The sequence below is a fragment of the Candoia aspera genome, chromosome 4 (genome assembly GCF_035149785.1).
Source record: "Candoia aspera isolate rCanAsp1 chromosome 4, rCanAsp1.hap2, whole genome shotgun sequence".
Taxonomy (NCBI): domain Eukaryota; kingdom Metazoa; phylum Chordata; class Lepidosauria; order Squamata; family Boidae; genus Candoia; species Candoia aspera.
The window spans coordinates 116509141-116578533 of record NC_086156.1 but is presented as its reverse complement, the minus strand read 5'-3'; the positions used below and the strand labels follow the sequence as shown (position 1 = coordinate 116578533).

Here is a 69393-nt window from a genome sequence, read left to right as displayed (position 1 = left end):
CAGTGCACGGCTTGGGCGAGGGGTGTGCAAAAGGTGGCCTTCTGATGGCTGATGGGCTCCAGCTCCAATTGCCTCTTACGCATGGTGGATGAGGATTATGGGACCTGGGATTCTATCAACTCTGTGCAGCCGCTGTTGATTTAGAACACTGATGGCAAACAAATGTGCTCCATCAATTCAGTTTATGGGGTATGTTTCCAGATTCATATCTGTGTGAAGTGCCTCTTCCAGCAGCCTTGCTAACCCCTCCCAGATGGTCTGCAAGAGGAAGCGGGTCAGCAAGCGTGGCCTCAATGGAGAAGACAGGAGAGCAGAGGGAGATCTTCGCCAGAGCTGCCCCTTGAATACGCTGCAGTCACAGCTGGCCGTGACGCATCACAGTCTTGTTTGCAAGCAGAAAGCCACGTCTGGCTTTCTGTTATTGCTAACAAGACAGGGATCCATCTTACTGAATGCAATATCGTTATTTCCACTGTAATCTGTTTAAATAGCCACACTCTCTCTATTTAAATGATGAAGGAAAGGGATTAGTGGCAAGTTCCCATTTTTCAAGTGAAGAAGCGATCTCAGATGATCCCTAAAGTTTCAGGGAAAGAAACAAGAGTTCCAGGGAAGTTCAATCTCACGACTCGTCCTGTTCATGAAGCACAAAATGTCAGCTGTTGCTTTCAGATTTCTTACATGTCGACGTGAGCCTGTATAAACTGTGGTCATCGTATGCTACTTAGCATGCGATGCAAATGGTTGATTAAAGAGTCAATATTAATTCACCATTTAGGTGTTTTATACTAATGATTCCAATCTGGTAGGAAAAGGATGATTTAGGAAGCCTTCAGTTCACACCTATTTGGTTGACCAATTATCTATTCTCTGGCTTCTCGAAGTACCAACACGTTCTCAACCGTAATGGCTAGGATTCTTTTTTTCCCTCTGTCTCTTAGGAGGGAAAGCTTCAGGTCCGTATCCTTTACCCCATTTTGCCTGAGAAAAGAGCAAAATTCAGCAAACGAGAAGGAAAGAAATACGTCACCTTTACCTCCGCAGATAGATTCAGGGAGGAGGAGCTGGAGAGAAAGGGCAGGAAAGAAGAGAGCCATCAGAATGGTGGAGGAGGGAACATCAGCTGAGGCAGACCAAGAAAAGAGAGGAACGTTCAACATGCCTCCCAAGCAATGGCCTCCATGCTCTGCCGGGTGCCCTTGAATTTGCAGGACTTCTCAGTGCCACCACGGCTTGGCTTTCTAAGCCGAGGGCTGACAGCCTGGACCAGCACGCACGGTCTCCTGACAGCAGAGAGCCAGAGAGGAAGCACGTCATCCTTACCTCTCCACCCGCACAAGCCCTGTGCCTGGCAGGCCCAGCGCAGGCCAGCCCAGCTCACCACTGAGCTCCTGGGCCTTCCTGAGCACAGCAAAGCTTTAATGAACCCTCAGAAGGACAGTTCACCTCCTCTGGGCCTTGCTGCGCCTTTTGCAAATCCACCAGGTAACCACAGAGCCTCAGAATAGCAAGAGGTTGCATGAAGCGTCTGAAACGGAGAACAGAGAGGAGCAAAAGAACAGAGTTTCTTTCAAACCCTAATTCAGCCCTCAGCTTGAAACGCTCCCTCCTACCTCCAAAACAGCCCTTTTCTTTTCACCTCCCAAATTCAGTGGCCCGGCCCACATGCTGCATCTTGCAAGTCAGCCGCAGAACTCATCAGCCCTGCCCTGTGAGATCCTCCAGGCAACAGTGGCGTCCTGGTCGCGAGGCAAGATGAGTCCCCACATTCTGTTGACCTCATCACTGAACCACCAAGAGGCTGCAAGCCATTTCGAGGCATCCTTGCACCACAATCCCCGCATCGGTGGGAGGGAAAACCCACTCCAAGGGCAGCGAAGGCCGTTTCAGAAACGAGGATCTGTCACAGACTTGTGCTTGAAAAGGGACCCTCAGAAGGGATTTGGGCTTTCCACATCTCCCATCGTGACCGTGTGCTGGCATGGTTAGGAAAGGGAGCCCGAATGCAGTTTGCTGCCCTGATAAATAGGAGCTGGGAGGGTTATTCGTGAACAGCCCTCCTCCCTTCGCACATGAGCCTCTAGGATTTTACAAGGATTCAATACAGGTAGTCCTCACTTAATGACCATTCATTTAGTGATGGTTCAGACTTATGACGGTGCTGAAAAAACTGACTTACAACCAGTGCTCACACTTATGACTGTTGCAGTGTCCCCACGGTCACATGATCACGATTTGGGTACTTGGCAACTGGTTTGCATTTATGACCATCGCAGCATCCTATGGTCATGTGATTGCCATTTTCGACCTTCCTGGCTGGTGTCTGGCAAACAAAATCAATGGGGAACCGTGTAATTCACTTAATGACCATGTGGTCCACTTAACGGCTGCAGTGATTCACTTAATGACCACTGCAAGAAGTTCGTAAAATCAGGTCAGATTCCCTTAATTACCATTTCTCTTAGCAACCAAAATTCTGGTCTCAGTTGTGGTCATTAAGCAAGGACTACCTGTATTCACAAATATTTGCCCAGAAACACCAATTTATTTTCCATTCCTTTGTGACAAAAAGAAAGAGATCTCTTTCAGGCATGGATCTGGGAATACCTGTGGGAGCAGGAGATGTCTCTCTGTTATTGGCCAGCTTGGAAGGAAAGCAACCAAGCCCTGATTGGCTGGTAGTTCTCTGCACTCTGCTATTGGCCAGAAGAAGCAAACACTGACCAATTGGGGATTCTGGGAAAACATATACGCATCCCTCTGGTTTGCCTTCCTCTCCAAAATTTGAAAATAATCTGAAGAACCAGGATCCATCTGGCATTTATTTTAAACTAGATTGAGAAGATGGGAATACCGGTCACCTCAAGAGCCCTTCACTTCTACCGTGCTAGATGGGCTGACGAGAAGTTCTTACGGGAGCACATCAGAGCTGGGGGATTAAGATGCAACCATGCAACATCATGAGAAGCAGCCAAGGAAATGAAGAAACAGAGGATGACTGACCCTCTGTGGTGGGGAAGGGCAGAAGGCCGACATCTCCTCCAAACGTCCTTACAAGCCAGAGGGACAGGTTAGAGCAGGGGGTCTCCGCCTTGGCCGCTTGAAGATGTGTGACTTCAGCTCCCAGAATCCCCCCAGCCAGCATGCAGGCAGTTCTGATTACAGTATTATTTTGACAATAAGCTAGAACTGATACGTGGTGCCTTCTGTTGCATCGAATCCCCTTTACCAGGTCAGGCTGGTACGTCAGACATAAATCTACCTGGATCCACGATCTGTTAATGTCCAGTTTATGTGACTGTACTCTAATGCAGAGGTTCCCAAGTTTTCTTGACTCATGGCACACCGTGTAAGAGGGATGTGAGTGCATGTTAATGAAACTACTCTAGGTAGGGAATGAAGACGGTCACGCCCCTTCTGCTGCTCTGGAACCTCCCCACGTGGCACATATGGGATGCCACAGGGAACCTCTCCACGTGCCACATATGGGATGCCACAGGGAACCTCCCCACGTGGCACATATGGGATGCCACAGGGAACCTCCCCACGTGCCATCTATGGGATGCCACAGGGAACCTCCCCACGTGGCACATATGGGATGCCACAGGGAACCCCCCCACGTGGCACATATGGGATGCCACAGGGGACCTCCCCACGTGGCACATATGGGATGCCACAGGGAACCTCTCCACGTGGCACATATGGGATGCCACAGGGAACCTCCCCACGTGGCACATATGAGATGCCACAGGGAACCTCCCCACGTGGCACATATGGGATGCCACAGGGGACCTCCCCACGTGGCACATATGGGATGCCACAGGGAACCTCCCCACATGGCACATATGGGATGCCACAGGGAACCTCCCCACATGGCACATATGAGATGCCACAGGGAACCTCCCCACGTGGCACATATGGGATGCCACAGGGAACCTCCCCACATGGCACATATGGGATGCCACAGGGGACCTCCCCACGTGGCACATATGGGATGCCACAGGGAACCTCCCCACGTGCCACCTATGGGATGCCACAGGGAACCCTCACGTGGCACATATGGGATGCCACAGGGAACCCTCACGTGGCTCATATGGGATGCCACAGGGAACCCTCACGTGGCACATATGGGATGCCACAGGGAACCCTCACATGGCACATATGGGATGCCACAGGGAACCCTCACGTGGCACATATGGGATGCCACAGGGAACCCTCACGTGGCACATATGGGATGCCACAGGGAACCTCCCCACGTGGCACATATGGGATGCCACAGGGAACCCTCACGTGGCACATATGGGATGCCACAGGGAACCCTCACGTGGCACATATGGGATGCCACAGGGAACCCTCACGTGGCACATATGGGATGCCACAGGGAACCTCCCCACGTGGCACATATGGGATGCCACAGGGAACCCTCACGTGGCACATATGGGATGCCACAGGGAACCCTCACGTGGCACATATGGGATGCCACAGGGAACCTCCCCACGTGGCTACACCCTTTGGGGATGGCTAGTTTCCTAGGTTGGCCCTATTCAGCTTGCGGGTACAGAGACCTTTTAGCCATCGGGTTCCTGTCATGTTTATATTTTACTACGTCTCATATTCATTCTATTGTTTTATAGGGATTTTAATCTATGTTTCATTGTAAGTCCCTTTTCTGGGGAGATGGGCGGTGATAAATTTGATAAATAAATAGATAAAACAGGTGATCCTGGCTGGTCTGTGTGCAGCGCCTGGCCCAGACTTTTGGCTGCGCTGGGGTTCATTGGCTCAGCCTGGTTTCGGGGCTCGTTTCCCTGGACCCTCATGGATCGTGCCGGCTGAGGTTGGGTTTGCGGCAGACGAGAAGCGCAGGGCCACGCAGCTAGCGGCCCCATTGGGGCGGGATGAGACCGCCTCCCAGCCAGCAGCATCCCACCTCTGTTCTCCCGATGGTCCATCAGCCAAAGACAGTTGCAGCTCCACCTTGGCCCGGCCAAAGCACCCCCGAGATGCAAACGGCCTTCCTCAACATGTAAGAAGAAGGGGAAATACAGAAGAAAAGGTTAATACGGAGCCAAGGCCCTTGCTGGCGGAAGGGGAAATGGCCGGACCAGCCGCCCCTCCGCTGCGTCCGCAGCTCTGCCAGAGGAGGAAGTGGCAGGAGGGCTGAAAGTGCAAGCGGCACCTGGAGGTCACCAGCCCACATCCTGTTCCCCACAAAGCAGGCCCTGATGAGCAAAAGGCTCCGGTTTCATCCAGGCTGCTGCATAAGTTCTTTAGGGTTATCTGGCTAGGAGGTTCTCAGCCCAGCCCCGTCACGTCGATCGCAATCCGACCACCTCCCCGGAAGAGCCAAGCCGGCTCCGTCCCTCTGCCGCACTGCGAGACGCATACGCCGCTGCCCGCTCCCGCCTGCCGCAGGAGAGGGCCGGTGACCGAAGGAGGGGCTCGGCTTCCGAAAATAACTGCGGGGCCAAGGCAGGAAAGCAGGAACCACCGACCGGAAGGAGACACTGCTGTCCTGCCAGAAGCTGTGCAAAAGGCCCTTCTCTTGCCAGAGCCCTGGGGGGAGGGAAGGGACCTGGAAAGGCTTCGCAGGTCTCCCCAGGTCCTCCCAGCAAGGTGTTTCCCTGAAAACCTGCTGGTCAGGCTGACCCATCACTTTTGGGGAGAAAAAGGTGGGGGCAAACGAAGGCGTCTTCGCCTCTCCACCTTTCCTGTAGTTTCCCCCCAGACGTGCTCCGACGCTGCAGCTCCTTCAAGGCCCCGAAGACCTGGTTTTGTTCGCGCACCTGGGGCCCTGGTGTGTGGTTAAGCCCACATCAGGGTTATGTTAATTGTGTGGGTCAGGTTTTATCTAGGCTGCTGCAGAAGTAATTTATGATTATTTGGCCAGGGTGTTTTTATTTTGCTTTTATTCCTTGTTAGCCACCGAGGGTCGTGTATTGGAGATGAATAAATTGACTGAATGACTATCCAAATGAGTAAAAATGAAGATGGGCTGTCGGTGCTTTGACATCACGCGAGCAGAGCTTGACACCTGGCAAAGCGGTCAGCCACATTCAATCTCTCCAGCAGAGGCAGTCAAAATTCTCACGCAGCATTTCCTCCGGGGTGATTGAAGGAGGTGGGGACGTCCACTCCCTTAGCACACCGAGAGTCAGCGTGACAGGGATGAACCTCCTAGGTAAGGCTTCTCTGAGGACCAACCTCCCTTCCTAGCCTTTCTTCCTGACCGCTTCCCACATTCCTTGCTACCAGTTCAATCACTGGGGTCTGTCCTCTTTTTATTTTTTGGGTCTGTAGGGAATCAAGGGGGCCAGATCATCAGGTATAAACACTTCTCTCATCTTTTCCCGTTCAGACATCTTCTCGGCTCTTTCCTGGACCGTGTTCCTGGCAGGTAATAAAGACGACAAGGTGCTCCTTAACCTGGCCGTTGTCAGGGAGTCTGTGCTCTTGCTTGGTTAATGGCCTCAGTTTGTTCCAAAGAAGAAATAATGGAGGATAGACGGCATCACCTCTTCAGAGAAGCGTGCATATGTGACCGAGGTGCTCTCCGTTTCTGCTGCAGGGCTGTCCTTCCTGCTGTTCCTCCTTTGAGGTCTAGCAGTCGCAGGAGGCCATCAGTAGAACCTGGTGGGCTCATCCAAGGAAGGCAAATGGTGGGAGATTCAGGACAGACAAAGGGGAATAGAGGTCACAGAGCGTGGGTGTTGGGATTTGGAATTTCCTGCAGTGAGCGATGGTGGTGGGCCTTTCCTTGGGCCTTTTAAAAATAACCACATGCAGTCACGATTGCCAAAACAAGTGCTTCCCCTTCCCCCAAATGCTGGCAACGTAATGAACAGATGCAGCTTTCTTGCAAAACTCAACAATAATGGAAATTAATTCATTGCAGAATGGAACAAAATTTGAAAGCCATAATTCCCTTTCAGTCTGAGATATTTGTATTAATCTTCACCAAACCACACATTCCTTCAAAATATACTGAACTGACCATGAATAAGATAACAGCTACAAGAATTTTATATCCTTTCTATTGGCAAAGATCTCTGATCCCCTCCAAGGAAGAGTGGTTGACCGGGGGAATGTGCTTCGATTCTAAATCTATTTATAAAAAATAAATCTTACATACAGTTCAGTATTATGTGGAAACAACTTCTGGACTACACTTCTATACATTGAATTGTGCCAGACATGTTTTGACTAGAAATCAGACAACCAAAATGCCATATAGTACTCTGCTGTGAATGGCGTATAAGCATATATTAGCTTGATATTTTGATATATTTTAGACTTGTTGGTTATTCAAGATTTGTCAACCATCTACTCATATTTTATTGCTTCTATTGTTTTTTTTTTCCTTCTGTACTATATTTCCTACATTCTTTTAAGCTTGTTAAAAATAGAGATAGAGATAAAAAATAATTGCAGGTCATCACAGAAAACAAGAGTATCTATCAATGGCCACTGGTCAAGGTGGGTACAGATTACCTCCAGAAACAGAGGCAGGACAGAAACATGGGAAGGGGGGGGGGGGGCAACCCTGTGCCCTGCTTAATAATGTCCCTTTTGCAGTGTTCAATCCATCATCAATCCATCTTTATATGGTCGTAGACCAGCAAACCCTTCTGCAGTTTTTGGCCACTGTGGGATCAGAATAAGCACTTGGTCTCATTCACCGTAAAATCCTGTGAAGCGTCCTGCAGGAGGTTCTGCTAGAAGAACGTGGGGTGGGAAGAGATCAAGAGCCTTCTCCAAAGCCTGAGCTCCAGGAGGAGTTCCAGAGGATTTCTAATTGCATGTCCTTTCCTTTCCCAGGATGGCTGTTGAGAGCTGTAGATCCCCTGCCATCCCATCCGAGGCTATCAATTGACCCTCCCTACAACAGCTTTGTCCTAGGAGGGTGTTTCACATTGACTTGTTCATCCCCTCAAAATCAAACATTCTATTTCTTCCACAAAACTGCAACTGATGGAACATGGGTCCTAATGAAAAATCAGTCTGAAAATACCTTGATGGTCTGCACTGAACATCTAGAAATGAAGAAAAAATATGCATGTCAGTACTCGGAGGACAACAGTGGAGGAGCAGAGAGCAGATCTTCACTCAGCAGTGAGATTGTGATCTCCATCCTTGGTGAGAAGAACCACCCTATGTATGACTTACTTACTTGCAAGGCCTTCCTCCCCACAGTGGGCTGGGGCAGAACCAGATCTCCAGACGTCCTCCACAGGCAGAGGAGCAGGAGGAGGAAGCTGCCCAGTGGCAGCCTGGGATGCCAGCCATTGGCAGGGAAATACTTCATAGTTACTCTTCTATTATATTGTACAAGGATCCTGTTTATTTATTTCCTGCTTGGTTTACCCTTTTCTCTCCTTCTTCCCTAAACCTCTAGATCACCCACCTGCCCCAACCCTTTCTCTAGATCCCCACCAGTCCACTTACCTCCAAGGGCAACACGTCAGGCTGATCTGTTCTGCTTCCGAAGGGCGGGAATCAGCAGAATATCAATTTGATTACAAAGATTCTCAGTATGAAACCAAATTTAAGAAAATCGACAGGACCAGCGAAGATACAAGGCAATATAAAATAATTGTCGAAAGAACCACTGCTGGAGAATATAGATGTCAATACTGGATGGTGCGATCACAACAGAAAATCCCTTCCCAGTGGAGCAACTCCGTCTCAGTGGCCATGACAGGTAAGCAGGTCACCTGGGCAGTCCAGGAAGTAGCAGAGAAGACAAAGCTTCTGTGATAGGACTCTTGTGCCATTTTAGCACAGATTAGGCCAGCAGTTAAAAGACAAAGATCTTGCAGACAGGTCATAGAAGGGCAGCTGCATTGCTTCTAGTGAGGAATGGAGAACCAACACCCATGTTTCCTCCACTCCAAGGGTCGTGGGGACATCACAGCTGAAAAGGCGGCTGGATGCAGAATCTGGACTGCCAAAATTCTCTCTGGATCAAAGAGAGATCTTGAGATTACCCATATGTACTCCGGAGAGCTGCTTTTTGTGCGTAGACAGGCAGAAACCAATGTTTTTGCAGCCACTTGCAATCAGCTGGGAGTCGGGGCTTCCATCATGCTCTGAGCTGTTAATGCAGCCTTTTAATGGACTCAGATTTCGACCAAATCTCCCCTTTTTAATCGCTTTGGCAGTGTTTTTTTTTTAATTGTTTCTTTAAGATTGAAAAGCCCTCGGAACCACAAGTTTAGCATTCACTGGGTGGGTCTCTCTTCTTTCTAAAAAGAAAGGAAGTTATGTGTTTCCAGTTTTGTAAGATCCTTATTTCTGAAAGATACAGCAGAAGGGTGACCATAGTGTTGGTTTTGGAAAGTTTTTAAATACGAAGGGATCGGATGAAATTGATTTAAAGGAAGACTTTGAGCCCAATTAGACAAATCCTCTCGGGTGGAAATATTTCTCCTGGTTATGTCCCAAGGTGTTAACAAGACCTTGAAGGTTGATAATTGGAGGGCACCAGATGGCTACTTTAAAGGAAACCTTTTATAAGTTGGCTCAAGAAATGCTTGGGCTATTTGACCCTTTATTGGAGCCAAAAGTTGTTACTGACGAAAAACAAGTTCCTTTGAAGATAACGGGAAAGGACTTTAAGGTGGACTTAAAAATTATAATGTATACGAAAGAGATGGAAATACTGGATTGACAAATGGAACTGGATGATAATTTAAAAATTAAAAAAGACATACAAACAATGTATCAAAAGAGTGTTGTGGATTGCCCTCTTAAACTGGAATTTAAGAGATCTACTAGAGTCACTACATGGAAATTAAAATGGGCGTGGATAAAGATGACAAGAACTTGGAGCGCAAAGACAGATAGTAAAAGAAAGCAGTAGTTAGAACTTTATTTAGGGGACTTCAGGATTGCTAGGAGGAAGAAGGGAAAAATACAAAATTGGTTTATTTGATTATGGCTGAATAAGAAGATGCTACGTCTGATGAGGCTTAATGGTTTTCTAGACTGGATGTTCTTTCTGGAACTGTTTAACTGGGTGTAATGGATTGGTTGGCAATATTTACATTATTAATTTTGATACGTAATTTAGTAATCAGAATCTAATCCCAGTTAACAATTAAACATTCCAAAAAATTAAAGACTATTAAATTTTATTTGTTTGTTTGTTTGTTTGTTTGTTTATCAAATTTGTCACTGCCCATCTCCTCCGACCGGAGGGACTCTGGGCGGTTTACAACACAGAAATATTATATTACAGAAATAGAACCCTTTAATAGTCTTTAATTCTTTGGGGATGTTTAATTGTTAATCGGAATTAAATTCTGATTAGCAAAGGGATGGATTAGGCGGGTTTTGACTAAATGGGAAAAGGGACCGTAGTATATACTTAGGTATTTTTGTTAATTTTTACTGGACCTTTGCTGATTAATAAGGAAAGCTGAAGATTTAGAGAATTTATAGAAAACGGGCTGAGGTATGGAAAGATGATGTATTTGGCCGTATTTTAAGAGACAGTGATAAATTGTCAATGTTGAATATACTTGCTGGGGATGAAGGGGGAAGTCTCTTATTATTCTTTCCTCCTTTTTTTCTTTTTTGGCAGGTCCTTTTTCTGCACTTCTGTAATGTTTTTGTCTTTTTCTTTTCTTAATATATTTGTGTAATAGATTCTTTTATTAGTTTGATCTGTTTAATATAATTCTTAATAAAATTATTGGGAAAAAAAAAGAAATGCGGCTGCATGCGGTGCAAAAAAAATAATGCTTCATTATCAATTAAAGCAAACACCGCTTGGAGCCAGGTTCAAATACGTGGCTGCATAACAGGGGATTTCATATTTTTAAAAGATGTCTAACATTGTCTTGTGTGTGGAGAGAAAGACCACAATCAAAACACATGGCCATCTGCAAAACAACATGCTGAACTAAAGTTAGGGCCCTTTCCCGCAGATCCCATAAGGCCAGTTTTATTTAGAAATAAAGCACTGAGGGCAGAGGTGAAAGGGAGAAGCGAGAAGGATGGGTTCTAGGTGACTGAAGGCAAGGAATGCTCTGGTATGGCACCCTATTTATTTATTGGTTTGTTTGTTTGTTTTCTATCCCGCCTTTATTATTATTTTGATAAATAACTTAAAACATGTCACTCCATCCTCTGAAAAAGCCCCCAGAATTCTTCGACAGAAGATAGTACTACTGATAAAAGCCTCCTGTCGCCTGTCTGGAGCAACACCACAAAAGGAAACAAAGATGAGGAGGGAGGAGGAAAAACGTGCACAGCCAGGGACCAGTTCTTGACATTATTTTATTTATTTATTTATTTATTTTATCCCACCTTTATTATTTTTATAAATAACTCAAGGCAGGAAACCTAATACCTAATACTCCTTCCTCCTCCTCTTTTCCCCACAACAGCAACCCTGTGAGGTGGGTTGGGCCAAGAGAAAGGGACTGGCCCAAGGTCACCCAGCCGGTTTTCATGCCCGAGGCGGGACTAGAACTCACCGCCTCCTGGTTTCTAGCCCAGCGCCTTAACCACTAGGCGACACTGGCTATCTATTACTGTCCCAAGCCCAGAAGACCGGCAAGATTAACTAAGAAAGGGGGCATGTCTGAAAGACTGGTGGGGTGGGGTGAGGCAGTCTCTCTCCATAAATGGGTGTTTTCTATGCAGCCATGGAGTTTCAGCACCACTTCCCTGACCAGCTAACACTGAATGCCACTTCAGTGGCAATTTTTATCCAGGAGGACCCAAAGGATTCTAACTCTGGTTTCTCAGCAAAATCATAAAATCGTAATCCTCGTAGCTCTTTAAGAAATGCAAGAGTGCCTTAGGCCATTGTGTTTTAGCTTCAGTCTGTAGTTACAAGCATTTCCAGGGAGATACAACTAAGAGGTAGGAAGGATTCAGAGGTTTTTCTGAAAAAATACATAACTGCTAAACAGCAGCTACAGTTTTGCCCTATACAGAGAGAACAGAAATACTTTGTATAGCCTTGGATAGCATTACTTCCCTACTGTATTATATTGCACAATTATCCTGTTTATGATTGTTTTCCTCCCTCATTTACCCTTTTCTCTCCTTCTTCCCTAAACCTCTAGATCACCCACCTGCTCCAACCCTCTCTCTAGATCCCCACCAGCCGGTTTACATCCACGGGGAGCCGGTGAGGCTGATCTGCTCTGCTCCTGAAGGGCTGCAAGCAGCAGGATACAGATTTTATTCCAGAGAGTCAGAAGATGAGATGAACGTTAAGGAAATCAACGGGACCAGTGGAAAAACTGGGCAATATCAACTAATGGTTGGAAAAAGAACTGCTGGGGAATACATGTGTCTGTTCTGGACCGTGGTGTCAGGGCGGGAGATCCCTTCCCGATGGAGTAACAGAGTCTCAGTAGCCATGACAAGTAAGCAAGAGGTGGAGGAGGACTTATTGTTAGGAAACATCTCCATAGTTACTCTTCTATATTTTTTTTTACAAGTGTCCTGTTATTTTTTTCCTCTCTCATTTACCCTTTTCTCTCCTTCTTCCCTAAACCTCTAGATCACCCACCTGCTCCAACCCTTTCTCTAGATCCCCACCAGCCGGTTTACATCCACAGGGATCCGGTGAGGCTGATCTGCTCTGCTCCTGAAGGGCTGCAAGCAGCAGGATACAGATTTTATTCCAGAGAGTCAGAAGATGAGATGAACGTTAAGGAAATCAACGGGACCAGTGGAAAAACTGGGCAATATCAACTAATGGTTGGAAAAAGAACTGCTGGGGAATACATGTGTCTGTTCTGGACCGTGGTGTCAGGGCGGGAGATCCCTTCCCGATGGAGTAACAGAGTCTCAGTAGCCATGACAAGTAAGCAAGAGGTGGAGGAGGACTTATTGTTAGGAAACATCTCCATAGTTACTCTTCTATATTTTTTTTTACAAGTGTCCTGTTATTTTTTTCCTCTCTCATTTACCCTTTTCTCTCCTTCTTCCCTAAACCTCTAGATCACCCACCTGCTCCAACCCTTTCTCTAGATCCCCACCAGCCGGTTTACATCCACAGGGATCCGGTGAGGCTGATCTGCTCTGCTCCTGAAGGGCTGCAAGCAGCAGGATACAGATTTTATTCCAGAGAGTCAGAAGATGAGATGAACGTTAAGGAAATCAATGGGACCAGTGGAAAAACTGGGCAATATCAACTAATGGTTGGAAAAAGAACTGCTGGGGAATACATGTGTCTGTTCTGGACCGTGGTGTCAGGGCGGGAGATCCCTTCCCGATGGAGTAACGGAGTCTCAGTAGCCATGACAAGTAAGCAAGAGGTGGAGGACTTATTGTTAGGAAACATCTCCATAGTTACTCTTCTATATATTTTTTTTACAAGTGTCCTGTTCGTTATTTTTTTCCTCCCTCATTTACCCTTTTCTCTCCTTCTTCCCTAAACCTCTAGATCACCCACCTGCTCCAACCCTTTCTCTAGATCCCCACCAGCCGGTTTACATCCACGGGGAGCCGGTGAGGCTGATCTGCTCTGCTCCTGAAGGGCTGCAAGCAGCAGGATACAGATTTTATTCCAGAGAGTCAGAAGATGTGATGAACGTTAAGGAAATCAACGGGACCAGTGGAAAAACTGGGCAATATCAACTAACAGTTGAAGAAGGGACCACTGGAGAATACATGTGTCTGTTCTGGACCGTGGTGTCAGGGCGGGAGATCCCTTCCCGATGGAGTAACAGAGTCTCAGTAGCCATGACAAGTAAGCAAGAGGTGGAGGACGACTTATTGTTAGGAAACATCTCCATAGTTACTCTTCTATATTTTTTTTTACAAGTGTCCTGTTATTTTTTTCCTCTCTCATTTACCCTTTTCTCTCCTTCTTCCCTAAACCTCTAGATCACCCACCTGCTCCAACCCTTTCTCTAGATCCCCACCAGCCGGTTTACATCCACAGGGATCCGGTGAGGCTGATCTGCTCTGCTCCTGAAGGGCTGCAAGCAGCAGGATACAGATTTTATTCCAGAGAGTCAGAAGATGTGATGAACGTTAAGGAAATCAACGGGACCAGTGGAAAAACTGGGCAATATCAACTAACAGTTGAAGAAGGGACCGCTGGAGAATACACATGTCTGTTCTGGACGATGGTGTCAGGGCGGGAGATCCCTTCCCTGAGGAGCGACTCGGTCTCAGTGGCCGTGAGAGGTAAGCAAAAGGTGGAAAAGAAAAAGCTCCTGTGCGAAGGAATCTCATTCCATCTTGGAGCAGGTGAGATTGGTAGTTAGAAGAGGACGATGCCTCGGACACACCATGCAAGCGCAACTGCATTAAGTATAAAACTGATATTACATTTTCTATTAAAAAGAAAGGAACACCGAACTAAAAAGGGGCCCAGTCAGAACAGTGGATTTGCCATGCTTTGTCTGGTCCCATGATTTTGAAACTCATTTCCATAGCCACAGAATGAGTGTTTCTTTCCTAGGAAGTGCTGCTATGTTAGGAATCAGGGGTTCAGGCCTCACTGGGGTCTGGGGAATGTCGGTGCCCCCTGGACCAGATCTGGGAGACCAGCACCCTACGAGCTAAGGATGCACTGCTGAATTGAAATCTGATCAAGTCAATATTGGGGTTTTTTTCTTTATTACTGGTATTCCTGTACTCTTCTACTGCAAAATAGCATCAAGCGACGTAAAACAGAAGAAAAAACATTAAAACATCAAAACACTGACAATTAATAAACACTGCAGTGGCATCAACTGTCTTAGAGGTAAGTGTGGTGGAGACAAGTCCCCTAACTAACTTTCCCCAAACTGCTTTGCACCGATTCTTTTGCACAGATGGGGTTAATTCCACCCTGCTGGCTGTTGGGTGTGCAAGCTGTGGCATTCTGATTCTTCTGGTGTGTTTCGTCAGCCTTTACAAGCACAAGTTCAAAGGTACTTGAGGGGTAGCAAAGCAGGGACACAGCATGCCCCCAGCTCTTCTGACTTTCCACCCCAAGTAGGAATGCCCCAGCCAGGCATATTCTTAGTGCTTTGCACAGCATTTCTCTTAATTATCTTCCCTCTCCCTCTGGCTCCGTCCTATTATTATTATTATTATTTATTAAATTTATATCACCGCCCATCTCCCCCATCTCATACCTTTCCCGCCTTCCACAATGCAGCTGGAGCTTCCCCTGTGCATAGCCCAATCATCAAAAAAAAATGTCAATTTCTGTGAATCAGGCCAATCTGAAATTTCAGGAGGGAATACAATAAGTCCCCTGAATCCTTCCATTTAAACGTGTAACTCACCCAACCAAGAGGGAAGAAGTTTGGTCTAGTGGTGAAGGCACCAGGCTAGAAACCAGGAGACCGTGAGTTCTAGTCCTGCCTTAGGCACGAAAGCCGGCTGGGTGCCCTTGGGCCAGTCGCTCTCTCTCAGCCAAACCCACCTCACAGGGTTGTTGTTGGGAAAAGAGGAGGAGGAAGGAGTATCGGGAATGTTCCCCGCCTTGAGTTATTTATAAAAATAATAAAGGTGGGATAGAAAATAAAAAGTAGGATGTGTCAGGATGCTCAGCTCGAGAACACCCAGGTCCCCAACAGGACGGCAGAGAAGGGGATCACAGTCTCTCACTTTGGCTGGCTGGGATTTCTAGGGGGCACCAGGTTGGAGAAGCCAGCACTAAAGGAGGAAGCCAGGGAGTTGTCTGTCAAAATGCTCTTCTCTTTTTTCTTCCCAGGCAAAAACCAGACCGCAGCCAGGTGAGCAAGCGTCTGCCACTGTCCCTGCCTGGGCTAAGGGCAGCTTCATTTGGGATGGGGGGGCTTATGATAAACCAGTCATACTGGGAATCTGAGCTCCTGTGCAGGGAACAGATGGAATGAGGGTTTGTACCAAAAGGCCAGAAAAGGCAGAGCTCTCAAAATTTGCCTCTTAAAAACCTAAAAAGCTCTATCCAGCCAAAACTTTGGCTTTTGACCCTGGGAGGGAGACAGGAAAAAAAGCAGAAGGCGGGAGCCACACCTCACAGCTACAGATGTTTTGAGGTGCATTGCCCCTGGCGGTCTATAAAGTCATTGTGCTGAATCTCCAGCGGCAGAGTGTCCTTCCTTCGTGAGTTTGATCAATCACCGTTGGAAGCCATCTAAATCAATCACCGTCTCAGACTTGGTGGCAGTGAGTCCCATCATCAGGTTTTGAATTCAGGTCTTTTTCATCTGTCCTTTCCTCAACATTCCTTTCCAGGGCATACTGGAAACCACTAAAGCTTCAACAGATCACGAGGATGAGGAGGTAGGGCAGACATTTGCCTTCAAGTTTCAGCTTGGTCTTTTGAAGACCTACACCACCAGGGGAGCAAAAGTGGATTTGCCTTTCCCCTCCATGCAGCAACTTGGGGTGCAGTTTTCAGCTGACTTGGATTACAAGCTGGTTCTCGGAATTTGGCCCCCAGATGAAGATTGGGAGAAAGGGGTACCTCCTGTCAAGAGCATTTCTGCCTTTTGCAATCATTCCAGCTTGGCTTCAGCCTTATACGGAGCTCTTAAGCCAAATTCCTCTTATTTTCATACCATTGCCAGGGAACGCATTCTGCGTCCCACATTCTGCAAACAAAGGGGAGCAGATCCCATTTTAAAAAGTTGGCAGTCCAGGTGCCCAGCTTCCCATTCACATTTATTCCAAATGCATTAAATACTGCTTTGCTATTTTTCAGGAATGAGGAACTCACTGATTGCCCAACAAGTAAGTAATTAATTGCTTTCTGCTTTACTGTGGGTGCAGAGATGAGTTGCACATTTCTGCTTTTTTCATCTTTTCCTGGTTGCAGGAGCAGTTTCATCTGCCTTCAGAAAAATGCCACCCACTCTTCTTTGCCCCTGCCAACACACGTGCCCCTTGCTCTAGATTTCTGGAAGGTGGATGCACTATTCTTTTGTACCAAAAAGGGGGAGGGTCCTTTAAGGGGTAACAGGGGCATCCACAAAGGGGAGGGTCAACACACATACCCCAACACTCCTGATCTCTCACATTAAAAACTGCTGAGTGTGAAAACGTTTGGAGGCACCCAGTTGCTTCCCTAAAATTTTGGGGTGACAGGCAACAACCCGTGATGTGACTCAACGCCGTTTTATGGCTAGATTTCCAAGAAGAGGACAAACCTGAACAGCTGCAGCAAGACAGCCTGGATTGGGGGGTCCTGCCTAAAAATAAAATAGCGAAGGAAAAGAAAAGAGCGAAAAGCACAGAGCCCGGTGCTGACAACTTTCTGGTGAGTGTCACCACCACAGTGTCGGCAGCCATGGTGAGTTTCTCATCCCTCCCTGGTGACTTTTGATTTAATTCCCCACATGCACATGCAGTATATGTTTTTCCACCCCTTTCAGAAAGCCGAGTCAGTCTACGCACTGCGTGACTTCTCCTGCTCCACATTCTTCCAAGAGACCAACAATCAAGGAGGATTGTATCAACTATAAACCTTTTCTTCAGCCTTCACACCTTCCTCTTCCTCACTGCAACAAAAGCCACGCTCAGATGCTGTCCTGTATCTGAAGGACAAGAACCAGGAATCCCCCATCTGTTTACTAGGAACAACGTGCCATTTTTAAAAGTTGAGACCTGCCATTTATAGCCAGCTGTTTCTCTTTCCTCTTACCGTTCCCGTTTGGGCAAGGAATCTAACATGCCAAGTTAGCTCCTGCAGTTGTTTAGAAGACAGGTGCATTTCAAGCTATGAAACAGTGTATTACTCTGATGGAACAGGTAAATGAAAAACTCTGTGGGCCAGCTTGTCCCATAATCGTCCAGACTGGACTTGTAACCGATAACCTGAGCTGGGAGGAAATCAGACAAAGCCTTCTCGCAGCACAGAGGCTCTCACGTGGGAGCAGCAAGGAAGCTGAGATGAGCGAAGGAACTAAGTGGTTGTCAGTCGAGAGAGGAGGATGGGGAGAAAACGGTTAGCAAATGAAGCTGGACTTTGGCAGTTTCAAACTGCTGAAGAGGTGAAGCTCCTCTGGGATGGAAGATGGCTGAAGATGAGGTGGCACTGAGGCTGCCTGCAGAAAACGTGGGATCACATTTCTTTCGTAAGGTTCCAGGGTGGAAGATTCAAAGGAGATTAAAGTTCTCCCACTCAGAAGAGGATGCCAGCCACGTTCTAATTAAAGCCCCTGATTAACTCCATTTATTCATCCCTGCTTTCCCCACAGCAATAGGCACATGCTGACAGATTAGACAAAGCTGCAGCATCTCCCGGGGGGTGGGGGGTGCGTTAAAAACAGCAAGTTTCTCACCAATGCAAGTCCCACCCCTTGCATTGTGACCCCTTCTCCATCCTTCCAGTTTTGAAACCCCTTCCCCAGGGATTCCTGCATTACTTTTGCGGGATTTGTTTATCTGCTTTAGGTGGATGCTGCCTGCAGAACTATCTAGCTGGAAGAGCCATGCTCTTAGAGAAACAAATGCCTCTTCTACCTTGGAAAGGTTACAAATAAAGACAATTCTGAGCTGATTCACAAGGAGGTGCTTGCAAGTTGTGGTTTTGTCTGTTCAGGCCTGAGAACCCACATGCATGTCCCATGACCACTGCTCTATACAATAAAAGTAACAGCAACTGCATTGGGTTTTTTTTCCAAAAAAGAAACAGAAAAATATTTCCAACTCGTTACTGAACTGATAGGTTAATCGTATGACAAATCATAGAAGTCTTTATTCAGAGAAAAATACCATGCTATGTAATCAGCTCTGACCCCTCAAAGAAACAATCCAATCAGGAACCAATTAACACCAGAGAAGGTTTTGTTTTAGCAAATTGGCCCACTTGATTTCAGCCAAGTGACAGGCAAGGCTCTCTAATCACGGCAGACTGATTAGCAAACTAGTTAAATGTGGGCTGGAAGGCATGATAACCAAATGAATATACAGCCGACAGAACAAGCTTGTTGGACAGGTTGCTGGGCTGAGTGGCTCAAAATGCCTTCAACAGGGAGAAATATAAGGCGGTCTATTCTGGGATGAAAGATCTAGGGCACATATACAAGACAAGGGATTGGTGGCTTGGAAGCACTACACCTGAGGACTGGGGTGTGGTCAGTGACAACAAGCTGAACAAGAGCCCGTCCTGTGAGACAGCTGCTAAAAGGGCTAATGCAGTTCTGGCCTGCACTCGAAGAAGCATGGAATCAGAGTGCCACGTTCACTGTTTCAATGTAGTTTATACATCGTAACGTTTCACACGCCATGGGGCTGACGCGCGTTTCTGTTTGGGAGGGAGCTGCTGTGAAACCTTGTACCGAGCTCTGTATCTGTGTTCATTACAATGGAATGTGTTTGGGTTATTTTCTCTGCTCAAGGCCTTTTCCCGCAGACCATCAGAAACCGTTAGGAGCGCCTGGGATTGTGAGCTTGGGAAGATTCTACGGGGGGAGGGATTTAATCTGCACTGAGGGTTTTTAGTTTGCATTTGGCGCGCTTTTTCCATTCTCAGCTTGCTTTGTGATCCTGCTTACTGTTCTTTAATAAATCAGATATCCTTGAATCTTGCCTGTGAGTCTGATACTGTTTTAGAATAGGCAACCATTACGCAGAGACACAAGAAGTCCTTGTTCCTCCCTGCTCTACACCGATGAAACCATGCCTGGAGGGCTCTATACTGTTCTGCACGCCACATTGCCGGACTGGGCAGGCTCAGAGGACAGTAACAAAGATGATCCAGGGACTTGAGAATGAAGGAACTTGGGATGTTCAGTCTGGAGAAAAGAAGATTGAGGAGAAACGTAACAGCCATGTTCCGGTGCGTAAAAGAAAACCATAGGGAAGAGGCTCAAGAGCCATGGACAGAAACGAGGACCAGGAACAATGCGTACAAGTGGCAGCCGCCTAAACGTCTTTAAACATAAGGAAAAAGTTCCTGATGGTAAGACCTGGACAGCAATGGAACCGTCCACCTGTTGAGGTGGGTTCTCCACCTGTGGAGGTTTTTAAAGAAGAGGTGGGACAGCCACCTCTCCTGGATGGTTCGATTCGTTTTCCTGCACCTGGCAGAAGGCTGGACTAGATGACCCCTGTGATCCCTTCCTACTCCACCATGATAGACTTCTGTGAACGGCCCCTCCCGACAGACCCTTTTCTCCATTGAGCACAGAGACGCTGTCCGGAAGGCTTTGGCTTTGGCTCGCCACCAAACGGGAATCTTGCACCTGATGGAAGAACAGAGGCAACGATCAAAATCTCTTTCAAGTTAAGCTGCGGCCCTTGTGACATCACAAATGCGTCTTTTTCCAATTTAACAACACAGCTCCGGGCCTGACTCGGCTTCCCTTTCAAGACAGCCAACATTATCAGGGTGCTGCCACCTAGCGACTGCCCGATAAAAACTTTAAAATACTGCACGTGGAGAGTTAATTATATTAACCATAGTCAATTTATTTAACATTATAATTAAATCGAATTGTGTTTTGGGCCTGGACCCAACCACGTCTTTTGACTCACACACACACACACACACAGTATTCCGCTGTATCCAGAGAAGTGTTAATATTTGTCCATCTGTCCTTTCCTTATATTATTATTGGTCAGTTTTTAATACAGCGCTGCTATCTGATGCACAATCTTGCCGGGACTGTTATATGGACCCTGTCGATTTTTTTTAAAAAATAACATTTTAACCCAGTTTTAGAAAAGCAAGAGAAATTTCTGCTTGGGTGTTCTCCCTCTGGGAAAGGAGCATTGCTTGGTCAGTGTAAAAAATCAAGACAGACAGCGGCCAACACAACCTGGTGCATTATCTGTTCCGCCTCTGGCTGCTCACCTTGGAATTTGCACCATGCCTTCCACACACACACGCAGCACACACATCCATGCACAACACACAGGCTCCTGCCCACAAATGTACAGTCCAGAGTCCAGACAGACCAAACAGGGCACATTTTCCCCTTTGCAACTCAAGACAAAAAAAACTGAGGAAGCCAGGAAAGAGGAAGGTCTTCAAGCCAGGAGCCCATCAGCCCGCCTTGGGCACCATGGAGCTCATCAATGCCTTGGTCCCCTCGGCTTTGCTGAAGTGAGTGTTTGGGGGCACGGGGTGGGGTTGGCACTCTCTACTTCACCGGACCTTGTCAGCCTGGTTTCTCCAGCTAGTTCCCAACATCAGCAAAATATCTGTGCCTTCTTCTGCGGCTACCTTGATCCGCAGTCCCAGAGACCCTCCACTTACAGGGTTACAGCAGCCGACACAAGGATGTTGGGAAACGTGAGGGGAGGGATCCACCAGTTTGTGGGAAAGCAAATTTTGAACGAGTTGACGGGGTGGGGAAAAACTTCAGCAAGGAAACCCTAAGAGGACAGAAAGCTCAAGGAAAGGGCGGCGAACTGGCCAGGTTCACCCAACGTTGTTATCTCCAGGTCTTTTACAGCTGGGTTTACACAGTGTACTAAGCTTGATCCATGTTAATCCGGTTTAGGGGTTGTGACTTGGGGAGGGAGCAGAGTGTGTTATACAAACCTGGTCTGTTTGCTCTGAGGATGGTTTGAGAGGCCCAGAAAATGGCTTGTTTCAGGAACAGATTAAGCAGAAGGTCAGTTCTGTTAGGGAGCCTGTTGATGCTGAAAGGGGAAAGAGATGGAAAACCAAGAGGTGGGGTGGAACAGCAGCAGGTATCCTGAAAGATAAATGGCTTGGCAGCGAGCCGGCCAGCCCCGGAAGAGGACTCAACCCTGCAACTTTTGGGGTTACGGTTTAAGTGGATGTTTAAAACTGATTGGCCAACGGAACAAGATTCCAGTCCTGAATTCACTCCTCTTTTATAGCAAGAATAAAAGGGGAGAGAAATAACTACTCAAGTCGCGCCAAGCCAAGAAATATGGAGAGTTACCTTTTTGGATTAAAGGATCTGTTATCCTCACTAAGCCCGGCTCAGTAACAGCAGCACTCAGCCAGTCTTGGCTGGTTTCACAAATAAAAAGTAGGGCCTGGCTTGGTTAGTACTTGGATGCGAGACCCCCAGAAAGTCCAGAAGCTGGACCAGAAAGTAAAAATCCCAAGGATGAGTCACTTGTAAATCACTGCTACACGGACATGTCTGTGCAGCCAGCAGGAGTCAAGCAAGACTTGATGGCTACTCCACCCCTACTCTGCCCCCTCTTCCTGGAGAAAAGTGCCTGGAATTTGGACTGTGACATCAACAGCCAAGGAACAGAAGTTCCTGTAATAAATTGCTCCACGTAGTCCTAATTAATTGTAGCTGTTTGGGGAGCCTAGCTACAGCTAATCTCAAAAATCAGGGACATGCACTCTTCAAGAGGGATGTTCTTATAGCTGTAGGAGTGGAAGGCATGTTTTTTGCCAGACACTCTGCACGTGCCCCGACACACAGCCATCGGTCAGCCAAATAATTTCTCCTCTCTCCCCGAACCCAGGTCGGTCTCCAACGCAGGCTCAGAAATCTCCCGGCGGGTCTGGACGCCAGGCCCTCGACCCCAACGGCCCTTCCGAGTGTGCGATCACAAACGCAACGTCCGCAAAGGCTTAATGGCAGGCACGTTGGAAGAGTTACTCTGCAAGGTGACCATGCTTCATTTCCTCCCAGAAAATATGCCCCCCCCCCTTTTGAAAGCCAGGTCCTGCCTTGGTTGGCTCAGCGTGAACTTGTAACAGGTCACTCCAGCTCGACCTCTGCGTTTCGACCTCCACAAAATGGACAGATGATCTTGGCGCATAAAAGCAGCAGTTTGGGTAGGGGATCCTTTGCCTTCCATGCCTCAGCTTCTTCGATTTCCTGTTTTTCAGGCGAGAGAGACCCTCTTCCTTTCCAGCGTTGTTTCCTTGATGCTGGAAGAAGACGGCACCCTGGTTGAGACGGAGGAATTCTTCCAAGTCCTGGGTGACAACACTGCCTTGATGGTGCTAGAGAAAGGGCAGAAATGGAGTCCCAGCAAGGTGGGGCTCACCAGATCCTCAGCTCTTGGGAAAGGGGATAGCAGGTTACAAAATAATCCAACTGGGAACATCTGCACATTCCTCCTTCGTTAGGAAAAGGGGCGGCTGCCTCCCCGGCACATCAACAGGAGCTGATGGAACAGGAGTTTCGCAAGAAGCTTGAGAAAGCTTTGCCTCGAGTGGCTTTGACCTACAGGGTGGCCTGAATTGAGCCAGTCGCCAAGACTTCCATAGCCTAACCCCTTCTTCTTGTTGCTGTTCCATTAAATTTCTTACAGCTGCCCATTCCAACTGACTCTGGGCAGCTACAATGAATTGAATGAAATAATACTTTTTTGCTGTCATGTAACCCAGTTAGAGAGGACTGTGAGAATGCTGCTTTGGGGTTTACATAGCTGCTAAAAGCTTGACCGTAAGGCAGCGATTCTCAACCTTGACCGCTTGAAGATGCGTGGACTTCAACTCCCAGAATTCCCCAGCCAGCTTGAAGATGCGTGGACTTCAACTCCCAGAATTCCCCAGCCAGCTGGCGAGCAAAGTCCACGCATCTTCAAGCAGTCAAGGTTGAGAAATGCTGTGGTCAGGGAACATGGCACTGGGCTTGTGTGCAAAGGAAGGGGTAAACCAGATGACAAAGCAAACATCATTAGGATTTACTGGATACCGAGTCAGGCATGGCCTGAAAGAGGGGTGAAAAACCCCATTTCTACAGGGAGCTGCTGACCCCCCAAAAATCAACCAGCCCTCCAAAGCAGGGATGGGCGTGATGCTGTCTGCTAGATTAAAACTAACCAAGCTCACCTGGTTTTGGGAATGCGGCCTTTTGCCCAGCTAAATAAGCGTACTGTGAGCATAGGGAGTTGGAAGGATCCCGTGAGGTCATCAAGTCCAACCCCCATCTCAGTGCAAAAGTCCAAATAAAGAATCTCCAGTGCCTTGCTTGAACCCCTCCAAGGAAGAGCCTACCACTCCTCCGGTCTATCATGCCCATTCGCAAAGTGCTCCGACTCTGAGGGAGTTTTTCAACATTCAGTTCCAATTCGCTTTCTTAGAACATCAGTCCGTGATCAAGGAGCCTTCAGACTCTGGAACTGCGCAAATATGAGAACTAAATTCTTTTCCAGGTCAATTTTGGTGATGACTAAGTCCAACACCATCACCTGTTCTTCCCTGCCTTATTTCATCACAGATCTGGGATTTCTGGCAAGCGAAGGTCGCAACTGTCACTTGTAAACCAGGATAGAAATGTAACTGCTGGCAGGAAATCCCTTTGATGCAATTTCGTTTTAACAAACCAAAACCACAGTAAAGGCAGCTGATAAAACAGCACTGGAAGGGGTGGGCTGGTATTTTTTTTTTTTTTGGTTTGGGGTTTTTTTGTGGTTTTTTTCCCTCCCTTTCTTATGTTGATTTTTTGTGGTACGTAGTTTTCTTCTTTGGATCCCAATGTTCCTTTTATATTTATGGTTTCATGCCGCCCAGAACCACACATGGGGAAAAGGACAGCTGACACGTTTTTTAAAAATAAATAAAATGTCCCTAAGTTAAAGCTAAAATACTGTTACTAGTAAAAGGTCTTTTTAAAAAAGATCGCCTAGCACATTTAGTGATTCCAAAGGGGTGTATTTTACTGGGACAAAGCAAGTTGCTGTCCCTCAAGAACAGTGTTTCTCAACCTTGGCCGCTTTAAGATGGGTGGACTTCAATTCCCAGAATGCTGGCCGGGGAATTCTGGGAGTTGAAGTCCACCCATCTTAAAGCAGCCAAGGTTGAGAAACACTGCTCAAGAGGCAAACAGCAGGAACTTAAAGCCACCTTCTTCAACCAGCACCTTCCAGATGTTCTGGGACAGCAAGACCCAGATTTCTCAGCCAGCTGGGAGTGGTCCTGGCACATCTGGATTGCACCCGAAATGCAACCTTTTCTCTCCCCCAGAACACCAGCTGGTCGTACGCCCTGAGCCGCGACAAGCCTCGAAACAGCCGGGATATCGCCCGCATCACGTTCGACATTTACAAGCTCAACCCGTGGGACCTTTTCGGCAGCCTGAACATCTCGGCCACCTTCTATGGGCTCTACTCAATGAGCTGCGACTTCAAATGCCTGGGACCCAAGAAGGTCTTGCGGTGAGCCTGGCACCTGGCTTCCTAGCATTTCTGGGGAAAAGACGCGGAGGGAGGGTAGGGGATGGCCCGAAACCTATTTTCCAGAGAAAGCGTGGAAAGTGGGAAGAGTTTTCCGCTCTTTCACTCCCATCCATTGTGCTGTTCATAATTTGGGACAGTTCTGTTGGTATCAGAAATGGGGGGTCACTTTCTGTGGACAGCAATCCCCAGACCAACAGAAGCCCTTTCTCCCCAGCGAGGTTAGGATGATCCTCTTAATCAAAGCTGCAGCGTTTGGTGAAGGACGCCCTCTTGCGACATGCTTTCTAGCCTTGCTTAATCCCCACCCCTCTACCAATTTGGCATCACTCATAAAAAGGATGCTGTTTTGTTCCTGGCCCTCGTTCGGGTTTGGGAGGGCAAGTTCAAAACTAGAGTAAAAGCTCCTTGAAGCCCAGCTTGATTCCTGACGATTTCAACACCTCCATGTTGTTTTCTTGGCAACAACACAGAAGTGTGTTGGCATTGCTTTGCCTGTCTGTCAGCCCTTCAAGGTAGGCCAGACTAGGAAACCAAAGCCAGCAGGCTCATACTTTTACTGTAACATAAGAGAATCTTGCAAGTCTCAATACACTTCCCCCTCCTTCCTTCATCTTCGCGAGAACTCGGGAGGGTCTTGCCTTAAGACGCTGTCTCAGGTTACAGTTCTACCCCGGACTCAGGTCTCTTTTATTCTGCGGCTCTTCCTGTTCCTCAAGGTCATTCCTTCTACCCATTACGCTTTTTGACTTCCTACCACAGCTTGCCCACTCAAATTTCTGGTGCCTCCCATCCAAGCACCCCAAAGCGAATCCTCCGTAGCATTTTTGAGCTAGACGAGGGATTGATACTTTTAACGCTTTTACCAACCTTGATGTTTATGGATCATTTTGATAGAAATCCCTCTCTTCCTTTTCCTTCCCCCCAGGGAGATCCTGCGGGTGGCCTCCGCCGTCATGCAAGGCTTCGGGCACCTTCTCTTGGGGGCCTCCCACTACATCCGCCGGCTCCTGGAAGGGGGCGACAGCTGGCACTCACAAGTCAAGATAACCAACTGTCACGATTGATGCCTCCTTCCCTGAAAATGCTGGAGAACCTTCCTGCTTCAAACTAGTCCTAGTCCCGCTTGATTTGGGACTCAGATTTAAAGGGTATTTAAACAGAGAATAGAGATCCTGACCTGCAGCCTTTTTTCCCCCCCTCTCGGAGGCTTAGGGCGCAGCCCAAGGGCTTGAACCAGAGTGGCAAACAGGGAGCTGTTTAGCCACTTTAACAGACCACCAATGCAGCATATGAGCTCTTCAGAATATCCAAGGAAAATCTGCTTTTTGCCTTCTCCAGCCTCACATCCTGCAAAGGGGTAGGGCTGCAAGGCCCATCATCCCTGGCAGTGTGGTAACCGTAAACCACCTTTGGATGGAACCAGGCTTGGCAAAGCTGGCCTACTTGGCCCATATCCAACAGTCCAGCCCTTCCACTTGTTACTGGCCGCCATCTTTAATCAGCAGGTTGAAGCCTTAATCTTGGCTTGCAAAGGCTGGGCCCTAGAGCCTCCAGCTCAGCTACCACTCTACCTGCATTTAACTAGGAGAGCAGAAGCATTACAAGCCCTGCACTGTGGCTCTTACTTCCACCACTCAGTATTTGCTCCTCAGATGATGGCTCCCCACTCTAAGCAAAACAAGGGGCCAATCGAAGAGAACAGAAAACAAGGGGCGCCAAGTCTCCTCTCCCCAGCCTTCCACCATTGAGTAAAACAGTTCGGCCTGTCCATGCAGCTCCCTTCCCCTTAAAACCGTGGCAGATGCTTGCAAACATGCATCATCATCAAAAGCCTGCAGGAAGCTGGCAGCCCTCTGGACAAACAGCAGGGGCCACAGGAGCTGGAAAGACCCAGCCGATGGGCCTGTCCTAAAGGCAGGACATGACAGCATGCGCAAAGGAATCGTAGCCTTTAATACCTGCAAAAATGTAAATAAATATCCATCTGAGAATAGAGTGAAGAAAGAGGTGCCCAGAGCCATCTCAAATGCACCACCTCCCTTCTTTCCATGGCGTTTGGACTACAGCTCCCATCATGAGCTGGCTGAGAGGTACAGGCATTCTTGGCCTAATGTTCATGAGGTTGAAGGAGGGTTCCTGAAGCCTCTCCTGTGCAGATTTTGGCAGGGTGTGCAACACAAAGCCCCCTCAAGGAGCTGGTCCTCTTGTTCTCAGCAGCCAGCAAAAAGGTCCCATCTTCCGCCACCTCAAACTTTGGGCCCAAAGCGAGTCCCTCGGCCGCTGTTCAGTCCTCCAGGATCTCAGCGAACAGCTCTCTCCGCTTTTTCTCTGCCTCCTGGTGGCTGTCCCAGTCTCGGCGCCGTTTGAGGAAGTGGGTCAAGGCAAAATTGCGGACAAGGTGGTGGCCGAAGGGGTCGTGCCGTAGCTGAGGCTCGTGTTCCGCTGGGGGGTGGGGAGAAGAGAGGGGGGCTTCAGGAGCTGAGCTGGCTCTGGGAATGCCAGACCAGCCCTTTGGGGAATGATCGCAAGGCACGAACAAGGTCTCCGAGAAACGGATAACCTTCGCCTGGCCCAGAGACTGGGTCCACAGGTGACGCTCAGCCAAAGCGCCCTCTGTCTGGCTGCACCTTAGCATGCCGTGTGAACCCAGCCACTGGAGGTGGGCAGCTCTGCTTTATGGCCTGCCCTGTTACGCATTAGGCAGCCTTGTGCACTCTCTACCTGAATAAACCCCTCCACAGTGGTTGCATCCCTGCGCTGAGCTTAAGCAAGCCAGGCTCAGCACGACGTACGAACTCAGCCAGGGCCAGAGCGCGCGCCAGATTCCCCAAGGGCAGCGAGCCACCCCTTACGCCAAGGACCCTTTCCCAAAGTTGCTTTGTCTGTCCCCAAAACAGAGGAAGGGCAAAACGGGTGTTTCTTCCACAATCTGCTCATCTGTGACATGTTTTGCAAGGAGGGGGGTTGGGGGGCAGGATGAGATGACCCGGTCTGACCAGCCCAGACAGCAGAGAATGCCCACTTCCTCTGCCCCTGGATGGCCCATTCATTTGCAAGGTCATCTCTGGGGAACAAGGGGAGGGGAAGAAAGGAAACAGGGGCCTTACCCAGCTCCTGAGCCAGCTCTCGTTTGGCTGGCAGGGCGGCTCTGCTCCAGATGGCATCCAGGACACGGCTCCCGTGCTTGGAGCAGGCGAGAGACACGTAGTGGCCCTGATAATGCAAAGCAAAAATTGGGGTGGGATGGGGGGGGAGAGGTGGAATGAGACCTTCATGTCCCCTCCTGCTGGTCAGCGGTCACTGTCACTCAGGCCATGTTCAAACAAATGCGGGCTTACGTCTTTCTCAAGTAAAAGCGAAAATCCTTCTCGCCCACTTACACACACGCAGGCACCCACTTGACCGGAAATCTCGCTTACCCTGCTGGGTTTGACTTCCAGGAAAATCAGGGCAGGAAACCCCCCATGTTTTGGGGTACCCTGTTCTGGGTGATGGCTCTGAAGTCCCACCTACTCATGTATTGCTCAGAAACAAGAGTTTAAAGTGGAGTGATCTATGACGGGAGCGAAGTGTGCGTGAGAATAAAGGGATAGCTTAGGGAACGGTGCATCCGTTAGGAGGGAATAAAACAAGGATGGGCGATGTCCTCGTGACGGCTTAACAGACGATGGATAAGCATATAAATGATGCTTGCAAGGATGTTAAGAGCTGTGCTGACTTTGGAAGTGAAATGGGTACTTTTGCATGCCGATGACATGTTGTTGGCCAAGACCCCAAACCATCTGCAGATGTTAGGCCGACGGTAATATAACAAGGACTATGAATCTGAAAAATAAGGTATCAAAGATCATGGCCGTTTAGAAAAAGGGGGAGAACAATTGCAAATGATACATATGTGATGAAAAACTGGAGCGAGCAAATGGATTTATGTACCTCTCTAGAACGTATATTAAAGATGGAAAAAGAGAAACATTTTAAGATGCCTCCAATGAATAGGTCCCGAATGCATGTGGGCTGAATGCAGAAGTGAGTTACCTGCATGAAAGAGGGACACTTAGATGGTTTGCTTAGATAGAATGAATGAGGATCAAATGTCATTCCGGGTATGACTAAAGGGAAATACGATTAACAGTCATCAAATGTTTGTTGTTAGACAGAAGACAGAGCGAAGTTATTACTCCGTCGCCCCAAAAGGCAAGAGCAGGATCTATGGATTAAAATCACAGGGAAGGAGGTTCAGGAAACTCCTGACTATATGAGCTGTCAGCCAGTGGAACAATGTTGGCTGGGGAATTCTGGGAGCTGGAGTCCACACAGCTCAAAGGCACCAAGGTTGAGAAACACTGGTCTAGATTGTTTAGGGGTGCACATAAAAAGCAGGCAGAGCTTTGACTGCAACCCCGCAGCTGCCACCTTCGCTTTTCTGACTGCACCCTAACAGCACCCCCGCACTGCTGATCCAACCACGGTGAAAGGCATTCCACCCCAGTTGCGGACGTGCCAAGCGATGCCCCTCAACCCAGCTCAAGAGCACCACGACCGGCAGCCCCCAAAACCCGGAGCGGAATCTCGCGAGGGCTCCCGAGACTGACCTTGAGCTGGCGCAACACTCTGCGCCTCGGCTTTTCGGGGACGGAGGGGCTGGCCAGGAGGGCGTCGAAGACGTGGCTCCCGGCGGGATCGCAAGCCAGCGTGACCAGGTCCACGGGGGGCATGGCGGCCAAGCTGCGCAGCACGAGGGAGGGGTCCGCAAAGTGCAGGAGATGCTGCAGCACCAGGGAGCCGTGGTAGGAGACGGCGCTCAGGGTTGGCGATGCGCCCGCCTGGAGGGAGACGGGGAAACCAAGCCTGCTTCACCTCCATTGCTCCTTGGAGGACCTACCTCCACACATACACTGCGCTTCCCTCCCAGCCAGGTGCCCCCACAGGCCACACCGGCTGGGCCTTCTGGGGGCTGCAGTCCCAGCAGATCAGAAATCTCCACCTTCCATTTAAAGCAAAGAAAGGCTTCGGTCCTCGTGGGCAAGCTTGACAGGGAGAGACTGTTTGATTCTAGAGGCGATGCTAACAAATGTTTAAAATAAAAAAGGTTCAGAGTCAAACCGACAGGTAGTCCTCTCTTAACGACCACAGTTGGGACCAGAATTTCAGTTGCTAAGCAAAGCGGTCATTAAGCAAATCTGACCCAATTTTACGACTTTTGCGACGGTCGTTAAGTGAATCCCCACAGGTGTTCAGCGAAATGAGAAACGCAAATCACGCAGCTCCCCACTGAGTTTGCCGGCCAGAAGCCAGCCAGGAAAGTTGAAAATGGCAATCGCATGACCACGGGACACTGCGATGATCATAAATGCGAACTGGTTGCCAAGCACCCAAATCGTGATCACATGACCGCAGGGACGCTGCAACGGTCATTAAGTGTGAGGACCAGTCATAGGTCGGTTTTTTCAGCACCGTCTTAAGTCCAAACTGTCACTAAATGTATGGTTGTTAAGCGAGGACTTCTTGTACTGGTGTCAAGGTCTTGGGGTTCTATGCTCATCTGCCCAGGAGGCTCTATTCTAACAGCCAGTATGTAGCAAGCCAGACTTCCAGGCTTTTGGTCCTCAGAAGCCAAAGAGATAAACACTGTTCAGAAAGGGGACATATGAACGGATTCTGCAACAAAAGCCATTCCATGAAATAGGAAAGACCCTCTTTGCAGATGCTTCTGAAGCATCATCAGTTGCTGGCTGGGCAATTCTGGGAGCTGAAGTTCACACATCTTAAAGTTGGCAATGTGGAGAAACACTGCTCTACACCCTTGGCAAAAAATAAAAAATAATAAAGCTTTCAGAGCCGCTTACAGACGATTTATGGGGGGCTGAGGGAAGACAGCTCAAAAGCTTTTGGGCTAAAAGAATCCACACAAAAGGAAAGACGAATGAGGAGGGAAAAGGAAAACAAACAAGAGGACTACAATGTTTGTGAAGCTGCTCTGGTTGCAACAAAAGGCTAAAAGAGGAACCCAATGGATGGAAGACCACCAGGAAACCCCAAAAGCAGGCAGCAGAAGAGACATAGCCCCCTCCCCCTCCTAGCATGGGGATCAACGTTTGCCACTTACCTGCTCCTGTGACAGACCTTCCTTTTCCCCCTCACCGAAACAGACCTCGTAAGCCAGCATGGAGGCCATCAGGGGGGCGCAGGCCAGCTGGCGGGAGTGGGGCTCCCAACAGTGAAACGCCTGCAGAAAAGGAAACCTCAACTCTCTGGCAGAGAAGATGGCGCAGAGGACAGAGGAAGAAAACAAGCAGGGCCTCTTTACCTCCAGGATGGTCCGCAGCACCTCCGGCTGGTGGGTACCCTGTTTCCGGCAGGCCCCCAGGAGCGCGGTGACGATGCCGAGATGCTCCTGGGCCATGATTTCTTCCAAGCCCGGGCCCAGCTCCTGAAAAAGCTGCCCCAGCTGGGGACAGGGTGGGAATGAGGAAAGCCCCCTCCCAGGGCAAGAGAAGCCCTTTCTTCTCACTGCCCCCCCCATCTAGGCCGCCAGGGATCCGTTTTCTAGATCTGCCGCTGATAACTAGCCGCTTCGGGGACCAACATGTTGCAGAATGCCCCTTTCCCTGGGGGGGAAACCGAGATCCTCCCTTCATCCTTTCCAGCAGGGAAAAAACCGTCTTGAGTTAAATGGGTACACCCTTAGGGGCACGGAGGGGGAGTTTTCTTGGAAGTGAGGCAGAAGCGTTTGGCTTCCATAGCCGCCCAGTCTAGCCTGCAGGCGTGGCTTCTCTTCCACTCTCCCATCCAAGTCCCAACCAGGACTGGCCCTGCTTAGCTTCCCAAGATCAACCAAAGTGGGCAGGTACCCCCGAAGTCAGGGTCCCCACGACCAGACCCCGATTAAAGCCAACGGCGGGGCAAGGACAGAGCCCTCTCTTACCAGTTTGCAGGAGGCTGCCTGGATGAGCCGCTGCAAGGTAAAATTGGCCACCTTGTGGACGGACAACACGCGCAGCTGCCCCTTCACGTGAGCCCTGTAGAAGGAGCGCAGCGCCTTCACGTCTGACACCTCCAGAACTTTGTCCAGTACCCGGCTGCAGGTCGCATCCTTCAGAAACACCAGGAGGCTGCTGAGCGGGGAGGAAGACGCAAGGCGGGAGCGTTACCGCGCCCGACCACGCCATGCACACGGGCTGGGAAGGCCCAAAGCCAACTCAGAGAGAAACAGCGAAGGGCACCAACATTTTGTAAGGAAAAGTCTAGCTGGTCTCAAGAAGGAAGTCAAGGCTTAAGAGAAAGGATGCAAAGCTCTGCTATTTCATTCAAAGAGGCTGCTATCTCAGGGCAGCAGCAGGTTTGTTTTTCTCCCCCAAAAACAACCATGTGAGGAAGGTGCAGCTCAGAAAGAGCCATGGATTGACACTAGCCAGGTTCTACTGCTAAGGGGTATCTTGAACTCGGGTCTCTCTAGTCCAGTGTTTCTCAAACGTGGCTACTTTAAGCCCTGTGGACTTCAACTCCCAGAATTCCCCAGCCAGCGCATGCACTGGCTGGGGAATTCTGGGAGTTGAAGTCCACAGGGCTTGAAGTAGCCACGTTTGAGAAACACTGCTCTAGTCCAACACCTTAACCACTACACCACACTGCCTGGTGGGCCTTTAACCCGGGAAGATTCAGACAGCCAACAGCATCACCAGTGTAGTTTTCTCTGCTGCTCCAGCAAAGCCCGTGCACTTTGCCCTGCATGGGCAAGACTCCTCCCACCAACTCCGCCCCCACACCTCCTGGCCAATCCCATGGCTTACCTTTGCCCAGCGGCCGGGTTGCAGCTGCTCAGGTAGCCAATCACTGCCCGGCAGAGCTCAGCGCAATCTGCAGGCAGCTTCCTGTGCAGGACCTCCAGCGCCACCTGGAGGCAAAGGCCGAAACATTTGTTGGTAACGAAATCTAGAGAGAGGAGAGGTTTGTTTAATGGCGGGGATCTTGGCTGGGAAGGTCAGGCGGGGAAGGGTGACCCAGGGCTCCGCGGTGCAAAGGCTCGGCCTTTCCCGAATGCAGCTCACGCTGACACTCTTCCATTCACATGCATACAGATAGTCCTCGACTTACGACCACCCGATCATTCATTCATTCATTCACTCATTCAATTTATATTGCTGCCCGTCTCAAACTAGTGACTCTGGGCGGCTAACAATGAGCTTAGGTTTAGCGACCGTTCGAGGTTACAACAGTGCTGGAAAAAGTGACCTGGGACCGCTCCTCGCACTTACAACCGTCGCACTGTCTCCCTGGTCAGGTGACCAAAATTCAGGCGCTTGGCAACCAGCATGTATTTACAATGGTTGAAACATCCCAGGGTCACACCACCACCATTTGCGACCTTCCCAGTCAGCTTCCGTCAAGCAAAGTCAACAGGGGAAGCTGGATTTGCTTAACGACAACGGCAAAAAAGATCGTAAAATCAGGTATGGTCACATGATGCCTCACTTAATGACCACACTGCTTAACAACAAAATTTCCAGTCCCTATTGTGGTTGTAAGTTGAGGACTACCTGCACGCATCAAGAGAGCTGTGCAAGACTGCTGTTCCCCTACCTGCCCAGCAGATGGCAGCATCTCACCTGCAATGCATTCCTGGAGGCAGCCTTTGAATTCCCGCAGGAGCAAGGTAAAGCTATCCGGGACCTCAAACACCCCTGGTCCTTCGCTCCCCACCTTCGCTCTCTGGGCCCTGGAACGAAGAGGCCCTAAGAGGGTGGGAAGGGACACAGAAGGGGAAGGGCTGAGCCTCTTGCTCCAAACTCCTGGCAGAATATGCCACTAAAGGCTGGGCCATCAGCTGAAGTTACAGTGGCCACGAAGGAGAGCCCTTTATTTCAAAATATTGCCCTTTAGATTCATTGATTTTTCAAAAACTCACTTCTGCCCTTTACTTTGGTCATTTAACTTCTACCACCAAAAGGAAAGGGACACAATTTTTCACATTCATGACTGTTTTTTTAAATAAATTTACCTACACTGCTTGATTTTATTTTTTATTAAAATGTGCTTTTGTAAAGCTTTTCTCGGTTTCACTCTTGAATTTTCCTTTGTCAAGCAAAGTTATAAACACAAGCAATTAATTTGTTTTTTATCCTTAGGAGCCTCTTTCAGATTCGCCCCTTTTTCAGGTTTGTCCTTTATTTTTTCCAAGAAAAGACGGCCAGCGTAGCAAAAGCGGAGCTTGAAACGTTCCTCCCAATTCCCTCCCCGGCCCATGAAGGCCCCCGAAAGGCAGAGAAACCACCAAGCGTTCTTCTTGTCTGCAATTCTGCGAAGGCTTCTCCCCGCTGGCAATGAGGGGGAAGCCCAATATTTTACCGCTTTTTACAATTCCATCCCACCTTTCCTCCAGGATCTCAAGGGGACCTCCGGGGCACCCTGTCCTTATTCCGCCCCGAAACAACAGCCCTGTGCGGGAGGGTGGGCTGAGAAGAAGGGATGGATCCAGAGAGGGCTCTTTAACCCAGGTTTCCCCATTCTCACCCCGGTCCTGCACAAGCTCCCAGCATGCAGGAAGTCCCAAGATGCTGCAAAGGGGGCCGTGGCTTTCCCCACCCACCCACTCACCCAACGGGGTATGCATTCAACGGCCGCTGCTCACCTGAACCCGGGAGCCCCCGGCCCCCATCCGACCCGACTCGGGCCCCTCCGAGCGCCTGCAGCAGGGTCCGCACCACAAAGCTGGCGTGAGCGTCCAGGGCAAACGTGCGCAGGTCCTCCTGCAGGCTCTTCCCCAGTTCCAGGACGAGCTTCTCCAGCACTCCGGCCTCCTCCCCTCCTTCCGAGATCAGAAGCGGGGCCCTCCACAGGGCGGCCTCCAAGATGTGGGCGCCACAGGGGTGGCAAGCAACCAGGCGCAGGGAAGGGAGCAGGGCCCGGAGCAGAGCAGCCAAACTGGGCGCTGAGGCAGAAGGAAGCAGGGCCTGGAGGAGCAGAGAACCCGAGGGATCCAGGGCTAACGGCAAGGTCACGGCCACGGCCTCCTCCAGGACATTGCTGACAAAGAGACCTGTGGGGCCGAAGGGAAAAGAAGGTGACTCACATTAGCACCTAGTGCGGTGTTCCTCCACCTTGGCCGCTTGAAGATGGGTGGACTTCAACTCCCAGAATCCCCCAGCCAGCTGTGCTGGCTGGGGGATTCTGGGAGTTGAAGTCCACCCATCTTCAAGCGGCCAAGGTGGAGGGACACTGATCCACTGGGATCCAGCGCCAAGCAAAATAGAAAACTTCCATTCGGAGAAGACAATACTAGGATGCGAGAAGTAGCAGCTGTGTTTTTAAAGAACAAGGATCAGATTCGTCCTGCCCTTCTGCAAAATTTTTACATCCAATTCTTCCCCTCGTCTGGAAAAAAATTAAAGCTCTGTTTTGGTCCCCGCCTATCTGCTTTTTATTCATCATCGTGCCACGTTGCCAAATCTGCCCAGGATGCCCCGCTATTTATAGCTGATTGTCGCCGCACCCACAACGCCAATTCAATTAGGACGCCCACAGTGAATAAACGAAATTAAAGTGGTGGATATTAAGTCCCAGCAGTTATGATAATTAGCCGGTCATTAGCAAGCAATCCAGCAGTAAAAAATAATAACCACGGCATCAAAACAATAATCAGAAACACTCGCTGAGAACAGGCCACAACTGGAAAACAGCACTTCTTGGCCTGAGCGACCAGAAATCTCCAGGACAAGCATGCTCCAGACTATATAAATTTATTAATTTTTTTTTAATCCGTTCAATCGTGTCCGATTCTCGGAGACTGCCTGGACAAGTCCCTGCAGTTTTCTTGGCAAAGTTTTTGGGAAGTGGTTTGCCATTGCTTCCTTCCTAGGGCTGAAAGACAATGGCTGGCCTAGGGTCACCCAGCTCGCTTTGTGGCTAAGGCAGGACTAGATCTCACAGTCTCCCGGTTTCTAGATGCCTTAACCACTACACCACACTGGCTCTAAATAATAAATAATAATAATAAATAATAATAATAATAATAGACTGTATCTCAGAGTCAAGCCAAGGTCCTTTAAGACTCCGTAAGTCAAAAGCAGCCCACGACAGCCAATGCAGGGGCCATAACACTGGCTGACATGCTGCCGGCAGCCAACACCTGCTGGGCCTCTCCATTTTGCACCGATCGTCACTCCTCCCTGGTCTCCAAAGGCAGGCCCACGCACAGCACACTGCAGTCATGGAAACACAAAACGTGACGAGGGGAAGCTGCTGTCTCAAGAGCCTTCGGTATAAGGCTGCAGGAGGCGCACCAGCGAAGGCTCGGCCAAGGCCCTCCTGGCCACCGCCTCCGTCAGCGCAGCCAGCAGCAGCCGGGAGTCCAGCAGGCAGTTTATTATTATTTATTATTATTTACTAATAATAAATATTATTTATTATTCACACGCACGCAGGCACACGCCGTGCCCATCACAGACCCCACGCCAAGGCCCGGGCCCATAACCACGAAAAACAACGCCTCCCTTCTTCCCAAATTTCTGGAATGCCGATGGGTCAGGCTACAAGCTCCCAAAGTGCGTCGTCTTCAAATCCCACCCTGGACAAATCTTACCTTTCTCCTCATCCGAGGCAAAGCCAGACTTCAAGGTTTCATGTGCCTGGTGGAAATATTCAGCCGCCGCAGGCTCCAATTTAAGAATGTCTCTTCCGTTGCTCTCCTGCGTGTCTCCTTTCCGGGTTGAAGCAGCAGGCGAAACCCGTCTCTGTCGCCCTCTGTTGCCTTTTGCTGCTTTCTGGCGGTGGGAAGGGGGCCCCATCTTTCTCAGCAGCGCAGCCAGCCTGCAGGGGGGAGATCCAGCGTGGGACAAATTAGCAACAAGGAAAAATGGAGAGAAAGGTACAGGTAGTCCTTGCTTAACGACCTCAGTTGGGACTGGAATTGCAGTTGCTAAGCAAGACAGTCATTAAGTGAATCCAACCCAATGTTACCACCTTTTTGCTGTGGTCGATAAGTGAACCATGTGGTTAAGTGAATCATGTGCTTTCCCCATTGATTTCGCTCAAAAGGTCAAAAATGGTGCTCACGTGACCCTGCAACAATCATAAAGAGTCCCTCTGTCAGGGGGAGATAGGGGGTGGTGAATTTTGATTGACAGATAGACAGACAGATAAATGTGAACTGGGTTGTCAAGCGCCCAAATCATGATCACATGACTGGGGAGATGTTGCGACGGTCATAAGTCAGTCTTTTCAGCACCGTTGTAAGTCCGAACTGTCACTAAATGAATGGTTAAGTAAGGACTACCTTACAAGGGTGTTGCAGAGGGGCGGCAAATGTGCAACAAGGGTTTGCTTGCTGTAACGGGACCAGAGAAAATCCAGGTTAAAATCTTCTTGCAGTTTTGCCTTAGATCACAGTCTCTTAATTGAGCCCACCTCACAGGGGTGTTGTGAGGATAAAAGGGACAAAAGGAAAGAGCGGGCCAGACCCTGACTTTGAGTTTGCCGTCTCAACACATTTTCAGGGCCTTTAAACCACCTTTCCCCCACAGATATTTCTGAATCATCCCATCATCAAAGTCACAGCGAGGGCTATCCACAATAAAATTTCATTTAAGAGGGGTTTTTTTCCCTTCAAACCCATCCATCCAAAGTTCCAAAATCAGTTCAGGCTGAATTACATCGTAAAGCAGTGCTTCCCAACCTCGGCCGCTTTAAAATATGTGGACTTCAACTCCCAGAATCCCCCCCCCCGCATTCTGGCTGGAGAATTCTGGGAGTTGAAGTCCACCTATCTTAAAGTGGCCACGGTTGAGAAACAGCGCTGTAAAGGGGCAAAGGCCTTCACAACATGCCAAAACCCCCCGAGCTTTTTAATCCCGCGACAAGACGACGCGGGTCGCGGCCAGTTAGGAGGCCACCGCCAAGAAGGCCGTGCCGGTTCAGGTGCCCCCCCGCAACGCCTCGCCGCCTCACCGGGTGCATTTCTGCCTGCAGCGAAGCCACCCGGGGCGGCGCAGAAACCCCGAAGGAAAGGACGCGCTGCAGCGGCCAAACCCTTTCCAGGAGCAAGACCCGCCGCGCCGCGCGAAGGCTCCGAAGCGCAGCAGGAAAGGGAGGAGAAGTCACCGGGGCAGGAAGACTCCAAGAAAAACTGAAAAGTCAACATACGCGAGACTTACGGGGAAGGCTCGACCCAGAGTTTGCTTTTGCTGCTCCTACCGGATTTTAAAGGGAAAATCGGCCGCGCCACCCATTCCCCGCCCGGCTCCGGCTCCGGCTCCGCAGCTCTCTGCAACACGCGCAGCACGCGGCCCCTCGAGCCAGCACTGCGCGCGCGCGCGCGACCCGGGCAGGCCACGCCCCCGCCCCGCCCCGGGAGCCCAGCCGGAGCTTTGGCACGCTGCATCCCGACCTGCCCCGCGCGAGGGCGCCGGCCACTCACCCCAGAGCGCACCGCGCCTATTGCGTCATCCGTTCATTCATTCGTTCGTGGCTTCATTCATCTCCCGTGCAGCGGCGCCGTTTGTCAATGACCGAATAAAGGCGGGGCGGAAGCATTTATTTTAATTATTCGAGATACCCCAGAATCGCCATGGCCAGTGGCGGGATTGGACTGGTTTCCCCCATGCTGTTGCGTTAGCGGTGCGTGGGCGTATCACGCCCATCCTCCCCGGCCAGGCGGGAATTAGAATCCCTGTGGATCGCCTAGCCGACCTTGGCTGAGCTACTCAGGTACTAACGCTTGGGATGGGAGACCACCAGGACATCGCAGGGTTGCTAAGCGAGACCAGGACGTTGAACAAGCACCTGCGGGCAAGACTATAACATGCACAGCGTGGAGAAATACTGACATTCCCCCGAGGGAGGGAGGGAGGGAGGGGTCGTGAAGACGGCAGAACTTGGAGAAATGGCAACATTGACCTGTTTGAAGGGAGATAAAACAACAAGGGCTCTTCTAAAAGATGGGCAGCCTTTTATGGACTTTTTGCTGAGAATGGAAAAAAATGAAATGGCGATTTCTGGATTTGCGGATTGAAAGCGAATATGGGCTAGAGGGTTGCTCCGTGATACAATCTTCGGGAGGAGGGATGATAAGTTGCTTTGTAACTGCTGTGGAGAAGATCGGAAATAGCCTCTGTAATTTTCTTTCTTTCTTTGTATTGTTTCCTCCCATTTTTCTTTAACTTTCCTTTAGATATCTTTTATTCATGTACACATCTTCAATAAAAATTATATACAGAACAAGCACCCTGCGGGAAGCAACCGCAGCCTGGACACATTGGGTTCTAAGGTTCACTCGAGGTGAAGGGCCTCCAAGCCCAGGCAGCTTACGCCAGTGACTCTCAAGCTCGGCCACTTTAAGATGGGTGGACTTCAACTCCCAGAATTCCCCAGCCAGGGTTGGGTCGGTTGAAACTCTGAGCAACAGGCAGAAATGGGACGGGAGCGGAAGATCACATCTCCTTAGCCTCCAGCTCAGCTCCTGGTTGCTAACGGCAGGGGGAGTACGTAAATCCTCATTATCCTTAATGATAAATAATCTTTTTAGCGTTTTTCCCACGCTATGGCAGGGTCCACTTGTCGGCATATATAATAATTATATTAATAATTATAATTAATAATTATAATTATATAATTAATGAATAATCAATGATAAGTTCATTGGAGTTAAAGCAGTCCAATGAACAGGAAAGGAACAAGAAACGCGCTGCAGACTAGCCCTTGGCAGACCAGCCGTGAAAGCCTTGGGAAAGAGACTCAACTGCCCTGATGTCTCCATACCTACAAAGATCAGAGTCGTGCAAGCCATGGGATTCCCTGTGACACTCTATGGAAGCGAAAGTTGGACTTTGAAGAAGCTGGAGAGGAAGACTATGGACGCCTTTGAACTCGGGTGTGGGAGAAGGCTCCTGAGAATACCGTGGACAGCCAAAAAAAAAAATGACTGATGGATCATCCAGCGAATCAACCCAGAGTTCTCACTCAAGGCACAAAGGACCAGGCTCAAACGCTCCTACTTCGGACGCACGATGCGAAGACCCAGCTCTCTGGAGAAGGCTCTGATGCCGGGAAGGGCGGAAGGAGAGGGAAGAAGAGGACGGCCGGCAGCAAAGTGGAGGACGCGGTCCCAGTGGCGAGGGGTGCACCTTGGGAGACTTGAAAGAACAGGTCAAGGATAGAGAAAATCTCCCTGCGTGGTCGCTAGGAGTCGGAAACAGCTTGATGGCACGTAATCAATAAGCAAAATTTGGTATTGCATTCTTCAGCTGCAGTGGTCAAGATCCCATCAGGATGCAATGTTAGCGATGACGATATACTCTCTGATAATTCAGCAAGTATTCCAGTAAAAGTAAAGCATATCTTAAAAATAGAACTGATACAACTGTTTTTTTTTCACCCCTGGTAAAATATTTCAATTCAGCTATCAAGGGGAGGATTCTGACTTTTTTTGAAAAGGTGCTTACAGAATGTAAATCTGGGAAACCTGTTGAAGGAGATCACTTACCAGTTTAGGGAACAGAAAAGGTTCCTGTTCAAACATCTAGCCACGCTGAACTTCTATGTGTCCTTTATAGCATAAATTATAAACTGTAGCACCAGTTCTGGGTGTGAAACAGAAGGGTGGTCCTCCCAATCCAAAAATTCTACTAATACCCATCTAGGTGTGTCACATTCTTTTTCCAAAATAGCCATTAATCCCAGCCACAAATCTTAGCTGCTCAACTGTGAATTTATAATAGCAGGCTGCCAAAGTCCCCTTCAGCCCATGAACTCAAGACAGATGTGACTGCCAGGTGTTCCCAGCTGTGGGAATATAAATAAACCACATCCAGGTGTCACCTCCATTCCTTCCCCATTCCTTCTGGCTTACGTGTGCATCGCATCTTCCCTGTGGGAAATCCTGATTGCTTTAGTTTTTGATGACTTCATGCCCACACCCCTATTTTTCATCTCTGCTTTATTCACCCAGCAGGAGCCCTTCTTAGAAAAATCAGATTTAAATTCTACCATAATATCTGAGCCTTCATTTCACCTATAGTCCTCAGCTAACCCAAACACTTAATCCTCATATATCCTGTGGAGGCTGGATATCCCTGGAGGTTTTTAGAGGCTGGGCTGCCACCTCTCAAGAATGGTTTAATTGGGTTTCCTGCACCTTGCAGAGGGCTGGACTAGATGATCCTTGGGGTCCCTGCCACCTCCACAGTTTTATGGTTCTGCAATTTTCATGCAGTTAACCCTGCAGTTCAGGACTGCTGCCCCAGAGGATAAATTTTCTAGGAACGGCAGGTGCAGGTATACCAACCCTGTTCAGGAACAAGAACCACTTGGGAAGAATGTGCGTAACTGGGAACCCTGAGAACTCTTTTTTTTTATTTTTTTTTTAACAAAGCAATATTTAATCTTAAAAAAAGAAAATAAAATAAATTAAAAGTACAAACTTGGAAAAGAAAAAAAAAAAGAAAAAGAAAGTCTATCTTATATTTTATACTTACAGGAAGACCTCGCTTAACGACCACAATTGGGACCGGAATTTCAGTTGCCAAGTGAAGCAGTCATTAAGCGAATCTGACCCAATTTTACGACCTTTTTGTGGCGATCATTAAGTCAATCACCACAGTCATTAAGCAAGATACGTGGTCGTTAAGCAAATCACGTGGTTCCCCATTGATTTTGCTTGCTGGAAACTGGCCGAGGATCAAAAATGGCAATCACGTGGCTGTAGGGATGCTACAACAGTTGTAAGAGGACTGGTCACAAGTCAATTTTTCAGCACTGTCCTAAGTCTGAACCGTTGCTAAACAAATGGTCATTAAGTGAGGACTACCTGTATCAATAAGCACTGGTTTACCAATGAATTCACTACTATAATATGAACAATATAAGATATTATTGCAAGATACCACAAAATCTCTGCCATCCAATGACTCTTTCCTAAAACGAAGTCCCAGCCCTTGAAAGTTCTCACGATCCTTGGCAGTTCCTCTCTCAAGAGGTCAAGGAGACAGGCAAAAGAAAGGGAAGTGTGTTTCTTTTCAAAAACCTGCCTCAATTCTTTTTTTAGTTGACTCAACACTCTTACAGTAAGAGGAATATCAGCACCCACCCACTGAAACCAGCAATTATGGATTATTCATACGTCAACGTCTGACATTGCTATGAGACAGCAAGGATGGCACCAAGTCTGGGGTGAAAAGCGGGACAGTAAAAATGTGGGCCTCTTATGGGAATAACTGGACCTCCAAGCACACACCCACAGCAGCCAAGGCCTTTCCTGTCCTTTATGGTCTAAATCATCCTTCCCGCAGAACGTGACCTCAGTTAAAGGAATTAATCAGTTGTGAAATATTTATGTGCTGGAAAATGCAGAGCTTCTGAGGATGCATAGATTTAGTTTAGGGAAAGAACCTGATAGCTGTTTTCTGCTTTTTGTTTTAATCTTCCTTTGTCCTGTTGTCATCATCAGTGGCTTGAACTGTTTTGAAAGAAAAGCAGAACCGTAAAACTAAATCGCAGCGTACAAAGACTTTCTGGGAATCAAGACAAAGTTAGTGGTTCCTTCATCCCCACCCAGGAATGTTTCTTTGTTCCCTCCAGATTTGCTGCTTTTGCAACAGCAAATAAAGCAAAGATGATGACAGATGCTTTGAAGCGTAATTCGGAACTGGATTTATACCTTCTCACAAATGTCACCTGCTTGTTTGTGCCTCAGCGTGTCTTACAAGCCCAGGCAGTGGAGGTCTGTTTAGCAAACTGTGGCTTAATATGATCATTAAAAGGCAAAAAGCTCAGGCCAATGTTAGAGAATTCAAAGATGGCTTTGGTTAGGCTAACTCTGAGCGTGAGCGTACTGGCTGAGTTGCGTGGAACATCCTCAGTTAATAGTAGACTGACATTTTGACCTGATCAAGAGCTGAAAATGAGCGAGAAAATTCATACTAGTTAAGGGGAGCTTGAAAGCTCAGTAGTGGAAACTCCCAGAATTCCCCAGCCAGCACAATGGGGAATTCTGGGAGTTGAAGTCCACACCTCTTAAAGTTGCCAAGGTTGAGAAAGACTGGTATAGGCACTTCCCTTTTTACCAGTTGACCGCTGATGCATTTTTAATCTTTTTTCCTTCTCAATACAGGCAAGATCACACTTGGTGCTACATTCCGATTCTTGGCTATCACAGACCAACATGGCTTTCCTCCTATGATGTATAAAGTGAGAAGCATGATGTTCAGCTAGAGGGAGTAGAAGTCCATAAGGCAGAGATTCTTAACCTGGGGTCCCTTGGAAATAAAGTTGTAATTTTTTTTCCCATCCAAGTTCCCAGCCTAAGGTCCATGGACTTGGCTGCGATAAAAGTTATAAGCTTACTTTCACTAACCTCTAACTGAAATTTAACTTTTTTTTTCAAACATATTTATTTAGGCAGCAAAGGAATTTAGGGCCTCTGGATTCCCAAAGTATTTGTTAACTTCAATAAATTTTGCTATCTAAAATGATTATATATTAATATATATAGATATATTAAAGAAAGGTATTGTTTTGCTATTGATTGAATGGATGAATAAAGAAGCACATATATTACTATATTACATACATGTTGTTTTTAATATTTTGATTACTGTATTTGAGCATAATTGGTTTCCTTTGTAATACAATCTATATGTGTTTTATTTTATGTAATTAAATGCATTTTTCTGAGAAGGAGTCTAGATTTCACCAGACTCTCAAAGGGGTCCATAAGGCATCTGATGAAGGGAGCTGCAGCTCACAAAAAGTTCAGGCTTTTAATAAATTTGCTTAAGGGTGGTACCAGACTCCTCCTGATTTCTGGCCAAAGTAACACCTCTCCGCCTGCAATGCCTACATCAATGTTTCTCAACCTCAGCAATTTCAAGATGGGTGGACTTCAACTCCCAGAATTCCCCCACCAGCATGTTGTTGTTGTTGTTTATTCATTTAGTCGCTTCCGACTCTTCGTGACTTCATGGACCAGCCCACGCCAGAGCTTCCTGTCGGTCGTCAACACCCCCAGCTCCCCCAGGGACGAGTCCGTCACCTCTAGAATATCATCCATCCATCTTGCCCTTGGTCGGCCCCTCTTCCTTTTGCCTTCCATTCTCCCTAGCATCAGCATCTTCTCCAGGGTGTCCTGTCTTCTCATTATGTGGCCAAAGTATTTCAGTTTTGCCTTTAATATCATTCCCTCAAGTGAGCAGTCTGGCTTTATTTCCTGGAGGATGGACTGGTTGGATCTTCTTGCAGTCCAAGGCACTCTCAGAATTTTCCTCCAACACCACAGTTCAAAAGCATCGATCTTCCTTCGCTCAGCCTTCCTTATGGTCCAGCTCTCGCAGCCATATGTTACTACAGGGAACACCATTGCTTTAACTATGCGGGCCTTTGTTGTCAGTGTGATGTCTCTGCTCTTAACTATTTTATCGAGATTTGTCATTGCTCTTCTTCCAAGGATTAAGCGTCTTCTGATTTCCTGACTGCAGTCAGCATCTGCAGTAATCTTTGCACCTAGGAATACAAAGTCTTTCACTGCTTCTACATTTTCTCCCTCTATTTGCCAGTTATCAATCAAGCTGGTTGCCATAATCTTGGTTTTTTTGAGGTTTAGCTGCAAACCAGCTTTTGCACTTTCTTCTTTCACCTTCATCATAAGGCTCCTCAGTTCCTCTTCATTTTCAGCCATCAAAGTGGTATCATCTGCATATCTGAGATTGTTAATGTTTCTTCCAGAGATTTTAACTCCAGCCTTGGATTCCTCAAGGCCAGCTTGTCGCATGATGTGTTCTGCATACAAGTTGAATAGGTAGGGTGAGAGTATACAGCCCTGCCGTACTCCTTTCCCAATCTTAAACCAGTCTGTTGTTCCGTGGTCTGTTCTTACTGTTGCTACTTGGTCGTTATACAGATTCCTCAGGAGGCATACAAGATGACTTGGTATCCCCATACCACTAAGAACTTGCCACAATTTGTTATGGTCCACACAGTCAAAGGCTTTAGAATAGTCAATAAAACAGAAATAGATGTTTTTCTGAAACTCCCTGGCTTTTTCCATTATCCAGCGGATATTGGCAATTTGGTCTCTAGTTCCTCTGCCTTTTCTAAACCCAGCTTGTACATCTGGCAATTCTCGCTCCATGAACTGCTGAAGTCTACCTTGCAGGATCTTGAGCATTACCTTACTGACATGTGAAATGAGTGCCACTGTTCGATAGTTTGAACATTCTTTAGTGTTTCCCTTTTTTGGTATGGGGATATAAGTTGATTTTTTCCAGTCTGATGGCCATTCTTGTGTTTTCCAAATTTGCTGGCATATAGCATGCATTACCTTGACAGCATCATCTTGCAAGATTTTGAACAGTTCAGCTGGGATGCCGTCGTCTCCTGTTGCCTTGTTATTAGCAATGCTTCTTAAGGCCCACTCAACCTCACTCTTCAGGATGTCTGGCTCTAGCTCACCGACCACACCGTCAAAGCTATCCCCGATATTGTTATCCTTCCTATACAGGTTTTCTGTATATTCCTGCCACCTTTTCTTGATCTCTTCTTCTTCTGTTAGGTCCTTGCCATCTTTGTTTTTGATCATACCCATTTTTGCCTGGAATTTACCTCCAATGTTTCTAATTTTCTGGAAGAGGTCTCTTGTCCTTCCTATTCTATTGTCTTCTTCCACTTCCGCGCATTGCTTGTTTAAAAATAATTCCTTATCTCTTCTGGCTAACCTCTGGAATTTTGCATTTAATTGGGCATATCTCCCCCTATCACTGTTGCCTTTTGCTTTCCTTCTTTCTTGGGCTACTTCTAGTGTCTCAGCAGACAGCCATTTTGCCTTCTTGGTTTTCTCTTTCTTTGGGATGTATTTTGTTGCCGCCTCCTGAACAATGCTGCCAACTTCTGTCCAGAGTTCTTCCGGGACCCTATCTACTAAGTCCAGTCCCTTAAATCTATTCTTCACCTCCACTGCATATTCCTTAGGAATATTAGTGAGCTCATATCTAGCTGATCTGTGGGTCTTCCCTAATCTCTTTAGTCTGATCCTAAATTGTGCAAGAAGAAGTTCGTGATCTGAACTACAGTCAGCTCCAGGCCTTGTTTTTACCGACTGTACAGATGTCCGCCACCTTTGGCTGCAAAGGATGTAATCAATCTGATTTCGGTGTTGTCCATCTGGTGAAGTCCATGTATAAAGCCGTCTCTTAGGTTGTTGGAAGAGAGTGTTTGTTATGCAGAGTGAATTGTCTTGGCAAAATTCTATCAGCCTGTGTCCTGCTTCGTTTTGTTCTCCCAGGCCATACTTACCTGTAATTCGAGGTGTCATTTGACTGCCCACCTTAGCATTCCAGTCTCCTGTGATGAAAATAACATCTCTTTTAGGCGTGTTGTCCAGTAGGTGCTGCAGATCCTCATAGAACTGCTCTACTTCAGCTTCTTCAGCATTTGTGGTTGGGGCGTATATTTGGATCACTGTGATGTTAGATGGCTTGCCCTGAATTCGAATTGAGATCATTCTGTCGTTTTTTGGGTTGTATCCAAGCACTGCTTTAGCCACTTTACTATTAATTATGAAGGCTACTCCATTTCTTCTGTGGTCCTCTTGTCCGCAGTAGTAGATCTGGTGGTCATTTGATGTGAAGTGGCCCATTCCAGTCCATTTCAGTTCACTGATGCCCAGAATGTCTATCTTTAATCTTGACATCTCACCAATAACCACATCCAATTTGCCCTGGCTCATAGATCTTACATTCCAGGTTCCGATGGTGTGTTGATCCTTAGAACATCGGATTCGCCGTTCACCACCAGCACCGTCGGCTGCTAGCCGTCCTTTCGGCTTTGAGCTAGCTGCGTCATCACGTCTGGGGCTAGTTGAGCTCATCCTCTGTTCCTCCCCAGTAGCATTTTGACCATCTTCCGACCTGGGTGTCTCATCTTCCAATGGTATACCGACATATCTCTGGTTGTACTGATCCATTTAGTTTTCACGGCAAGAATACTGAGGTGGGTTGCCATTACCTTCCCCAGGGATCGCATTTAGTCTGACCTCTCTGTCATGACCTTCCCGTCTTGGGTGGCCCTTCACGGTTTAGCTCATGGCATCATTGAGGTGCTCAAGCTCCAGCACCACGGCAAGGTAACGATCCTTTGCTGAAGCCCACCAGCATGGGTAGACTTCAATTCCCAGAATTCTGGGAGTTGAAGTCCACCCATGCTGGCGGGGGAATTCTGGGGGTTGAAGTCCACCCATCTAAAGTTGCAGAGGTTGAGAAGCACTGGCCTACATGACACGGAGCTGTATGTGATTCCTTTGCCTTTGCATGTAGTCCTAGCCATGATGATTTGTAAAACAGGGCTTGTGCACACAAAGCCACTTCTGATTTATTGAATGGACAAGGTTTCGCACAATCCAGGAGCCCAGCCTTCGCTTCAACAGGAGCTTATAATGAACTCTCATTCACCACCCTCCTTTTAAGAGCATGAGAGAAAGGGGGGGAAACTGAGTAAGTCTGTTCCTTTAAGAAGGAGGACGCTCCGTCCCGCCGGGAGGTTTCAACTCGATAGCCTTCGGGCCGCAATGGTAGGACCCATATTTATCCGTCGCATCATCTTCTCCTTCCGCCTTAATTGGATTCGCCCGAAGGTGCCGACTTTTGCTCGCAGAGCCGCTACGGACGAGACCACTCGCGACCCACCGATTTCAATATTCGCCGCCTATCCCCCTCCTTTACCGGCTGGTTGGTATCGCCCCCTAGAGGCTGCTAGGATTAGCCCGCTGGCTCTTTTCCGGTTCTACACCCCCGCGGGCGTCTTCAGGATGGTTTCGCCCCTTAGAACTCGGTCTAGACTGTTCCGGAAGAGACCACTTCACGGCTTCCACAAGGGGGGGAAACAGTAAAGGGGGTTCTTTAAATGTAGCTGATTGTGCATTAGTCTGAAGGCAAGAAAAGGATGTGCATGAAGGATGGGGGAGGTAAAATGACCAGGGGACCTAACACTGCCGCCCCCAAGTTTTGTTCCGGGGTGTCTGGAGGCACAATTTGCTTTGCCCCCCTCATTTCTGCACCGGTCAAAAGGCTTTAATGCTAAAGCAGAGGCTGCATGTGCACCCTGGGCTAACTGTGATTTTCTGGGGGACTGTTGGCTGAGGTCGTGCTTGGCGCTACACCAGACGCCCGGTTTAATCAACCACAGTGGCTTGAGTTTGCACAAATGGTCAAACCAGGTTTGCACACCGGGTTAGTGTGATGCACAAATCCAGCTGTAGCATGTCTGGGATTTAAGGAGCCTGGGGTGTTAGTGGGTTGGGGCAATGTCCCTGGGGTAGGATTGCTCTGAGGTTGGGTCTAGACCAGTTTCTTTTTTAATTTCCCACAATGCCCCAGAGTGATAGGGGATGCATTATGGGAAATGAACAAGCCTTGCCACTGCTTCAGACTCTGGATCAGAAAAAAAGAAAACATTACCAGTGTTGGTCATAAGGCACCAGAGGCTAAATTAACCAATGGGAAGCACTGGGTGAGTCTCTTTCCTGTTGCCAAACTTCCCCCAAGGTTGTCGCAAGGAAAAGCTTTGGTGTGGTTGCACCATTTCTCGCCAGGTTGTAAAACCAGGTTCTGCCTCCCTTTTGGCCACAAAGCTCACAACCCATCTGAGACAAGCCATGATTAGCCCAGTCTATTTTCTGGGGTTGCTGGGAAGATAACATGGGAGAAATTCGAGTTAACTTTTTTAAAAATGTGATTGTAAACCTGCACTCCATCTGAAGGCCGAACGACTTTATACATCGACTTTGTTGTTCTCTGTAGGACTATAGTTCCTATCATCCTCAGCTTGTCTGCTGGGTAGTGGAGCTGCAGCATCACCCTTATTTCTTTTTTTTTTTCCTTTCAATTTCCTAGGATACGTAATTCATCCCTCGCTTCTCTCTTTGGAGCCCTTTCAGCTGCGCAGTCAACATGGTGAGTTCTCTGTCTACTCCAACGTTTCTCAAGCTTGGCTGCTTGAAGATGGGTGGACTTCAGCTCCCAGAATTCCCCAGCCAGAATTCCAGGAGCTGAAGTCCACCCATCTTCAAGCGGCCAAGCTTGAGAAACACTTGTCTGGTCCCACAGTCCTCCGATGAGGACCCTTCCCGGTGGTTCCCCATCGCTTCACCGAAGGAAGGTCTCCCATCCTCAGCTGCCCTCTCTTTGGTTTCCCCCACCAGCACGGAAGGCTGAAGGTGAAGACTACGGAGGAGCAAGCTGAAGCCAAACGCCTTGAGCGGGAGAAGAAACTCCACCAGTATGTAACCACCACCAAGGCCATCTTTGAGAAGGTGAAAATGTGGGGCGAGGGCTCCTCCTGGTCCTGGTCCTGGTCCTGGTCCTGGTCCTGGTCCTGGTCCTGGTCCTGGTCCTGGTCCTGGTCCTGGTCCTGGTCCTGGTCGAGAAAAAGATCATGGAAGGTCTTGTGTTGATCATGACATCTTGCCACGTGGGCCTTTGAAATCTTGGCCCTTCTCACTGAGTTGGATTTCATAATGCGTTTCATAAGGTGTTGAGAGGGACAGAGAGATGATAGATAGATAGATAATAGAAGCATGAGAAACTGACAGAACACTGGAAAAGGAGGAGGATAGATAGATAGATAGATAGATAGATAGATAGATAGATAGATAGATAGATAGATATAGATAGATTTATTTCATAATGCCCTTGATGTTCTGTGTGTGTGTTTGAGAGAGAGAGAGAGAAATGATAGATAGATAGATAGATTTATTTCATAATGCCCTTGGAGTTGTGTGAGAGAGAATGATCTATACACACACACACAAACACACACACACTGTATATAGACAGATAGATTTCATCATGGCCTTGGTGCTGAGAGAGAGAGAGAGAGAGAGATCAACGTGCCCCAGATGAAACTTAATCTGCAGATCAATAAAGTAAGAATCCATGGTTTGGTCTCTGGATTCTTCCCCTTGTAGGCTAAAGGAGATGCGATGCTATGAAATTAGCTTAGGTGGGGACTTTTGACCCGTGACCGTAGCTGCTCGAAGAAGTGCAGGGGTGCCGTGATAGCTGCTTCCCATCCTTAGCAAAGGCATTCCAAGGGTGGGTCTCCTCTTCCTCTGCCTCTTTCGGACAGGGAAAAAGAGGAATGGACCCCGTTGGTGAGCGCTATGGCAAGGTGGCACTGAGTTTTGATTTTTCTGGGGCTAACTAGTCTTTCTGCTTCTCAGTTTCAGTTTACATCAGGGAGGGGCAACTTGCAAGCAGCATGCACCGCCCCCCCCCGCCACCAACTCTAGGCCCAGAGCCCCCAGACTGCACTGCTGACATTTGCTAGCAAACTGCCATTTTGAGGCAGCATAATTCTTTGCCGTGGTTGGGGAAAGGCTGATACAGGTATGAGGAGCGTTTGAAAGCCTTGAGGTGTCCAGTTTGCATTGCAATCCCTCACTTCCATCTCAGTCACCATAAAAGGTTCCGGAACAGGCTTCTCGTGTCCCCTGAAGCCCTTGGAGGCAAAAAATAAAAATGATTTTTAAAAAGAGCAGGCCTAAACACAAAACAGAGGTCTGCCCCAAATTGACCCGGATCAAGGAACCAGGGCAGCCTGACTTGTTGTTTATTCGTTTAGTCGCTTCCGACTCTTCGTGACCTGACTTGACTGAAGATTTAGCAAATGTTGTCTGGATTAGTGTTTCTCAACCTTAGCTGCTTTAAGACGGGCGGACTTCAACTCCCAGAATTCCCCAGCCAGCATGGCTTCCTGGGGAATTCTGGGAGTTGAAGTCCGCCCGTCTTAAAGCGGCCAAGGTTGAGAAACACTGCTCTGGATCCAGACAATACAGTTAACCTAACCTAGGTTAGCAAAATTCTGGGAGTTGAAGTCCACGCATCTTGGCTGCATTCCCACAATACTCTGAGCTTAGGCTGGTCTGGTGTGTTTGCAGACACAGCCATTGCACAACTAGGCCTTGGAGCCCGTGTCGGCTCACCACATCTTTCCTTGCTTGGCGGGTGAATCGCCAAGCCCATCATCCATGAGTAACCAGAGAAGGAGTGAGCTTGGGCAGGGGGCGAAGGGCATTTGGGACCCAGCCGTGTCAACTTTCTGCTTCAGAGGAAACTGGGGCAGCTGGACAAGGAGGCCTTGGAGCTGGGCAGCAAGGTGCTGGGCGCCAACCCGGATTTTGCCACGCTCTGGAACTTCCGGCGAGAGATCTTCCTTCACCTGGAGGAGGAGGAGTGAGTAGGGGAAGAGGCTGGGGAGGAAGCTGGGGGCCAATGCAGACCAAGCCCAGCTTCTGCAGCGCCCACACCCTTGCCATCTCCTGCCAGGAGCCCGGAAGAGATGCAAGCGCTGTGCAAGGCAGAACTCAGTTTCCTGGAATGCTGCCTGCGGGTGAACCCCAAATCCTACGGGACGTGGCACCACCGCTGCTGGGTGATGGAGCACATGCCCAAGCCAGACTGGGCCCGGGAACTGGAGCTGTGCAGCAAATTCTTGGAGATCGATGAGCGCAACTGTGTGTACTTCCCTCCTTCCTCCCCTGGCGGCCCCTGGCGAACGCGGTCTCCCTCTGGCTAGGGGGAATGAACCGGTGCAGCGTTTCATTTAAGCCTCGCCCAGGCAGCTGCCTGAACCCTCCTCTCGGCTCAGATCTGACTCGAAAGCTGCATTCAGACAACATGCCGACCCCCGGGTTATTTCGCCACGGTTGCTGAACTCATCCCGTTGCCAGAGTTCGCACAAACGCACAAAGCCACCAGCTGTTCAGTCACCATTTATTTCTTTATTATTCACATTTATATAGCTGCCCATCTCATCTCCATTCTTAGGTGGCTCCACTGTGATGGGCATTCTTGCCCTCTCCGCGGGGTTGGTATATTTTAAAATTTGTTGATAATACTTTTTTTTTAATCATCACTTTTACCTTTTTATAGTGATTATTTTCATTTATTCGCTGTTTTTATTTAATTGTGGTACGCCGCCCAGAGTTGCCTTGTGTGAGATGGGTAGACATATAAATGTGAGCAATAAATAAATAAGACAGACTGACTGACAGACTGACTGACTCTGGGTGGCTGATAAACAGTTTTAGCCAGTTATGCAAGCCTTCCAAAATTTCTTCTTCCTCATGTTAGATCTGTCTGTCTGTCTGTCTGCCTACCTGTCTTCCTCTCCTCTCCTCTCTTTCTCTTTCTCTCCTTCCTTCCATCCATCCATCCAATTGAGAAGCTGCTTGACTCCAGCAGACAATCTTGGTGGTTTACATTTTTTAAAAAATGAGAAACAGTAAAAAGAAAGAAACAGAGGACCCAAGAAGGGAGGCATTAATTGATAGCAATTCTAAATATGGAATGGGCTTGTACGGCAACAGGCATGCCGTCTTGATGCTAAGTAGGACCCAGAGGGAGCAAGCCTGGGCAGGTTCCCAGCATTATGCCAAGGATCCTCCAGTTGTGCCCTGCAACTATGTTGGACTCCAACTCCCAGAATTCCCAGCCAGAGTAGGATTGGGCTGGCTGTCGATCTTGGGAACTGGAATTCAGCATGCCTGAGGAAGGCTGACCGTGAGTAAGGGCAGTGTTTCTCAACCTCAGCAACTTGAAGACGGGTGGACCAACTCCCAGAATTCCCCAGTCAGCATGGGAATTCTGGGAGTTGAAGTCCACCCATCTTAAAGTTGCCATGTTTGAGAGACACTGAGCTGGGGGGACGGGGAAGAGAATGAGGGTTGGGTGAACTCCAGTTTTGACCATTCTCTGTGGTGCCCCCTGCAGTTCATTGCTGGGACTACCGGCGTTTCGTGGTGCAGCAGTCCCAAGTGGTCCCCCAGGACGAGCTGGCGTTCAGCGACAGCCTGATCACCCGCAACTTCTCCAACTATTCTTCCTGGCATTATCGCAGCCTCCTTCTCCCGCAACTGTACCCCGATCCCCAGCACCAGGGCCGGATCACGGAGGAAATCCTTTTGAAAGGTGGTAATCTGGGAAGGAGAAGTCGGGGGCGGCACTGGGTGGGAATTAACCTTATTAATCGTAAGGGGTTCCATATTGGACAGCACACTCCCCGAGCTGCTGAAAGTGGGAAAAAAATGGATTGCAGTTGCTAATGCATTCATTCATTCATTCATTCGTTCATTCATTCATTTATAAGATTTATTACCTGCTTCAGTCCCAAGGGATCCTGGGCAATGTAGAGAATATAATTTAAATTATAATTAATTTAAAATTTAATTATAACTATATAATTTTAGATAATTTAAAAATACGTTGATAGTAATAATATATTGAGGTCATAACATTAATGATGAACCGAAGTAGTGACTCCAGTGCTGGTCACGAAATAAATTACCAGGTCTGTGCCCTGAGGAGCTTGCAGTTTAAACTTTGATCCAGGAGAGGGAAAAACAGGCGCAAGCCATTTTTTTAAAAAAACAAAAAGAGTGAGCAAGAACATTTTGCTTGTTGCTCAGCCTAACTGGGCTTCGTTACAGCCCAAAGACCTTTGGAGAAAAACAGATGGTGAGAGGTAATTCCAAAGATGCTGTGTAAGGGAATCTGCCTAAGAGGTCACTTAATTCCATCCAGCGCTAATTAATTGTGGCAAAATAAGTTTGTTGGGATATGGAGGCCCTACAGGGGTTAGGAGAATTGGTGACCTATGTCCTGTTGGCTGGTTAAGAATGATGGGAGTTAGGCCCTCTAGAATTGAGAAAAGCCACAGCTTCCCCATCTCTTGTCAGGGTTAGACTGCCCAACCCAGCTTCCAGGTTGGATGGGTAGAGGAAAGCATCCGGAGACATTAAACAGAATTTGCATGCCATGTCATACAGTTTAAGATCGCTTGAACCATGAACCGGTGGCCGACAAGGCAGATCTGCAAAACGGAGAGAGCAAAGGAAATACGTCTCTAAGCTGTCCACCCAGAGGGCATTTAGAGGACATCCAGATCACTGAAGAAAGGAGGGTTCCTTCTGGGCAACGCAGCACAGAGCCTCAGGCGCCCTGTTCAGATTCTTCAGCCCTCTGGGAGTTGAACTTCGCACATTTTAAAGTTGCCAAGTTTGAAAAACGCTGGCCTAGAGCAACCTCCCGCAAAATGGCAACCTTTGGAGGCGCTCAGGACTACAACTCCCATCCCTGTTAACTGGGAATGATGGGAGTTGCAAAGGCACCAGGTTAGGAGAGAGGCTGGCGGAGAGGAAAGGGCCCGTGGCTGGCAAGGATGGATTTAAAAACTGCCTAAAACAGTGTTCGTCAATCTCAGCGACTTTAAGATCTGTGGACTTAGCTGGCTGGGGAATTCTGGGAGTTGAAGTCCACAGGTCTTAAAAGTCGCTGAGATTGACACACACTGGTCTAAAAGGATCCTGAATTGTTTACCCCGTCCATTTGCTGTCCCTTCTGCTTGCTGCTTCTCATCAAAAGGCAAATAAATGGTCTTTCTCTGGGGCCACTCTCTTCTCCTGATCCACTCCCCGCCTCATTTTGCTGCTTTTTGCTCTTCTCAACAAAATGCTTGCAGAAGTAGACTTGAAACCACACAAGCAATTCTGGGTGACACCTCAAAAGGCAGCCGTTTCTTACCAGCTGTGGAAGGTTTCCAGAACAGCCTTTGCATAGCTCCGCCGTTTCCTTCCTCCTTCCTGATGGCCAGACGAAACCAGAACTTTGCAGGATAGATTTTACTTTCAGACTGATACACTGCCTTAATTTAATTGTGCCATAAATCAGTGCTGGACAGGTTAATGTTTCTGGTTTAGCTTTCTGCAGACTTTGAGTCATGTTATCAGATGAATTCCTTTTCAAAACAGAAGGAAAAAAATCCTGTTTCTCTTTTAAACATCTGGCAAATGACCCCGGAAGGCAGTTTTTCTCTAATTATTATTCTCCCATGCATTTCAGGGTAATGAAGGGCAAGTCTGAGGTTTAGCCCTTTCTCAGATGAAGTTTTTTTCAGAGAGGGAGGCAATGCCACGCTTTGCACGCCAAGGATCCCAGGTTCAGCCCTCACACAGGCTACCTGACCCATATCCTTTACTCATGACATGCAATAGAAGTGGATAATGTGGGTGAGCCACAGTCTGGATGGGCAAAGGATCCTGGCCCTAAGATTCTCCTCTTGGCGTCTGTAATTTTTGCTATCTCTCCAGAAGAAGTCTCTTTGCCTTTTCATTGCTAGTAAAGCTTGCCTGTGGCATTCCCTCACTGAGAGGATCCTAGCCTTGAAGCCAAATCTTCCAAAGCTTTTATAAACCGTACTTGAGTCCACAAAGAGGAAAAATCCAAGGTTATTATCCGTAGGGAATCTGGAGCTGGCCTATCTGGTAACACGGGGTTCCTCAATGTGGCACCCTTGAGATGGGCTGGGACTTCAACCGAAGTTCGTTATATGAAGTCCCAGCCCGCCTGGAGGGTGGCAGATTGAGGAATGCTTGTTTACTAATTTATTTATTTTAAGTGGAATGCATCCAATGTGAGGGTGTCCATTTTTTCATGTTGAGTGAATCCAGTCAAATTATGTTTCATGTGGAGTGAATCGCTTTTTTCAAGTGGGAATCGTAGAAGGATAGGGTTGAAAGGGACCTTGAAGGTCTTCTAGGCCACCTCCCACCCGGCCCAGTGCAGGAGTCCTCATGCCATTCTGGACAGACAGCTGAGGAATCAAATTCCTTCCTGACCTGTTATCTGCAAGGAGTGTGGTGGGGGGAAACGGAGAGTTCTCAAGCAACGTGGCCTAATCAGAAAAGGAACTGGTGAGTTTCGTTCATGTGAAAACAGGCTCTCTGCAAGCTTGCCCTGCCCAATTCCCTTTTAGTCCTTTTTAAGAGAAGAGAGCAGCTCCCCAGCCAAGCTCTGGCACCACTGTGGTCCTCAAAACCTGATTTCCCTGCAATTCATCCTGCTGTCATTTATTCCTGGAACGAGATCTCTGCTCAGGGGTGTGCCTGCTCTGCTAAAGACCAGCCAATTCAGGAACCTTCTTTCTGTTTTCTAATATTGTCAGCCCCACCAGGTAGACCAAACCAGGAAATCATCTCCACAGGAAGGCTAAAACTATGTTTATGGAGATGGGCTCTAATAACAGCATCTTGGCAGGTCTGACTGCGCTTGACGTCTTCCTCCACCTTCTTATATTCCAGTGAATCAGGGAGCTGTCTGTCTGAGCTGCTCCTGAATATTTTCTGGACTTTAAAAATGTGTTAGCCCCTTTTGCATAGACAGCAGCACTCGCATTTCCCCATCAAAGTCTTATTTTCTGGCTCTCTTCAAACCCTGAAGCTTAAGCTGTAAACTCCTTGAGGGCACTGACCTTGGTCCTTAGAAAAGTACTCAAAAACCCAAAACCATCCATGGCACTTTCTGTAAGTTTCATCTGTTTGTTTTGCTTTAGTTAAGACTCTTCAGGGGGGGAGAAAGTGCAGTCTCTGAATTTCTGGCATGGAATTCAGTTGGTCTGGTTATTTGTTTTTAGTCCCCACTCAAGTCTGCTTCTCATTTCTTTATTTAAGTTTATTTGCATGCTGCCTCTTCCAGCAGTTTCAGGTAGCAGAGCTGTCTGCTTGTGCGTGTGTTCCCAAAAGTCAGGATCGCAGCTGGGACCGTGCAACTGAAGCCATGCGATGAAGGGATGCAGCTGCCATCATGAGCCCCCTCCCCAAGATGCCCCTCCCAGGGGGCTTAAAATAAATAAGGATAAAGCACACACCCCCCGCAAATATTCATGAAAACAACAAGCAGTTAAACCCTGTTCAGAAAAACATTGGATGAAAATGGCAATAAAAACTTGCTTCTGGGCTGTGGATTGAGGGACTCGGATTGGGGAGGGGGGCAACAGCGCAAAGGGGCAGAGCTGCATCATGCATGTCCGAAATGCCATTTTGGGGAGGGGGAGGGAAATAAACAAACTGGTGAGGTTTTTCTTTCCCTTTCATGCCTATTTGAGACCCCATTCTGCCTCAAAAGACTGGGGACCCCTTGCAGGTCGGGCCATGTGAAGGCAGCAGGGGACCCCAGATCAATCCCGTGCAACGGATGAAATTGGAGCCCTGGTTCTCCTCTCAGCCTGCCCCCCAAGTTTGGAGAGGATTAAATAAGCAGAGAATAAGAGTCACTAATCCCTTTGGAGGAGGAGAGCATGAAAGCGTAATTAATCATAACTTCCCGCAGGGAGAGTGATGGTTCCCCAGGCAGGGTCACTTTTTCACCTCCTCCTCTCCTCTTTTCGTTGGCTTTTCAGCCTGTCCCCCCCACCAAACATGCACCAGAGCCCCAGAACCAAAACCAAGCTTGCCACACCTGTGTGATCTCAGCTTTGTCATGAACTAATAAAATGTTGAGTGGTTTTTGTTTGGAAAAGGCAGAACACCCAGCTGTCGAATGCCAGCCTCGAAATGAACTGTGCAGGATATGCTGCTGTTGTGCCTGAAGCACTTTTATCTCTTTTTTTTAACTGTTTTTTTTTTTGTCCTACCTGGTGTGGTGCTCTTGTTACATCCAAGGAAGAAGGTGTGCCCTACTCAAAAGGAACCAGACCAGCAGTCTTTTGGGGGTGTCCACTAGCAGCAGTGTCTCTCTTGCTTAAAACAAACCGAGTTTTATCCCTTTTCTTGCTGGAGGGAGACTTAATCCCGGGATGGAATCTGGGCCAGGTTTTCCAAGCCTGGTACTTCCGGATGGGTTAAAAGTCAGCTCCCATGATGTGGCATTAGGGACGTGAAAGCTTTAAATGGATGCTCCTGGTGGATTTTAAGTGTAAATGTCAGTTGCTTCTTGGCAAGCGCCAAGAAACCCAGTTCCTCTCTGTTTAGCGACCCTTCCCTTCCAGAACTTGAGCTGGTGCAAAATGCTTTCTTCACGGACCCCAATGACCAGAGCGCTTGGTTCTACCATCGCTGGCTGCTGGGCAGAGGTAGGAGACAAACCAGCCATCTAGTTTCCTTTGAGGGAAATTCAGCTTCCGGCAGATTCTGGGGAGGGGGGCTTTGGGTTTTTCAGGGCTCCCCAGGATATGAAGGGGGGCGACACAAAGGAGAGTCTTGAGCGGGGCTTGGAAATACTTTATTGCACATCTTCTTGCCTTCTTAAGTTATGTTTTGGTTTTGGTTTTGGTTTTATAATAATTTTATTAAAATTTTAAAAATACCAAGATAAAAAGCTACAGGTAGTCCTCACTTAACAACCACGCATTTAGTGATGGCTTGGACTTACGACAGTGCTGGAGAAAACGACTTATGACTGGTCCTCACACTTAGGACTGTTGCAGCATCCCCGCGGTCACATGATTGCAATTCGGGCGCTTGGCAACTGGTTCACATATATGACTGTTGCAGCGTCACGTGGTCACATGATCACCATTTTCGACCTTCCCGGCCGGTTTCTGGCAAGCAAAATGGATGGGGAACCACATGATTTGCTTAACGACTATGTGGTTCGCTTAATGTCCACAGTAATTCACTTAACAACCGCTGCAAAAAGGTCTTAAAATTGGGTCAGATTTGCTTAATGACCGCTTTGCTTAGCAACCAAAATTCTGGTCCCAATTGTGGTCATTAAGCGAGGACTACCTGTAATACAAACTAAAAGAAATGTAGAAAGAAAAGAAAGATGCAAAAAGAAAGAGAAAAAAGAAAGTAAGAAAGAAAGGGGGGAAAAAAGGCAGATGTATAAAAGATAGTTCCCCCCCCTCATAAATAATGCCAGTGACTTAACACCTTCTCTAGTATTTCAGTGAAAAAGAAAAAAAAAAATCTCTTCTTCCCATACCTCACCCCTGATCAATAATCAAATTATAAAAACTCATCTTTCAGTCCTCATCAGCAGAAGTCTGTTAAGAGCTACCAGAAATAGTCAGATGTGTATTTTAGCCTTAATCAAACAGATCCATTTTATAATCCAACTTACGGCTTTCTCTAAAACGCAAAACGATAGAAATCTCTCCCCGGTAAACAAATCCTTAAGACCTCAGGACACCAAGGATTGTCTCGAGCCCAGCTCGGGGGGCCCGAGGATCTTCCAGTTGCCGCTGCAGACGATGGTGGCTGGGTGAAAGGGGGCAGAAGTCAGAGGCCTTTATTTCAGCTGCCTTCCTGGATTATGGGCCCCTGCGGGTGTGGGGGCCCCTTCAACGCTCCAAACCCCTCAGCCATCACGGCTAAAAATTCTGGGAGTGAAAATCCACACACCTGGAGGGTGCTTACCGTAGAGCAGGCGGCTTTAAACCCACCTTCCCCTCCCAACTTGGATGCCTTTGTTTCCCCCTTCTGTTCCTTCCTCAGGTGACCCGGAACCCACCATTCGCTGCATCTACGTCAACAGGGAACACACCTCCCTGGCCGTGGCCTTCTCCCACCCTGTGGCAGTGAGTTCCAAAGGCTGAGAAGGAAGGAGGCTCGAAGGAGTGTGTCTGGCCGCAGTGACGGTTCCCTCCTCTCCTTTTTAGGTGGCCCCAGCATCGCATGACCTGATTGTGTTTGGAGATGAATCCCCCCTGGTGGTCCGCTGGCACACCCCGGATGGAAGGAATAAACCCGGACTTATGTGGGTATCTTTCTAGGCTCAGCTTGACAAGGAAGGATTCCCTGTGGGGAAGACGAATATGGAGAGTTGGAACAAATTGGAGCACAGGACGCTTCCCGTTTTGGAGAGAATTTGTCCAGCCATTGTGGATTTATGGGGAGCAGAGAAGCGAATGGGGGTGTCCTTTAGATATGTACAGGTAGTCCTCGCTTAATGACCACAATTGGGACCAGAATTTCAGTTGCTAAGCAAAGCAGTCATTAAGCAAATCTGACCCAATTTTACAACCTTTTTCGCAGTGCTTGTTAAATGAATCACTGTGGGCGTTCAGCAAACCACATGGTCATTAAGCAAATCATGCGGTTCCCCATTGATTTTGCTTGCCAGAAGCCGGCCGGGAAGGTCGAAAATGGGATCATATGCTGGCTAGGGAATTCTGGGAGTCGCAGTCCACCCATCTTAAAGTTGCAGTGAGAAACACTGCATTGGGAGCTTCCTAAAAGGGAAAATGATTCCCACAGGGTCTGTTTAGCAAGATTCCTGGAGAAGAATGGGCGGGACTAGACTAATGACTATATAGAAACTATTTATTGTATACTTTAGGGTACTTTCTGATTTTCTTTCGAATGACCTTGTCATGGTCCAGCAAGGAGGCGGCTCTTTTAATGAATGGCAAAGAAAGTTCCAGCTGGCTGTTTACGTGCTGGCTTCCTGAATCTTTATCTATCCAGGAACCCACCCGTAAGGCTGATTGGAATAATGATCTAGATACAGTTTAAAGAGGCACATCATTCGTAAACCGAAAGCAGGGTGAAGGATATCTGAAGTGGAAAGGAGTTCCAGGAATAGAAAAGCAGGGCTGGGCGTCTGTTTTCCAGGGCGGGCAGGCAGACAGATGGATCTTTTCCCATACAGTGGTCAACAAAACACTGAAGATGGGCGGGGGGGAAAGAAGAAGAAGAAAAAATTACACAAAAGCTTAAAAAAACTACAGTTTGGGAAGCATATGTAAATACCTTTGTAAACCTAAAACAGGAGGAGGAAGGAGTAATAGGGATATTCCCCGCCTTGAGTTATTTATAAAAATAATAAAGGTGGGATAGGAAAGAAAGAAAGAAAGAAAGAAAGAAAGAAAAAGAAAGAAAGAAAGAAAGAAAGAAAGAAAAAGAGGAAGAAAGATGCAATTCGAATTGCCTGTATTTAGTATTTCTGTTTAAAAAAAAATTCTGAACTTGCTCAGAGGTTCCCCTCTTCATCTGAGAGTGAGAGTGGATCTGGAACCCTTTGGGGACTCAGAACCCAGCCCCAGACCAATGACACCAGTTACGATTTTGGGAGAACTGGGGGGCATGAATTTGAGGAAAGGGGTTAGAAGCAGCTCACTTGCCCTCTTCTAGAGTTCTGGTTTTTCCTTAAATCTGGCCACCTTCCCAGCTGTGTGACTTGCCGACGTCTGCTCTCAACGACCACTGGCCTCAGCACACCTTTCGGGTCCTCTGGGCTGAAGGACGGGTGCAGAAGGAATGTGTCCTCTTCAAAGGTGATCCGGCGGCCTCCCCCCATCCCCGCAACATCCCTGGTTCTGCAGCCTGACGCTCAACCCCGCTCTCTCTCCCCCCCCCCCCAGGGCACAAGGACTGCTGGAGCCAGGATTCAGTGACGGAGGAGCAGGTGTTCAGGTAAGGAGGGGCCAAGATCTCGGGACGGGGGTCTTTGGCTGGGTTCACACAACACGCTAAATGAGGCTGAAGCGGCTTTGGGGTCTCTGCACGAGAGGTGAGGCAGGGCATGGTGCAGTTTATTGGATGGAGCATCACAGGAGGTTTGGCTGCTTTTGCACGAGCCCAGCGTGACGATGTGAGTCTTCGTTTTTGTCTCAATGTATGGGGTGAAAACCACCTTTGCCAAGCACTTTCCTATCAGGAAAGGCTGCAACGTGGGGGACATTTTAGCCTAGAAAGGAGGCAGACAAAAGGGGACATGACTGTGGGGTGCAGAATTAAGCATGGTGTGGATCAGGTGGACAAGGGGAAGCTTATTTTCGCCTTCCCAAAACGTTAGAACCCGTGAAATTGACTTCTGGAAGAATCAGGACAGGCCGAAGGAAGTATTTGTCTGCCCCATGCATAATTCAGCGTGAATTCACTACCACGAGACATGGGGCTGGCTACCTGCTCGGCCAGCTTCAAAAAAAAGGGTTGGACTAATTCTTGGAAATTGTGGGGATCGCTGGCCGTTAGCCGTGACGGCAGCGAAGGCCATTGCTGAGAGATGAGAGGGCATCCTTGTGCAGTCGGTGGGCCACGGGGAGAACAGACTGCTGGACCAGGTGGGCCAGGGGTCCAATCCAGCAGGCCGCAGCTGATGTTCTTACGTTCCCCTGGTCTTGCCCAGCATCCCATAAATCCTTATTAATGTGAGCGGTTCAGTCCATTTTCGAAACCAACTGTCCCTTTTCAAGAGGCGCCACAGCTCCGTCTTAGCTATGGAAGCACCTTGATCCAGCCAGATCTTCTGTGGCTCTGGAATGTTTTGCCCCCCGCCCAATCCTGATACCAGCCCACCTGCCTCTCTTCCTCCCTCCCTCCCAAATCTAAACTAATCTCTCCTCTCAGCTCCTAACCAGCCAAGGGAGTGCAGACTGGTGGTTTTGGGGGTCTGCATGGAAGCAAGGCTACATGACCAGCCAGCGAGAGAATGTGGCAGAGCACCCATCCCATGTGGGTTCAACTGGAGCCCTGGATGCCCCAGATGGTCTGATTCATAGGTGCTGCTTGCCAGTTTCCCCTCTGTGAACTAGGAACCACGCTTGGAGATACGTGCCATAAAGTGTCGAGGAGGCGCTGCGTGAAGAGCAGACGTCCTTTGAAAATTAGAAGTATGTGACTTAATAATAAGATGGCTGCTCTCCTACCAAGACACAGGGGTGATGGCTTTGGGGCAGTGTTTCTCAGCCTCAGCCACTTGAAGATGGGTGGACTTCAACTTCCAGAATTCCCCACCCATCTTCAAGTGGCTGAGGCTGAGAAACAGTGCTTTAGGGTACAAATCCTGCTAAATGCCCAGTTGGCTCACTGGTTTTCATTAATTAAGAAAAGAGTCATGCCAAGCCCTACTCAGCACCACGCAAGCCTCTGTTGGGAAGATGGTTAGCTAATCCGTTTATAAGCTGCCTCCCTCAATCACTGCAGCAAATCTAGGCAATGAACAAGAGCGAAGAGGAGGACAGGAGGAACCTATGTGGGGAAACAACGCAACTGTTGTGCAACCTACACACATCGGTTGATCACATTCGAGTCAATGGGCAAAGCAGGACCACAGATCCCCTTTGCCTGCGGCCCAAAGGAGCCAGGGCTTTTCAGAAGGCCCCTGAGGACTTCGGCGGGACTCAGCAAAGGCCCCATTCTGAGATCCCATTAAGGTGGCCGAGCTGACCCCGCTAAACTCCTCCGGGACAGGCAGACAATCGCAGAAGGGTGCTCCTTCGGTACCAAAAAATAGAGCATTTAAAGAAATCACATCCTATACCTGCCACCTGCAATTTGATCAGGCAGCAGCCTGGGGAACTCAGACTTGTTTCCAATTTTCAAATATTTATTAGGTTTATATCCTGCCTTTCAAACAGAAGCGCAAGAGGGCTTATGTAGTGCCCCCTCCTCCCATTCTGCCCCTCCTCCCATTCTGCCCCCCCTGTGAGGTAGGCTGAGCCAAGCCGGGACTAGAACCCGGCTCTCCCCGCTGCTATCCAGCACCTTCCCCACCAAATCACCTTGGTCCTCGTCCGTTCTTGGGCATCCGCAGCCCGTTTTCAGCAGCGGGGTTGACCAAGATGTTGCCCTGAGCTGGAGGAAGGGGAACCCCGCTCAGCTGGAGGTGCCAGGAGTGATTTATTGGTAAACCTTTTCTCGGGCACGAGTCAGGCTTCTGCAGCGCCAGCCGAGGAAGTGCTGAGCTCTTCCTGAATCATCGGGGGGAAAGAGATCCGCCAGGGTGAACAGGTTGGGAGTTGAGATGTGCTCGTCACTGCTCGGTGGGTGATGCCATTTGTGAAGGGTGGGGTGAGCGAGTTTGGATCGGGCTGCCCGAGAAATGCCCTGAAATTGCCCTGAAAGGGGAGAGGGGGCAGGCAGTCGCATAATTGCAGCTAAGCAGCTGCAGGCCGGCTCAGAATGGGGGTCTGGTGGGGTGGGGGGGGCAGGCAATGAGATTGCAGGTAAAAATGGAATCCGCTTTTTTGTAAAGGAAAGGGAATATTCCGAAGTTAGCAAGTGAGTTTTATACTGCCTTGGTAAGCAAAGTTTTCTCCTTCCAGGGTGGTGTTGGGGCGGAGAGGGGGGTTTCTCTATAGACCTCAGTAAGGGAAGTGTCCCCCCATCTCCTGGGGACAGTGGGAGATCTCCAACAGACTTCAGGACATTTTCCCCTAATCTTTCTCCTTACATTCCCCCCACAGGAGGGAACCTTCTACCTCTGGAGCAACAGAAATTAATCCTGCCTCACTTTCTTCCTTGGTGCCTTTCCTATTTTTGAAAAGGGATTTTTCAACCCCCGCAAATGCTCAGGTTTTGCAACTGTTCCTCCCAGACCCTGCCTCTCCTGGCTGGCTTTTCCAAGATTGCATTCTAGTCCGGGCGGGGATGGGCGGGATTAGTCCGTCTGTCTCTCTGTGAGTCCGATTTGGGCAGTACCTGTTTAGAATGCAGGAGGAAGGGTGCAGGACAAAATGATTCCCAGGATCTGTCTGTAAAGCTACAGTCCATATTGCATACACCTTGCATGTAGAAAACTAGCATGTTCGGGAAAAGGGTTCTAGCTTAGCCTTTTCTCTCTGCTAGTTTTCTGTGACTAGTGAAAATACCTATATCGTACAGTTTTGCAATACCTTTCAGAAGGAGGTTTATCTGTTCATTACTGGTTTAATTGAATTTGACCAGAGAAATATGATGAATGAGTTGGAAGAGGTAGTAGTTCATAATTGCCACCCCTTCCTTCCTTCCTTCCTTCCTTCCTTCCTTCCTTCCTTCCTTCCTTCCTTCCTTCCTTCCTTCCTTCCTTCCTTCGTCTTTCTTTCTCCCTCACTCCTTTCCTTTCCTCTTTAGTTCCTTCCTTTTCCCTCTTTCACTTTTCCTTCCTTTGTTGTTAAAATTCCTTCCTTCCTACTCTGTCTCTCTCCATCTTTCTTCTTCCTTCCCCTTCCTTCCTTCCTTCACTGTTGTGGTCACTTTCCCTTCCTTTGTTAAAATTCCTTCCTTCTTTCTCTTTTTCCTTCCTCCCTCTCTATTTCCTTTCCTTTCCTTTCCTTTTCCCTCTTTCACTTTCCCTTCCTTTGTTAAAATTCCTTCCTTCTTTCTCTTTTTCCTTCCTCCCTCTCTATTTCCTTTCCTTTCCTTTCCTTTTCCCTCTTTCACATTCTCTTCCTTGTTAAAATTCCTTCCTTCCCTCTCTGTCTCTCTCCCTCCCTGTGGCCAGAACTCTGGCACTCGCTTCCTCTCCTTGTCATGCCGTGGCCCAGTTTTTCCTAAGAGGACGGTCCCTTTCCTGACCTCCTGTCTCACTCCTGTCTCCCAGGTGTGAGCTGTCCATCGAGAAGTCAACTGTCCTTCAGTCTGAGCTGGAATCCTGCAAGGAACTGCAGGCCCTGGAGCCAGAGAACAAGTGTAGGTGTCAGAGAAACTTCATTCCCCCACAAAACGTGTGGATTGTGAGAACAGACCTCAGTTGCAGCAACGAATGCTTTTGCTAAGCTACTAGGCCTTAAGGCTGTAGAACATCTGGGCATTAGCCGTTCACAAGAGCTGGCCATGGGACCTCCAGTCTCACAGCATCCTTCAGGACTAGCAGCTTGAAAGATAAACTGCTGTTCCTTCAGGTGGTCAAGGCAAGAGAGTGTTAAGAGAATGTTTATGGTTTTTAGTGGGACCCCAAAGGCTAAATTAGGGGAGAGGGAATGAAATTGCTTTGTGATTCCCTGCAACTCTGTCCCCCAGAAAGTATGCAGAATTAGCAAACTTTTGCAAATGAATTGGCAGCAGTGATTTGCGTTTTGGGGGGTGGTTGGGGGGTAGCTTGATTAAACCTGAATCTGCCCTTTTTTCCTCCTTAGGGTGCCTCCTGACCATCATCCTCCTCATGAGGGCTTTGGACCCCTTGGTTTACGAACAAGAGACCCTCGGCTACTTCACAGCATTGAAGGTCAGCCTGGGAGGAGGACACCGAAGGGCAGTGTGCAGTCACCGCTTCTCCATTTGGAAGCTAGCATTGTGCATGTAGCATGCAACATTTTGCAGCCGTCTCAGACTTGGCTCTCCCTAGTTCTCTTGTAGATAATGTCATAGAGCGGGGAGGCCCTTTCAGACTTGCAAGATTCTGTTACTGCAGTGTTTCTCAACCTGAGCAACTTTAAGATGGGTGGACTGCAACTCCCAGAATTCCCCAGCCAGCCATGCAGTCCACCCATCTTAAAGTTGCTCTGGTTGAGAAACACTGCATTAGGAGCTTCCTAAAAGGGAAAATGATTCCCACAGGGTCTGTTTAGCAAGATTCCTGGAGAAGAATGGGCGGGACTAGACTAATGACTATATAGAAACTATTTATTGTATACTTTAGGGTACTTTCTGATTTTCTTTCGAATGACCTTGGCATGGTCCAGCAAGGAGGCGGCTCTTTTAATGAATGGCAAAGAATGTTCCAGCTGGCTGTTTACGTGCTGGCTTCCTGAATCTTTATCTATCCAGGAACCCACCCGTAAGGCTGATTGGAATAATGATCTAGATACAGTTTAAAGAGGCACATCATTCGTAAACCGAAAGCAGGGTGAAACTTGGCCACTTTAAGGCCTGTGGACTTTCCCAACTCCCTCGCGTGCTGGCTGGGCAATTTTGGGAGTTGAAGTCCACCCATCTTAAAGCCGCCGAGGTGAGAAACATTGCTGTAGCTTTACAATCATTAGTCCTGACCTATATGGCATTGGTTTCCTAGTCTGATCTACCTTGATGGGTTGACAGGCCAATCTTGTTAACACCACGCCCTTCATGGCCCCTTCCTCTTCTCTGGTTCCCTTCGGCAGGCGGCAGACCCCATGCGCTCCTCGTATCTGGACGATCTCCGCAGCAAGTTTCTGATTGAGAACAGCATCCTCAAGATGGAATACGCCGAGGCTCGGGTGGTGGACCTGTCGCAGAAGGTAGTGGGCAGCGGGGTCTGAATCAGGCAAGGAGGGCCAGGAATGAGTGATGGGGGCCCTGCAGGTGGGCAGAACTAAGAACCAGGTGATATTCCAGACAGCGTCCTCAGAGACGCGAGGGAATGGCAAGGAACACTATCACCAGGTTAATTCTCTGGGTGCCAAAAGCAGGGGACAGGTATCTCTTTGCAGGTTATTATGGTGGATCGCACAGTCAGCCAGGTGTTTTGGCTGGATTTGGTATTTTCGTCCACCTGTCGAGTCCTTCACAGTTATTATTACGGGCAGTCCTCGACTTACGACTGTTCATTTAAAGACAGTCCGAAGTTACGACAGCCTCAGGATGGGTGCTTGATGGCCTGTAAAGCACTTCCAAGCGTCACAAAACATTGCACACACCCCTGCGGTCCCATGATCGAATTTTGGGCACTTGGCAACCGACTTGCATTTATGACTGGTTGCCACAGCTCCCCACAGTCATGTGATCACACTTTGCAACTTTTTTTGCCGTTTTCCAACAAAAAATGCCCATGGGGGAAGCTGGATTCGCTTAACAACCACAGTGATTCGCTTAACGACCGCTGTCAAAATGGTCGTAAAATCAGGTCCGGTCACGTGGTGACTCAACTTAGGGTCGCGACAACTTACGATGGAAAGTCCAGTCAAGGATTTGTATAGCCGCCCATCTGATCTAAGCAACTCTAAGTAGTTCAGTTAAAAACAAAAAACGAGTTAAAGGCCAACATACAAACGTATAAAAACTGTCCATAATCAATTTAAAAACCTAAAATCATGATTGGCAGCAGAATTCACTCTACATCAGCTCAGTACAGTCCCTGTAAGAGCTCCCCACCGTTGCCATTAACCGTTGAGGTTATCAAATCAACATCAGACCGGGAATGGGCTGCATCTTCTTGCTGAACAGAGAAGCTACCCAAACACCAGACCTCGTTACAGCAGACCGGCAGCCCCGCAGAACTGTGAAGGGTTTGTTCCTCCCCCGCATGCGCACACACGTATTTATTTTGGTGTTGCACATGAACCCTGTTTTCAGAGGCTAAGCTGCAGAATGCCCTTGCATAAGATGTGGCAACCAGTTCCTCTTATGTGGCTTCAAAGGGAAATTGGCTAATGTGTTGAGGTGTTCCTCAACCTTGGCAAGTTTAAGATGGGTGGACTTCAACTCCCAGAATTCCTCAGCCAGCCATGGGAGTTGAAGTCCACCCATCTTAAACTGGGCCAATGGGATAAAACAAGAGGCAAGGTGCTTCGGGGAGGGCAGGCGGATATGGGTGTCTGGAATGAAAGAATGCCGGTTTTTCTCCAAATGGGACATAGATTCTGCGGGGTGGAAGAGCAGCTCGGACTGCGTTTGGCGCCTGAGTGAAAACCTCCAGCTGACGATTGTGGAGGGAGAAACCGAGGGCTGGATGGCCGACTGGCCTTGTCCGGGCTGGTTGCACGTTGGTGCCTGATGCCTTTTTTCGGGCACGCGCGCAAGGTGAAACAGCAACGAGGGCTTGTGCAAATCTCACGTTCGTTGCGATTCTGGAAACCTCAGCACAGTGCAGTACGTCAACTGGGTCTGAAAGAGTGGGAAGAAGGCGGGGAGCCCAGCTGGCTTATCTGACCCCCCCCCCCAATCTTTGCCAACCTTTCCCCTGCTTCTTGCTCTTCTCAGGGCCTTACCACCCTCTGCCACCTGGAACACCTCTTGCTGGTCACGCACCTGAGCCTTTCAGACAACCTCTTACCCACCTTGCCCCCCACGCTGGCCATGATGCGCTGCCTGGAGGTAAGGCCACCCCCCGCCCATCATCCCCTTTCTCAGCTCGGCTTCCCTGACCCGTGCCCGCCAGCTGTGCCCGGGAACCTTCAGCCCCTGGTCCCTGGCGGGCTTCGTTCCTGAGCTGCAGGAGGGGCTGCATCTCTGACTCTTCACCTCCCTTCCCGAGGTGCTGGAGGTCGACGACAACCAGATGGAGGGCCTGGAAGGACTGCCCCCCCTGCCCTGCCTGGAGGAGCTCTCTCTGCGCAACAACCGTATCCTTGTGGCTGTCCTGAACGGGGCTGGAGAAGCTGACCGGCCGGGTGGGCTGGGGCACCTCTGGGCGAACTCTCCTTAACTCCGCTTGCCTCCTTCAGGGATCCAGCAAGCCTCAGCCCTCCGGAGCCTGGCCGCATTCCCCACCTTGGCTCACCTCAACCTGCAGGGAAACCCGCTGTGCCAAACTGCGGGGATCCAGTCGGAGCTTGCCACACTGCTGCCCAACGTGACCACCATCCTCACTTGATGGCCTGGTGGGGAGCCGCCGGACACCCTTAATTTATTGGAAATTAAAAGCATCCCAATCACAGGCTTTGCGCTACGTGTCTGTAACAGGGACGTGGGTCACAAATTGGGCAGTTTGGGGGCCTGTTTCGGCTTCCTTGTCTCTGCCTTCCACACACATATATACAAGCATAATCTTCACATGCACATACAGGTAGTCCTCACTTAACGACCACAATTGAGACCAGAATTTTGGTTGCTAAGCGAAGTGGTCATTAAGCGAACCCAACCCAATTTTACGGCCTTTTTGCAGCGGTCATTAAGCAAATCACTGCAGCCATTAAGTGAGCCATGTGGTTGTTAAGTGAATCACGTGGTTCTCCATTGATTTTGCTTGCCGGAAGCCAGCCAGGAAGGTCAAA

At 48.5% G+C, this 69393-nt stretch overlaps 3 protein-coding genes and 1 long non-coding RNA gene across 7 annotated transcripts; 3 read left to right on the top strand and 1 right to left on the bottom strand.

Annotated features, from left to right (window-relative positions):
• Positions 1–13864: 13864 nt before the first annotated feature.
• On the top strand, positions 13865–14892 carry LOC134497474 (uncharacterized). The gene is made up of 2 exons (XR_010067916.1): positions 13865–14160; positions 14793–14892. It is a non-coding gene; the product is annotated as an uncharacterized LOC134497474 (long non-coding RNA).
• Positions 14893–20874: 5982 nt separating this feature from the next.
• Positions 20875–26202, top strand: CIDEB (cell death inducing DFFA like effector b). The gene is made up of 5 exons (XM_063301631.1): positions 20875–21004; positions 22360–22504; positions 22730–22879; positions 24815–25005; positions 25952–26202. The coding sequence occupies exons 1-5, from the start codon at positions 20964–20966 to the stop codon at positions 26088–26090; spliced, it is 666 nt and encodes a 221-aa protein (XP_063157701.1). The 5' UTR covers positions 20875–20963; the 3' UTR covers positions 26091–26202.
• A 757-nt stretch (positions 26203–26959) lies between these two features.
• NOP9 (NOP9 nucleolar protein) lies at positions 26960–36825 on the bottom strand. Of its 3 annotated transcripts, XM_063301629.1 has the most exons (10): positions 36605–36825; positions 34655–35062; positions 33633–33758; positions 32817–32958; positions 31952–32141; positions 31334–31474; positions 31133–31252; positions 29619–29849; positions 28134–28239; positions 26960–27468 (listed from the first exon to the last, which is right to left on the bottom strand). In XM_063301629.1, the coding sequence occupies exons 1-10, from the start codon at positions 36807–36809 to the stop codon at positions 27311–27313; spliced, it is 1827 nt and encodes a 608-aa protein (XP_063157699.1). In that variant the 5' UTR covers positions 36810–36825; the 3' UTR covers positions 26960–27310. The 3 variants fall into 3 exon arrangements, with proteins under 3 accessions (XP_063157699.1, XP_063157700.1, XP_063157698.1); XM_063301630.1 differs by lacking the exon at positions 28134–28239; XM_063301628.1 differs by lacking the exon at positions 26960–27468 and having other exon boundaries at positions 27477–28239.
• A 5799-nt stretch (positions 36826–42624) lies between these two features.
• RABGGTA (Rab geranylgeranyltransferase subunit alpha) lies at positions 42625–69054 on the top strand. Of its 2 annotated transcripts, none has more exons than XM_063301622.1 (17): positions 42625–42685; positions 48897–48956; positions 49205–49315; positions 51112–51236; positions 51330–51517; positions 52776–52973; positions 57826–57909; positions 59276–59358; positions 59440–59541; positions 60951–61056; positions 61144–61195; positions 65085–65173; positions 65620–65708; positions 66583–66699; positions 68381–68494; positions 68655–68742; positions 68845–69054. In XM_063301622.1, exons 2-17 carry the CDS (start codon positions 48954–48956, stop codon positions 68991–68993), a joined length of 1698 nt encoding a protein of 565 aa, XP_063157692.1. In that variant the 5' UTR covers positions 42625–42685; positions 48897–48953; the 3' UTR covers positions 68994–69054. The 2 variants fall into 2 exon arrangements, with proteins under 2 accessions (XP_063157692.1, XP_063157693.1); XM_063301623.1 differs by lacking the exon at positions 42625–42685 and adding an exon at positions 47592–47732.
• Positions 69055–69393: the final 339 nt, after the last annotated feature.

Excerpts from the sequence above, each read along its gene's own strand:
- RABGGTA (XM_063301622.1), top strand. Across the intron at positions 49,316-51,111 it reads CCAAGGCCATCTTTGAGAAG|AGGAAACTGGGGCAGCTGGA; the intron begins GTGAAAATGTGG and ends TTTCTGCTTCAG. Across the intron at positions 59,542-60,950 it reads ATAAACCCGGACTTATGTGG|CTGTGTGACTTGCCGACGTC; the intron begins GTATCTTTCTAG and ends CCACCTTCCCAG.
- NOP9 (XM_063301628.1), bottom strand. The coding sequence starts at position 36,809 with ATGGGGCCCCCTTCCCACCGCCAGAAAGCAGCAAAAGGCAACAGAGGG. Across the intron at positions 32,142-32,816 it reads AACCCGGCCGCTGGGCAAAG|CAGCCTCCTGGTGTTTCTGA; the intron begins GTAAGCCATGGG and ends CTCCCCGCTCAG. Across the intron at positions 29,850-31,132 it reads AAGGTCTGTCACAGGAGCAG|GCGGGCGCATCGCCAACCCT; the intron begins GTAAGTGGCAAA and ends GTCTCCCTCCAG.
- CIDEB (XM_063301631.1), top strand. The coding sequence starts at position 20,964 with ATGGAGCTCATCAATGCCTTGGTCCCCTCGGCTTTGCTGAA. Across the intron at positions 21,005-22,359 it reads GTCCCCTCGGCTTTGCTGAA|GTCGGTCTCCAACGCAGGCT; the intron begins GTGAGTGTTTGG and ends CCCCGAACCCAG. Across the intron at positions 22,505-22,729 it reads TGGAAGAGTTACTCTGCAAG|GCGAGAGAGACCCTCTTCCT; the intron begins GTGACCATGCTT and ends CCTGTTTTTCAG.